Genomic DNA, 72,089 nt, shown 5'->3' on the forward strand with positions numbered 1-72,089 from the left:
AAACGCCATCGTGCTGTGGTTTCTGGGATTCCACATGCGCAGGAACGTCTTCTCCGTCTACATCCTCAACCTGGCCGGGGCCGACTTCCTCTTCCTCTGCTTTCAAATTGTACATTGCTTTCATGTGATCTTGGACATCTTCTACTCCAAGACCATTGACACCACTCTGTTTTCTTTTGTTCTGTTAAACTCCACGTATCTTTGTGGCCTGAGCATGCTCAGCGCCATTAGCACTGAGCGCTGCCTGTCTGTCATGTGGCCCATCTGGTATCGCTGCCAACGCCCCAGGCACACGTCAGCTGCCATGTGTGCTCTGCTTTGGGTCTTGTCACTGCTGCTGAGCATCCTGGAAGGGAAGGAATGTGGTCTCCTTTTTGATAGTGTTGGCCACGGTTGGTGTCAGTCATTTGATTTCATCATTGCTGCATGGTTAATTGTTTTATTTGTGGTCCTCTTGGGGTCCAGTCTGGCGTTAGTGTTTACTATCTTCTGTGGCTCACACAGGATACCTGTGACCAGGCTGTATGTGACCATCGTGTGCACAGTGCTGGTCTTCCTGCTCTTTGGTCTGCCCTATGGGATCTACCAGTTTCTCTTAGAATGGATTGAAAATTTTAATTATGCGGTGCTTTATGATTTTTATTCAGTGACAATATTTCTCTCCTGTGTTAACAGCTGTGCCAACCCCATCATTTACTTCCTTGTTGGCTCCATCAGGCACCGTAGGTTCCAGTGGAGGACTCTCAAGCTATTTCTGCAGCGAGCCCTGCAGGACACCCCTGAAGAGGAAGAATGTAGAGAAGGTGGTTCTTCGGGACGATCCAGAGAAATGAAAACAGTCTAGCAGACACTGACATCCGTTTGGATCAGGCAGAAGTAGCTTGGAGAAACAACTTTGTCCTTATAAGTTTGTGGCATTTTCAGAACCTTGTTTAGTTGACGACTCAAGGTTAAATCAGTTGAGAAAGCAGTCAATCTTGTGGAAGTTGATTGACGCTGGACTTGTTATACAAATACTGACTGCCGTGTATCTGGAGCTGTCTTACTCAGTGCTTCATCGTCTCCTTTTGGTGGGACTCCTTGGAAGCTCTCTGGGATCCAGAAGATCTGTTGACCACTATTGACAATCCCCCCCCACACACACACACTTCAGCAGAAGGGTCAAGGAAATATATTAAAGAGATTTATTTCTTTGGTCATTGAACATGATAGTCTTGAATCCACGGTATATTTTGCAACAATTTTCTTTTCTGTTTTTAGTTTTTGTAAGCTTTAAAAATTAGCTTTTATTTTTTTTGAAATGTTCATTTTAGGGAACAAAACTCAAGAAGCCAAGAGCAAAGGCACCCAATCACAGAGAGCTCATCTTGATGTGTCCTAGATCCTGCAAACATGCATACATTTAGGTAACTGAGATGATACATTCCATATCACGCCTTCCCCCACATTGTAAATATTCACCAACTAATGACCCCATGCTCCATGAGTATTTTGATAGCCAAGAATGCACCACACTAGCCAAATTTGTCAGACAATATGGTAACCCTATCTTCTTTGGCAACAAAAATTTCATAGAAGATAAAAATGGCATCAGACCTCTGTTTTGTACTGGTGAAACTACATTGAAAATTCTGCATTCCCTCAATATTCAGCTTAGAAGGAAACACAAAGCAAAAGACCACACTATGTACACCATTTCTAAGTTATATACAGATCTATATACTAAAATATGAGGAAGAAGGTGTGTTCCTGCTTAATAAATGTATTCCTATGGAATAGTTGGAAGATGCACCTGTTGTAACCCAAATCTAGTTGGTCTTAATAATAATAAAAACTGGGATCAAAGGTCTGCTTCACTTTTAGACTGTTTTAAACTCATGTAGCCCAGAGTAGCCTTGAACTCCTGATGTTCCTACTTCCAGCTCCCAAGTGCTGGGATTAAAGGTGTGTGCCACCACTGCCTGGCCTCTATGGTTAACTAGTGGCTAGCTCTACCGTCTGATCTTTAGGCAAGCTTTATTTGTTAGAATAGAAACAAAATATCACGACAACACATCCCAGGGATTCTTAGGATGTCAATCTCAGCACAACATTGCAAATCTCACCCTGTGAGCCTCTCTTAGCCTTTCCACAGTCAGCCTAGCAACATGAACTAACTCACTCTATGTAGACATGGCTTTTCAATCCTAAATTCAAGAGGAACCTTGTCTGTCGTTGCTACAATATTCACTATCTATACTTTTCATTCATCATATGCTGTCCTTTAGGACCGTTATAAAGTTCTGATATTGTGGGATGAACTTTTTTGCACAATAAACAAAGGTATCTTTCCTGAAATGCACACACAGATCCCTGGGTACAGTTGTAACTATCTTCTAGATGTGGCGGTCCTAACAATGAGTGTTTTCCCCCATCCATTTTCTTCTCTGCACAACTCCAGTTCAGGATTATGCTAGTGACAGTATTGGGAAGGCCACACCCATAAGACAGCCCTTCTAAAAGACTAGTAGGAAAGTTATAGTAATTATCTTGACACTTCTAACATCCTTTGGGCACTGGGACTTGTCCTCCAATGCCTAGCAGCATCAACTGAAGTGCACACCTAAACAATCACAAGGCAACTGGAACCAGCCGGCAGGTACAGGGCTGAGTTCTGCGCTGTTCCTTTCCCTACTCAGCAGTATCTGCTCAAAGACTGAGTTTAACACTTCCATTTCGCCAGTGTAACCATTCCTACAAATACCAGAACAGGTGGCGTTATTCCTCTGTTTTTACCATGTTGTGCACCTTTTACATTTATGAATTAGTGAATGCATGTGAACACGTGCATGCCATCACACTTTTATGGAGGCTAAAAGACAAGTTGGGAATGAGTTTTCTCCTTTTCTTGCGTGGATCCTGGAGGTCAAACTCAGGTCGCCAGCTTGGTGGCAAGCGCCTGCCGAGCCACCCTACCAGATCCTTGTACATGTTGTCTTACTGTTTTTGAGACAGTCTATTTAACCTGGCTTGCCTGGGACCCAGATCCACCTGCCTCATCCCAGGAGTAAAGACATGCATTACCAAATTTATTATGCACTTAAAAGCGTAAAGATTAGATGTTTCCAACAATTAGTCTCACCAGTATATGTACAGTGCAGTAAATAAACTGCATACACCTAACAAGCAGTGTAATGGGAAACTGCCTTCCAAATAGCAACACTCTGGTCTAGAACCTCTCTCATCTCTCTTAACCCAGGGGTCAGATTTACGTTTTGCAACACTTCCTTTTAAAAAGCAACTTCTGCCTCAATGTTTGAAGGATTAAATAGATACGTTGTATAATCCCAGTCTTTATGTAGCTTCTAAAGAATTTATGGAGCAATAGTCCTCAAGAGAAGTCTATGTTAAATATCTATTGACCCATTGGGGTCACATCGTCTGACACTTTCAGCATTGAAAGACTACAGTCAGGTTTTGTAATGACATCCATCGGCATCCATGCACACCCGAGGGATGCAGGAAAACTGTCCTCCGTGGTTCCTTCCACGATGCCTTGATTAGCATTCCATAGTCAGGTCTCTGTTTCTTCACACTCTTGTCTTTGTCATGGTCCCCCTGACTGTCTAATTCCTCATGGCACATTTCCAATGAGGTCCTCTGAACGGGGTTCCTTTGAAATCAACCCTGCTTCAACTTTATGCCATCCTCAGAGCTCACAGCATTTATTACTTATATCGTGCTTATTCAAGTAACATTTTCTATAAAATAATGTTTCAATTCTAAATCTTCAGTGTGTATGATAATTTTAACTCAAGTACAGATAGGACAGCACAATATGAACAGGTCAAAGAAAGAAGTCTACAGATTTTCTTAAGTACATGTGGCTACAAGACTCCAAACCCAATCGGGACACAACACGCTCCGTTACTCTTTTAATTTGCGTTTCCCCTTCCAGGCAAAACTTTTTGCTCAGAGGTCAGTGCTGCCCACATTTCTGTTCTAAACTCCTGCTCTTGGATAGACACATTGATTACCCCAGAGTCCTATCACTACCCCACATGTTCTTTCAGGACATAATAGGACTCAGGACACTCTGCTGGAATGTTGCGACTACTGAATATTCCGAAGTCATTAGAGCACTTTTGTCAGAGTATAGAGAGCAAAGGATGAGGCCATTTGGTTGTTGACTCTCTTGCTTGGTGGGCCTGGCTTCTGCTACTGGATTTCTGTACAGCCAAGAATGTCTATGTAATCCATATAATACTATTTCCTTGTTATCAAAACGCTCCAACCAACCAAACATAAAAAGGAAACCAACCAAAGCAAGTAAATAACCTCATCTTTAAAAAAATCATTTATATTTAAAAGGTGGTGAAGGTGAAGTTGGATGTTCTTCATCACAGAACATTCCTCGACAGTCCTGGGATATAGTGCTGAAGTTAAAGACCTGAGTTAAAATTCCCCATCCCTCACATTTATGCTGGGTGGTGGCCTGCCTATAATTCCAGCACTTGGGATTCCCTGGGGAAATGCCATTAACTAGGCTAGCTGAGTAGGTTGGTCCTGGCTTCAAATGGAAGACCTTGCCTCAAGATACAATGTGAAGAGCGATTAAAGACCCCAGACTTTGAGCTGTGTCCTACAAATGCAGAGGATTCGTGCATGTGCACACTTGTGCATTCAGTCATATACCAACACATGCGCTAACACAATACAAACAGAAAAAAAAGTTCAAACACTACTAAGAAATTGCCTTTGCAAAATAGTTACTGTGTTCTGCATGGTGTAAGCGGGAGGGAGGAGCTCCGAAGTGTTGCCCTTGAGGCCACACACACCTGTGTCTCTCCTTTCTCAGAGGCAGGGCCCTCCCATTGCTGTTCCCCATTCCCTGCAAGTAAATCACCAGCTTCTTGGTTTTGATTCTAGTTGCACCACTTAACTTGAGGGTTTATCCTTTTCTGCTGCCTTTTATGATTTCCTTCATTTCTACTTTTCCAGAATAGTGCTTACCCAGCATTCTTGCAGACAACGTCTTGATTCTTTTAAATGGTTCTGCTGCTGAATGCTGAGTTGACCTCCTTCTTAGCGATAAGAAGGATGCCCACGATCCCGAAGGACACATGTTCATTAGATCCCTAGGCTGGGCACCTGACAGAAGCAACTCTTGCATTTTTTAAATCAGGCCTTTATTTTCAAATCACTATTCTGAAAATCCATCAGATATAATCAACACACACATATATATAGCTTCATCACTGTCTAGTTTTGTAAATGCAATGTTAGGACAGATACCCAGAGAATGCTACAGCTGGCTGGCTCAAGTTTTTGGCATTGCTGGCATTCTGGCTGCAAGAAGCTCTGACAAGGAAGAGGAACCCTAGGGTTTGGCATGGCCAGAAGATGGCAGAGAGGATCCAGGTCACATACTGAGAAGAGTCTTGTGAAGAGCGCGACTCTAAAGATTAACACTCATACCAGTACAGGAAACCACAGGTCTTGATTATCCTTCCTCAACCACCTTTCTCTCTACGGTCTTTGTAATACAGACGTGTTTCATATTGAAGGCTGACTCAGGGGATGCTCCAATTTTCCACAGACAAGCTCATGACCTCCCGTGAGCAGAATACAGGAAAGGTAAGATGCTTTTTGAGACCTTATTCCTAAAGCTACCATCTGTTTGTCTTAGTACCTGACCATGTACCTATACTAGTGGTAGAGAATCCATGGTGCCTCATGCATTTCTGCAGAAACGGGAGTCAAGGAAATCATCCAGGACAGCTTTGTGGGCCGGCAAACTGCAGTGTGGGAGGTTTGAAGCCAGGGAACCTAGCAAGTGCCCCGTCCTTGTGCTTTCTCCCAATCTTCTCTCGCTCCACACTATTCACACATGCTGCTATTGTGAGCATTCTGCCACTTTCCTCGACATGGCAGACATCCGGGTACATGAACCATGTCTAAAAGCATGTTTCTCTCAGTACCTCACTGTGTTTCCTGCAATATGTCCATTCCCTTGTGTTATTTCTGCCTCAGTAGGAAACAGATGCTGTAAAAACTAGAAAGACTAGAAAGAACACAATTAAGTATAATTTACCAATCCTGTAAATATTTAAGGAAAATACATGAGATGCCGGACCCATTTCCAAGCCAAAAATAAATCAAGTGGTGTGGAGCCTTACCAAATGTAGTCAAGGAGAACTCATCTGAACCCAGAGCTGGCTGTAGCTCTCATTGCAAGTTACCTGGCCTATCCCCTAGGCATTCAATCTGGATTAATTTTGTTCTTTGGTTATTTAATTTATACATCGCCCTCTGATTACTCTCCCAACTCTCTCAACCATCCCTCCCATCTGTGTTGTTCTGCCAGTTCTTCTCTGAGATCATGATTTAGTGTTATTCTGTAACATTTGTTCTGCATGTCCATTTGGTTCTTTGAACTACCTATTCACAGCTGGATTGACAACGAACTGAAGGCAATGATTTCTCCTCTACTCATATCACTTGTAAGTCACTATTCGGCTGGGACCAGTAGTCCTTCCAGAATCCATCCCTCAGAATCCAGCCTGAGTGTTGATTATAGTATTTTTGTGTATAATCTCTGTAGCTTTCCCAACTGCTCTCAGTCTGTGCCCGGAATGGCTGTGACATGATGAGATGCCATTTTGAAGCTCTTCTAATTTTTCCTGCTCTTACGCTCTCCCTATTCTTCCTTTTGCAGTGTTACCTGAACCTTGAGGAATATGGCGTGAATGACTTCCTTAGAGGCGATCTCCCAACGCTTACTAAATCTCAGCACCAAGCTGCCACCATCTTCTTTTATGACCATTGGCTGAAAAGAGAAGTTTCTCTCATAAGGCTGAACGTACTGTCCATAATTAGTATTAATGTAAATATTTTTTAAAAATGTTCCACGCTGTCATTTAAGTCCAATAACTGAATTCAGTTTCACCATGGGGGAAATGATCTACCCAAGCTTGTGCTTTGCACTTGACTTCTAGCACTAACTAGTTCACTAGTCAAGTATTCCTTCATATGGAGTAGGCTTCAGATCCAATCAGAAAGCAGTTAGTTCCCCCCATAACTATACTGCCACCATTGCACAAGTGAGCAATTGTAACCAGGCAGGTTGGTCGCATAGATTGCAGGATTCATAGCTAGGTAAAACCATAGATGTGGTTTGTCCCTCAGGATCCTGCATAGCACCTTCTGGAACTATGAAAGCTAGTTCTAGCAGGAAGGAAGCTTCATCCTTGATAATAGGTTGTTCTATGTAATTTGTATCTCTGCTTCTGTTTCTATCACCTGCTGGGTGAAAGCTCTAGAATAGCAGTTAAGGTAGTCATCAATCTCATTATAAGGGAAGGGCATTTAAGGTAGCCTCTCCACTATTGCTTAGATTCTTAATTGGGGTCATCCTGGTGGATCTCTGGACATTTCCCTAGTGCCAGATTTCTCTTTAAATCTATAATGGTGCCCTCTATTAAGGTATCTCTTTTCTTGCTCTCCTCTATTCTTCCCCTAACTCAATCTTCCTGCTCCCTCATGTTCTCCTCTCCCATCCCCTTCTCCCTTCCACTTTCTCCTACATCCCCCTTCCCACGTGCTCCAAACTTGTTCAGATCTTGGCCCTTTCCCCTTCTGCAGGGGAACATGTATATCTCTCTTAGGACCCTCCTTGTTTCTTAGCTTTTCTGTAGAGTAGATTGTAGGCTGGTAATCCTTTGCTCTATGTCTAATATCCATGTATGAGTAAGTACATACCATATTTGTCTTTTTGTGACTGGGTTACCTCACTCAGGATGGTTTCTTCTAGCTCTATCCATTTGCCTGCAAATTTCAAGATTTCATTGTTTTTATTTCCCACTGAGTAGTACTCCATTGTATAAATGTACCACATTTTTTAAAATCCATTTTACAGTTGAGGGGTACCTAGATAGCATCCAGGTTCTTGATATTCCAAATATTGCTGCTATGAACATAGTGGAACTGATGTCCTTGTGGTATGAATGCGCATCTTTGGGTATATGCTAAGAGTGGAATTTCTGGATCTTGTGGCAGACTGATTCCCAATTTTCTGACAAATTGCCATACTGATTTCCAAAGTGGCTATACAGGTTTGCACTCCCACCAGCATTGGAGGAGTGTTCACCTTTCTCCACATGGTCTCCAGCATAAACTGTCATTGGTGTTTTTGATTTTAGCCAGTCTGAGACGTGTAAGATGGTATCTCAGAGTTATTTTGATTTGCATTTCCCTGATGGCTAAGAATGTTGAACATTTTCTTAAGTGCTTTCTGCCAATTTAGATTCCTTTATTGAGAATTCATTTAGTTCTGGACCCAACTTTATAATTGGATTATTTGGTGTTTTGGTGACTAGCTTCTTGATTTCTTTGTATATTTTGAAGTCAGCCCTCTATCAGATGTGGGGTTGATGAAGATCTTTTTCCATTCTGTGGCTGCCATTTGATCTTGTTGACTGTGTCCTTTGTCTTGCAGAAGCTTCTCAGTTTCAGAAGATCCCATTTATTAATTGTTGATTTCAGTGTCTGCGCTACTGGCATTATGTTCAGGAAGTGGTTTCCTGTACCAATTCATTCAAGGGTACCTCCTGCTTTCTCTTCTAAGAAATTCAGTGTGGCTGGACTTATGTTGAGGTCTTTGATCCATTTGGTCTTAGTTTTTGTGCATGGAGATAGATATAGATCTATCTGCAGTCTTCTACATGTCAGCATCCAGTTATGCCAGCACCATTTGTTGAATATGCTTTCTTTATTCCATTGTATAAATTTAGATTCTTTGTCAAAAATCAGATGTTCACAGGTCTTTCGTCTTTTGTTTGTTTTTCTTCCATTTCTTTAAGGGATTTTTCTCAGTTTCTCTTTGAGGATTACTATCATCTTCATAAATTTGTTTTTATGGTTGTTCTCTCTGCTTCATCTGTATTGGGATGTTTAGGTTTTGCTGGTGTAGAATTCCTAGAATCTGGTTGTGTTATATCAGTCTTTCTGTTGTTGAATGTGTTCTTATAATGGCGTCTTCCTATCCCTTCTTCCAGTGGACACAGGTGTGGTCTCTCCCTCTTTAGGTGGGCATGGTTCTAAAGCTCTCTCCCAGTGGGTGCAGATACTTCCAAGACTATAATAGCAGCAGATGCTGGAGGGCTCATTCTGTCTCTAGGTCTCTCTGGGAGATTCTGGGCTGGATGGGTCTGGGGGCCTTAGGTCAAGGGACTCTAGCAGGAAAAGGTGGGCAGAAGAAGGCTTGGTACGCACCTCTTCCCTTATTCAATGTTTTAATATTTTGCTTTCCAATCTTTGTTGCTCTTCTTTTTTTCAAATGAATATGTTTTTATAGAACACAGATCCTGTAAGGAGGAAATGAAAAAGAAATAGAAGACTTAACTGTGGATGTGGAAAATTGCAGTGCAGAGGGAGAGGGATGGATAGGTGATAGGAAACATTATGGATATTTGAAAAGGCCAAAGGGATAAATATCACTTTATTAGCTTTCTTAAAAACTGTATTTTGAATTAAGTTCCTCTATATAGGATGATATTGCTCTTGTTAAGGACCATAATGTATCTATCAAAATTCCAAGTTCCAGGCATGTGATACCTCCCTTTGAAGTGAGACTGATGTTTCATTGTGGTTATGGTAGGTAGGTTATCTGTATCCAAAGAGTGACCCAAACCCACAAACATGTCTTCATCATAATCAGGACTCTCTCGCTATTGAGACTGAACACCTGAGTTCCATTTTTGAGGTTCATACAGTGTAAGAAGGGAACCGACTCCTGAAATTTGTTCTCTGAGCTGTACGGGTGCACAGATGATGTGTGCAGTATCCCTTCACCTACACGAGTGTGCAAATAATGAAAAAGCATCTGGACATCAAAAGTTCTAGAAAACAAGAAAGAAACCAAAATCAAAATTATTAGAAGGGAATAAGTAATAAAGATCAGAGAAGACATAAGTCAAGATTCCAACACAACAGTGATGAGCAAAACAAAGAATTGTTTCTTAGAACAAAGAAACTAAATAAAAAAATTTCCATTCATCCTAATTTAGAAAAAGATTAGCATTGATGTCATGGTAATGCAAGAGATCATTACAGATTGTTATAAGTGTAGATGCATAAAGGTTGGAAGCTTAATAGAAATGGACATACATGGAGACATACACATCACTCTTCACCAAGATGCATTCATGAAGACCTAAAAGTGTTGAGGATGGGAATGTGACTCAGAAGTTAATAGCACACACTGTTCTTTCAGAGGGATAAGGTTTGTTCCAGCATCCACACCAGGCACCTCACAAACACCTGTAACTCAGATAGAGGGAGCCAATGCTTCTGATCTCCACAAGCAAATACTCTTATCACCACATAGACACAGACATGACACAGACACAGACACACGCACACGCACACACATGCACGCACGTGCACACACACACACACACACACACACACAGAGAGAGAGAGAGAGAGAGAGAGAGGGAGAGAGAGGGAGAGAGAGGAGGGAGAATGAGAATAAGACAGAGAGAAAGAGTGAAGGAATACACATGAAAAATCTTAGGAAAAACAGTGGCACTGAGTCCATAATAATATGCTCTGTAAGAAAAGTGCAAAACCCCAAAATTCTCTGCTGAGTTCTGTCTAACTTGTAAAGAGGACAGGCATATATCCCACGAAGTTCTATAGACTAATATCTTTGATAAAGCCAAATCCTATAGTTCCTTAGAGGTTATGCATCACAACATATTTGCAGGCCATCACAGTGCAAATGTAATTTGGCACACAGAACAGTAAATATTCTGGGTTAGTGTTTGCTTCACTGTGATCAAATATTTTATTGAGTAACAGGAGAGGAATGGCATACTTACATTTATGTTATGAGGGTTTGTTTCATGCACCGGAGCAGAACATAATGGAACAGAGCACACAACAGAAGATGGAAGGCACAGTATGGAAGGCAGGGTGCAGACTTTGACAGGAAGGGCAGGGCGTTCCTTCCAGGGAGTTACCTATTCAGTGTAATCTGGCTTCTAACGTCCCTACAATTTCCCGGAGTAGCTCCAGCATCCATTTAGTCATCTTCGTAGCAGGGCCCATGCACCCTCCTCCCGAACTCTGTTTTGATTCTGTTGGCCATGTGTGCAATCAAGCAGCTTTGTGACTTTTTCAGGGGGAGATGCTGCTAACCACGCACTTACCCAGGAAACCTACGAAGAGCAAAATAACAATCCTCCTAAAGTTCAGCTTGGTGAACCAGTTAGTTTACTGGAGTGTCTTACAGCGGTATGGGTGACAGATTTCTAGTTGGATGTGGATGAAGGTTTACTTACAGGGGCACGGACTCAGGGATCGCTGCACCTTTAAAAGGATGCCCGAGCACGTATGAACGCTGCAGTTTTGGAGCCCCCAGAAGGACCTCTAGGATGTAAGACATGTTATTTTCCAGGAAGCCTCATCAGGTCTGAGCCTAAGGAGCCTCCTTCCTTCCTCCAGGAGGGACTGTTCCAGTTAGAAGGGACTTGCTTCACAAGAGCCCCTCAGAGCAGCCTGGAAATAAATAGGAGGCCATTACTTGACCCTGAAATGAACTTCTGTTTTCTGAGTAAGGACAGCCCCATAGATGCTGTCTTATCTGGTGTCCTCGGGTACCACGGAATCCCATGTGCTGTCCCAGGGTATGAAGGGCTCCTCACTGAGTAACGACATATGCCCACGTGATGTCCTGGGCCCCATAATTTGGTGATAAGGCGTCACATGTGCCATGACAAGGTCTCAGTTATTATCCTCTGCCTCTTCCTGACTCCACCTCTGCGTCTTCTCTCCTTCTGTGAAGGTTGTAGCTGTTTTTCATTTCCAACTAGCAAATTTAAATAAATCAGTCCATTACCTCCAGCTATGCATGTGAGTATCCACAGGTAATCTGGACATGCCTGATTTTCTGGTTCTGGTTTTAGGAAGAGATGAAGGATGAAGTTACAGAAGCCAAATTTTCAAACAGTTGTAAAGTCCTTAGGGTTCTTTGGTTTTCTTCTTATTCACAGCTATTTTCCATTATATGCCTCATATCTGTAGTTATTCCAAAAACCAGAAGGCGGGAAATAAAAGGGTAACTGAGATATCCTCCATGCAGACTCTTTACTACTAAGATGTAGGGGAGGGCTGAGTGAAACAGGCAGCGTATTTTAACTTTTTTATGATTTAATTTTTCTTATTTTACATATCTATCTCAGTTCCCTCTCCCCCCATTCTCCCATGACCCCACTAAACACCCCATCCCATCCACTATCCACTCCACAGGGAGGGTGCGGCCTTCCATGAGAGAACATCAAAATCTGTCAAGTCATTTGGAGTAGGGTGTAGGCCCTCCCCCCCCCCCCGTCTCTATGTTAAGGTAGTAACCCTCCATGGGGGATGGGCCCCCGAAGTCTTTTTGTGCACTAGGGATACATTCTGGTTCCACTGCCAGAGGTGCCATAGACTGCCCGGGCCTTATAACTAACACCGACATTCAAGGGGTCTGGATCAGTCTTATGCAGGTTTGACAGCATGGACTGGAGTCCATGAGCTCCCCCTTGTTCAGGTCAGCAGTTTCTGTGGGTTTCCCCAGCCTGGTCTTGACCCCTTTGCTCATCACTTCTCTGCAACTGGATTCCAGGAGTTCAGCTCAGTGTTTAGCTGTGGGTGTCTGCTTCTGCTTCCATCAGCTACTGGATGAGGACTCTATGATGGCATGTAAAGTAGTCATCAATCTCATTATCAGGAAAGGGCATTGAAGGTAGCCTCTCCACAATTGCTTAGATTCTTAGTTGGGGTCATCTTTGTAAATCTCTGACATTTCCCTAGTGCCAGATTTCTCTTTAAAGCTGTAATGGCTCCCTCTATTAAGGTGTCTCTTTTCTTGCTCTGCTCTATTCATTCCCCTGACACAATCTTCCTGCTCCCTCATGTCCTCCTCTCCCCTCCTCTTCTCCCTTCTCTTTCTCCTAACTCCCTCTCCCCTCCCCATGCTCCCAATTTGCTCAGGAGGTTTTGTCCCTTTCCCCTTCTGGGAGACCAGGTATGTCTCTCTTAGGGTCCTCCTTGTTTCCTAGCTTTGCTGGTGGCATTGATTATAGGCTGGTGATCCTTTGCTCTATGTCTAAAATCCACATATGAGTGAGTACATACCATGTTTGTCTTTTTGTGATTGGGTTACCTCACTCAGGATGGTTTCTTCCATTTGCCTGTGAATTTCAAATTTCCGTTGTTTTTTTTTTTTTTTTTTTTTTTTTTTTTGCTTCCCACTGAGCAGTACTCCATTGTGTAAATGTACAACATTTTCTCCATCCATTCTTCAGTTGAGGGGCATAATGCTGCTATGAAAATCGTTGAACAGTTGTCCTTGTTGTATGAATGTGAATCTTTTGCGTATATGCCTAGGAGTGGAATTACTGGATCTTGAGGTAGACTGATTCCCGTTTTCCTGAGGAACTGCCAAACTGATTTCCAAAGTGGCTGTACAAGTTTGTCTTCCCACCTGCAGTGGAGGAGTGTTCCATTTCTCTACATCCTCTCCAACATAAACTGTAATTGATGTTTTTGATTTTAGCCATTCTGTCAGGAGTAAGATGGTATCTCAGAATTGTTTTGATTTGCATTTCCCTGATGGCTAAGGATGCCGAGCACTTTCTAAAGTGTCTTTCACCCATTTTTGGTTCCTCTGTTGGGAATTCTTTATTCAGTTCTGCACCCCACTTTTTAATTGGATTATTTGGTGTTTTGGTGACTAGCTTCTTGATTTCTTTGTATATTTTGGAGATCAGCCCTCTGTCAGATGTGGGGTTGATAAATATCTTTTCCCACTCTGTGGGCTGCCATTCAGTCTTCTCGACTGTGGCCTTTGCCTTAATTATAAGCTTCTCAGTTTGAGGAGGTCCCATTTATTAATTGTCGATCTCAGTGTCTATGCTAGCGGTGCTATGTTCAGGAAGCAGTCTCTTGTACCAATTAGTTCAAGGGTATCTCCCCTACTTTCCCTTCTAAGAGGGTCAGTGTGGCTGAATTTATGTTGAGGTCTTTGATCCATTTTGTCTTAGGTTTTGTGCATGGTGATAGATATATATCTATCTGCAATATTCTACATGCCAGCATCCAGTTATGCCAGCACCATTTGTTGAAGATGTTTTTTTTCCCCATTGTATAATTTTAGCTGCTTTGTCAAAATTCAGGTGTTCATAGGTGGGTGGGTTAATATCAGGGTTTTCAATTCAATTCCATTAGACTATGTCTATTTTGTGCCAATATCAAACAGTTTTCATGACTATAGCTCTATAGTACAGCTTGAAGTCGGGGATGGTGATGCCTCCTGAAGTTCCTTTATTGTACAGGGTTGTTTTGGCTACCCTGGGTGTTTTGTTTTTCTGTATAAAGTTTAGTATTGTCCTTTTAAGGTATGTGAAGAATTGTAATGGTATTTTGATGGGGATTGCATTAAATCTGTAGATTGGTTTAGCAAGATTGTCATTTTTACTAGGTTATCCTACCTATCCAAAAGCATGGGAGATCTTTCCCTTTTCTGGTATCTTCTTTAATTTCCTTCTTTAAAGACTCAAACCTCCTTTCATAGAGGTCTTTACCTTGTTTAGTGTTACCCCAAGATAATTTATGTTGTTTGTGTCTATTATAAAGGGTGACACTTCTTTGATTTCTTTCTCATCCCATTTATCGTCTGTATATAGTAGGGCTCAAAACTGGAGGAGCATGTGACCCATCCTTCAGACCATCACTGTTATCATCTCTAATAGAGTATGCAACTTCTTTTCACTTAGACTCTGTCTGACAGGCGAGTCCTTGGCAATGTGGATGACTGAAAATTATCTTACATGAAGCAAGAAAGAGCTCATGCATTCAGCTGCCTGCATCATTTGGCTCTCGTTGCAATTCCTACATTCATGTGATTGCATCCTGTTCCTTGATTTCAGAAATTTGCTCCAAGAATCCATGTGTTGGATTTGACCTGCTCATTTCTTTTCTATGCCTACTCCTCCATGTGTAGGTCACCAAGATAACCTCTATATTATTAGCTCTGCAGGGCTAACAAAGTGACACAGCCCCATGAACACAAATTTATGGAACATGTCTTCAACCCATTTTCCATAACAATAAAAATCAGATTAAGAGGGTTCTTGAAGACTAGTTGGGTAAGGATTCAGTGGTGACAAACAGAAACAAACACAGAGGCAGTTTGAATCTGAGTGTATTTTGAAGCTTTCAAGCCAGGCTTTTTAACCAGGATAAAGCATAGCTTCTCAGAGATTGTGTTCATTGAAGCAAATCCAGATAGAACAAATGGCATCATCATTATTAGGCACAGTAACACACAACTTACCCAAGGCTAACAATAAATCAGAAATTCATTCAAAGCTAACTACAGCTAACTGCCTGTTTTCTAAGATCAGGTTAATATTTTTTATAGTCAGTTATTGTTTAACATTTGTTGCATAGCTCTTATGAATCTTTGAAATATTGAGCTATTTTTACTTTTCCTTATCAAAAGGCTTTCTTTACCAAACGTTTAAAACTACTGTCAATTACACACGTACAGCCATATGGAGATTTATTGTTGGGAAAGTTTTCATCAGTACTATTTATACTTATGTGAATGGTGCAAATGATTTGAAAAGTGCTGGTTTTCCTGGCGATGAGGTCATGGTTAGTGACCACGTCTCAGGGGACAGTTTCTCATTTGTATCTTTTGTTTAAAAGCTTTCAGGCTTTCAGGATCATTTCATTAATATGACAAAAGAATGGAGGAACAGAGATTGCCATGAGAACTATGGCTCAATATTTTTCCCCAGCCAGGAGACCTCCTTTTGAAATTATTGCCTCAGTCTGTGGAACTACTGGATTTGACGTGGCAAGTATTCACTGCATGGGTTCCGAGAAGCACTAATTTAACTTCTAAAGTGCACAATTAAATGACTCATTACACTTACCAGGTTGAAACTCTTGTTTCTTTTTTATGTTTCATTTGTTTAATTTTTGAAATAAATTTTATTTAGGAACAATCTTATTTTACATATCAATCCCAGTTCTCTCTCTCTCCCATGTTCCCTTGCTCCCAACTGATCCCTTATCCCATCCTTTATCTACTCCCCAGGGAGGAAGACTCCCTTGGAGGATCATCAAAGTCTGTCTAGTCATTTGGGGCAGGGCCTAGGCCATCCCCCATGTATCTAGGCTAAGACAGTATCCCCTCACGGGGAATGGGCTCCTGAAGTCCATTTGTTCACTAGGGATAAATACTGGCTCCACTGGTAGACTGCCCAGGCCTTTTAGCTGACACACATGTTCAGGGGGCCTGGTTAGATCCTATGCTAGTTCTCCAGCTGTCTGACCAGGAACCTTGAGCTCCCACTTGTTCAGGTCATCAGTTTCTGTGGGTTTCCCCATTCTGGTCTTGACCCATTTGCTCATCACTCCTCCCACTCTACAACTGGATTCCAGAAGTTTGGCTCAGTGTTTAGCTGTGGGCGTCTGCTTCTGTTTCCATCAGCTACTAGATGAAGGCTCTAAGATGGCATTTAAGGTAGTCATCATTCTCATTATAGGGGAAGGGCATTTAAGGTAGCCTCTCCACTGTTGCTTAGATTCTTAGTTGGGGTCATCCTTGTGGATCTTTGGATAGTTGCTTAGTGCCAGATTTCTCTTTCATCCTATAATGGCTCCCTCTATAAAGGTATCTATTTTCTTGCTCTCCTCTATTCATCCCCCAACACAATCTTCCTCATCCTTTATGTTCTCCTGTCCCCTCCAGACAAACATGGTATGTACTCACTCATATATGGATATTAGACATAGAGCAAAGGATCACCAGCCTATAATCCACACCTCCAGAGAAGCTAGGAAACAAGGAGGACCCTAAGAGAGACATACATGGTCTCCTGGAGAAGGGGAAAGAGACAAGAGCTCCTGAACAAATTAGGAGCACAGGGGCTTTGGAGGGAGGGAGGAGAAAGGTGATTAGAAGCTCTTGTTTCTTATGAATGATTATCTTCGCTCTAACAATCTTGCTCAACATACCAATAGGCTGTTTTTTCATTTCCACTAATTTTCTTAACAAATTCTCCTCCCCAATATTTAAATTTGTTGTAAAATCCCACTCAGTGCACCTGGGGAAGCAGTGAGCTGGTTCATATGACCTTAGAGACAATCATTGTAATTATCCTCGACATTGCCCTGCTTCTTCATAGATAAGCTGAATTGCCTTCTCTGCATTTTCTTTAAACACCTCAATAGTTTCAGAAATGCAATTCATTACTGGACACATTCACAAACCATGACCACTCGTCAGCTGTACCATCTATTGTATCTCTCTGGTTAGTAGACATCCTTCTGGACAATATTACCCACATCTACAAACAGAAGGAACTCCTTACACACAACCAGAAATTTTCACTGAAGAAATCGTAAGGAGTGATTTTCGCCAGATATGAACTCTTTGAAATATAGTCCCAAACTGCCAGACATGATGTGCTCATTGGTGCAATCATGTCATGACTGTTATTTGAGTAGCCAATTGTTCTGTAGTTGGATTTGAGCCCTTTCCAAAATAGTGTCCCTTGAGTCACCTTCTTAGGGTTTCAAACATGCCTCTATGAGCTTCATCCACTCTTGGGTCTAAAACTGTGACCACTGCTGACCATTCTCTTCCCCTGAAGAATCCTGAAAGCAATGTAGTAAGGCCCAGTTTCCATAGGTCACAGCAGTTAATAGACATGGAATGAATACCACATTTCTAACAAGTTTGTATTAATTTACTTCAAATATTGTCTCATTAAAATGAGTGACTTCATTACAATGGTAGTCTTCTTGGTCATTGTCACACTTGTGCTGCATCTAAGCTAATGAATGTGAATTGAATTAGTAAGAAACGATTTTAAAAGCACTGATCAATTTTTTTTTCTAACTAAAATTTGATTCATGTGTGTACAAACTTGTTAGTTCATTTAATACCAAAAATCCAAAAAGCATTTACTGCTATTCTTTTCAAGTTACTCCAGGAACTTTTCACCTTCACACTTGAAGACAGATTTTTCCTTAAGTGTCATTATGCTCAAGTACTGATAAGATTTTATATGTCTTGCCTATTCACAGTTTTTCATATATAACATTTTCTTTCATGTCCCTTTAACAAAAATCAGGAAAATGTAATACCACAACTAAAGGCATTACAAAGTTCATGTAATTCTGGCAGGGCAAAGAACACAAAGCAAACAAATCTACTAAAATGTCACACAGGGATAGAACTAATTTGAAATATTTTAGACATAATAAATGTAGTACATGAACTTAAGTTGCCCCTTAGTATTAGTAAATGAGAATTTAATAACTTTACTGTATGGAAGATAAAGCTGAAGATGAAAAGAACCAAACCATCTTGTAAGTCAAATAATACTGCTTCCTGGTTATCAAGAAAGACAGCCAACCAACCAATTAATGGAACACAATAACTAGTAAACCAAGTGAAAAATCCCATCACTTAAAAAGACATTTGTATTAAAGAGTTGGGGAAGGTGAACTGGGATTTCATCCTTTAGAAAAGTGTTCCCAGATAGTTCTAGGAGAGATGGCTCCATGGGTAAAATACTTGCCCTGCCAATTGTGATGACCTGAGTTCAAATCCCTATTACCAACATTGATGCTGTTTGGTGGCCTCCCAGCAATTCCAGCACCTGGGAGTATCTAGGGAAAGATGTTTAGCTTGACTAGCTTAAAAGGTAGGTTCTTGTTTTAGCTGAAAGCAACAGGGAAGGGGAATCATAGTAGTTGGCATGACCAGAGGATGAGAGATAGGAGCTAGGCCAACTGTCGAGAACAATCTCATGTAGAGCATGACTCAAAGGGGTGATGCTGATATGCCAGCAGATGCAAGTACAGGAAACCACAGTTCTTTCTGCCATCTTGATTAGCCCTCCTCAAGCACTGGTCTTGTATCATTCTCCAGGCTACAGAAGTGTTCCATGTTGACGGCTGACTCAGGGGACCCTTCACTTGGCCACAGACCCGCTTACCACCTCCCATAAGAAAAATGGAGGAAAGGTAAGAGGCTTTTTTTTTTTAATCTGTTTCCTTAGTCGGTGACCATACAACTACATCTTGAGTGGGGAATCTAAGGAGTCTTGAGTTTTCCTGAAGACATCAGGAGGTACAAAAGTAATTTTTTAGCAGTGTGGGCTGGCTGACTTGATGTTGGGAGATTGGAATCCTGTGAGTCTCGGCAGTAACTACTTCTTGTAATTTCTCCTCATTCTGCTGTCATCTCAAATACTCAAATGTTCTGTTATTGTGAGAATTTTGCCACTTTCCCCGACTTGCAAGCAGTATGGGTACAGGCACCCTCTACAAAAGCACAGTTCTGTCAGTACCTCGGTCATTGTGTTTCCTACAATGCAGATTCTATTCCTTTGTATTTCTGCCTTAGTAGGAAACAGATAGTCTAAAAATGAGTGACTGAAATTAACACAGTTAAGTGTAATTTATCAACAACATACACATTTATGGAAAGTTACACAAGATGTTAAACCCAACTCCAACTGAAGAAGAACACTTGGAGTGAGGGGATGACTCAACAGTAATAGTCATCTGAACCAAGATCTGGGTGTTCCTTTAGATGTAGGAGTAGGTCTGTGTTAACACAGACATGCAACTAATTTTATTCCTTGATCAATTTGTGATTTGATAATTTGGTTTCTGTATACAATAAACTTTGATTACCCCCCTCTTTTACCTCTCTCTCACCCATTTTAACTTCTTCCTCCATCTCTACTAGTCCCTTTCCCAGATTCATCATATTTGGTTTGTTCTTTATATATCAACAGACAAGAGAAACATGCTTAATGTTTCATACCAGGAAGGGTATGTAGCACCAGGAAGGGTATGTAGCTTGATTGGCAGTTGATTGCTCTCAGGAGGTGAAACATGCCTTTCTATGGTCTCCTGGCTTTAGTTTATAGCAATGTAAGGTGAAAAGTAAAAGACACAAAAACTGATATTGGGGTTCAAACTTCAAGCTGATGTTCAGAAGAGCAGAGCAGCTGGCCACTAGCTCTTACCTCTAGCTCAGGCTGAAAGTACTGATCCACTAGCTCTTTACCAAGTCTCAAACTACTGCCTCTCCTCAGTGTGGATGGAGAATAGATTTCCCAGCTGTCAGTCTGGGGTCCATGAGATCTCAGAGGTCAGCTGTCTCTGTGGGTTTCTGTAGCCTGGTCTTTACCCCTTTCCTTATCACTCCTCCCTCTCTGCAACTGATTCCTGGAATGTGGCTCAGTGTTTAGCTGTGGGTGTCTCCTTCTGTTTCCATCAACTACCAGATGAGGGCTCTATGATGGCATATAAGTTAGTTATCAATCTCATTATCAGGGAAGGGCATTTATGATAGCCTCTCCACTGTTGCTCAGGTTGTTAGTTGGGGTCATTCTTTTAGATCTCTGGAAATTTCTCTAGTGTCAGTTTTCTCTTCAAACCTATAATGGCTCCTCTATTATGATATCTCTTTTCTTGCTCTCCTCTATTAGTGCCCCTACTCAATCTTCCTGGTCCCACACGGTCTCCTCTCCTCCCCTTCTCTTTCTCCTAACTCCTTCTCCACTCACTGCCCTCAATGCTCCCAATATGCTCAGGATATCTTCTCTCTTTCCCCTTCTGTGAGGGAACATCTTTGAATCTCTTAGATTTCTCCTTGTATCCTGGCTTCTCAGGCAGTGTGAACTGTAGGCTGGTGATCCTTTGCTCTATGTCTAAAATCCTACATGAGTGAGTACATACATGTTCCTCCTTTTGGGACTGGGTTTCCTCACTCAGAATGGTTTCTTCAAGTTCCTTACAATTGCCTGCGAATTTCAAAGATTCCAATTTTGTTTGTTTGTTTGTTTGTTATTTCCCCCCTGCCAAATAGTATTCCATTGTTTAAATGTCCCACATCTTCTTTATTCATTCTTTACTTGAGGGGCATATAGGCTGCTTCCAGGTTCTTGCTATTACAAATAATGCTGCTATGAACATAGTTGAACATATGTCTTTGTTACGTGGATGTGGATCATTTGGGTATATGCCTAAGAGGGGGATTGGTGGGTCCTGTGGTAGACTGATTTCCATTTTGCTAAGGAACCGCCATACTGATCTCCAAAATGGTTGTACAATTTGCATTTCCACCAACAGTGTAGGAGTGTTCCCCTTTCTCCACATCCTCTCCAGCATGAGCTGTCACTGAAGTTTCTGATTTTAGGCATTCTAACAGGAGTAAGTTGGTATCTCAGAGTTGCTTTCATTTGCATTTCTCTGATGGCTAAGGATGTTGAGCACTTTCTTAAGTGTGTTTCAGCCTTTTTGGATTCCTCTCTTGAGAATTCTCTCTTCAGTTCTGTACCCATTTTTTTAAATTGGATTATTTGGTGTTTTGGTGACTAGTTTCTCGAGTTCTTTGCATATTTTGGAGATCAGCCCTCTGTCAGATGTGGGGTGAATATGTTTTCCTAGTCTGTGGATTGCCTTTTTGTCTTATTGACTGTGTTCTTTGCCTTACAGAAGCTTCTCAGTTTCAGGAGGTCCTGTTAATTGTCAATCTCAGTCTCTGTGCTACTAGTGATATGTTCAGAATGCGACCTCCTGTACCAATTTGTTCCATGGTACTCCCACTTTGTCTTCTAAGAGATTCAGTGTAGCTGGATTTATGTTGAGGTCTTTGATCCATATGGACTTGAATTTTGTGCATGGCAATAGACATGGGTGTAAGGTGTAAGATTTTTCCGCCCGCCATCTAGTCTTGTCCCGCCGCCGCACCAGCCCCAGTTAACACACAGAGACTCTGTATTTGATATAATGCTATTAGCCCGGTACTAGATTCTTATCGGCTAGCTCTGTCTTAAGTATTAACCCATTTCTGCTGATCTATGTATTTTAATGTGGTCTTTTCTTACTGGGGGGGGAGCCGGCCGGCATTCTGCTTTGTCCAGACTCTCCATGTTCACTTCACTTACTACTTCCTAATCTTTCTTTCCTATTGGCCAACAGTGCTTTATTCATTAACCATTATGAGAAACATATATTCATAATGGCATCTCCCATCACATGGGTCTATTTGTACTCTTTTATACACCAACATCCAGTTATGCCAGCACCATTTGTTAAATATGCTTTTCTCTTTGCATTGTATAATATTACCTGTTTTAACAAAAATTGGGTATTTCTGGGTGTGTGGGTTAATATCAGGAATTTTGATTCAATTCCGTTGATCTATCTGTTTATTTTTGTGCTAACACCAAGCTGTTTCAGGACCATAGCTCTATAGTAAAACTTGAAGTCTGGGATGGTGATGCCTCCTGAAATTCCTTTATTGTATAGTGTTGTTTTGGCTATCCTGGGTCTTTTGTTTTTCCATATGAAGTTGAGTATTATCCTTTCAAGGTCAGTGAAGAATTGTCCTGGGATTTTTGATGGGGATAGCATTGAATCTGTAGATTGCTTTTAGCAAGACTGACATTTTTACTATGTTTATCCTACCTGTCCAAGAGCATGGGAGATTTTTCTCTTTTCTGATATCTTCGTTAATTTCTTTATTTAAAGAAGCAAAGTTCTTGCTATATAAATCTTTCACTTGTTTGGTAAACATTACCCCAAGATATTTTTATGTTGTTTGTGGCTGTTGTAAAGGGTGCTATTTCTCTGATTTCTTTCTCAGCCCCTTTATTGTCTGTATATGGTAGGGCTAATGATTTTTTCTAGTTTATCTTGTATCCTGCCACTTTGCTGAAGGTGTTTATTAACTGTAGGATTTCCCTGGGAGAATTTTTTGAATCACTTATGTAAACTATCATATCATCTGCAAATTGTGAAAGTTTGACTTTTCTCTTTCCAATTTGTAGCCCCTTGATTTCCTTTTGTTGTCTTATTGCTCTAGCTAGAACTTCAAGTACAATATTGAAGAGATTTACAGCCTTATCTTGTTCCTGATTTTAGAGAGTTAATGTTGAGTTTCTCTGCATTCAGTTTGATGTTGGCTGTTGGTTTACTGTATATTGCTCTTTATTATGTTTATGTATGTTCCTGTTATCCTTGATCTCTCCAAGACCTTTATCATGAAAAGTGTTGGATTTTGTTGAAGGATTTTTCAGCATCTAGTGTGAAGATCATATTATGTTTTTTTTTTCAGTTTGTTTATATGGTGGATCACACTGATAGATTTTCATATGTTGAACCATCCCCGTATCCCTAGGATGAAGCCTACTTGGTCATGTTGTATGATTTCTCTGATGTGTTCTTGGATTCGATTTGCCAGTATTTTATTGAGTATTTTTGCATCAATGTTCATGAGGGATATTTGTCTGTAGTTCTCTTTCTTAGTTTTGTCTTTGTGTGGCATGGGTAATAAGGTAATTGTAGCCTTGTAAAAAGAGTTTCTTTCTGCTTCTATTGTGCAGAACAATTTGAGGAGTATTGGTATTAGCTCTTCCTTAAATTTCTGGTTGAATTCTACACTGAAGCCATCAGGCCAGGGGCTTTTATTTATTTATTTTTTTGGTTGGGGGGGCTTTTGATGACTGCTTCTGTTTCATTAGGGGTTATAGGTCTATGTAAATTAAATTTCTCATCTGTACTTGATTTAATTTTGGTGAATGATACTTTTCCAGAAATTTGTCCATTTCCGTAAATGTTCGAATTTTGTGGAGTACAGTTTTACAAAGTATGACCTGAAGAGTCTCTGGATTTCCTCAGTGTCCGTTGTTATGCCCCCCTTTTCATTTCTGGTTTTGCTAATTTGCATGTTCTCTCTCTCTCTCTCTCTGCTTTTTATTTATTTATTTACTTTAGTTTGGATAAGGGTTTGTCTATCCTGTTAATTTTCTGGAAGAACCAACTCTTTGTTACATTGATTCTTGGTATTGTTTTTCCTAGTTTCTACTTTATTGCTTTTAGCCCTCAAATTGATTCTCTCCTGGTACCTACTCCTCCACGGTGATTTTCTTTCTTTTTGTTCTAGAGCTTTCAGTTATGCTGTTAATTCTTTTGTGAGTATCCTCCATTTTCTTCATATGCGCACTTAGTGCAATGAACTTTCCTTGTAGCACTGCTTTCAAAGTGTCCCATAAGTTTGTGTATGTTGTGTCTTCATTCTTGTTGAATTTTAGGATTAAAGGATTTTCTCATATCATCTTTGAGGGCCTCTATCATTTTTATGAAGTTATTTTTTAAGTTGTTCTCTTCTGCTTCATCTGCTTTGGGGTGTTCATGTCTAGTTGGTGTAGAGTCCCTAGATTCTGGTGGTGTTATGCTTTTCTTCCTATTGTTGGGTGTTTTCTTGTATTGCCATCTTCCCATCACTTCTTCCAGTGAGTGCAGGTGGAATCTCTTTCTCCCTACCCTGTTCTTCTGGTGGGTGTAGGTGGGTCAGGAGTTCAATGTCTGCAGTTCTGGATGATCCAATCTCTCTTGGAGGTCTCTCCTCCAGCAGAGGGCAGGTGATATGTTCCAAAGATCAGGTGAGTGTCCTGAAGGTGGTCCTGCATGAATAGGCGGGTTCAGGGTGCTCAGAGCAGACCCACAAAGTTCCACAGAGGTGGAGGGATTGTTGTACCTGCACTCTGGCCCAATGCTCACCCGGAGCAGTGGGCCCAGGATCACAAAGTGTGAGGGGCTTTCTTTTCTTTTCTAGGCGTTTTGTGGTACTAACTTGCTCTAAAACATTTGCAGGAACACTTACTTTAAATTTGTAGCTACTGTTAGGTTTGTGATTATTCATTTGCTATGTGAAAAGTCTCAACTTCTCATTGTTTCTCTACAGATAAATAGACACTTAGGATTTAGTAGCAGACAACAGATAAGTGCTTAATATCCTCAAAGGCTTTCCTGATTTATAGTTTTAAATCTGAAATGCAGACAGGATCACATCAGCGTTCAGGTCTGGTTCTTTTCATACTGGTCTTAGCAAGACTTGGCATTCCAGTCATTACTCTCATTCATGATTTCCGTATTTTCCAAGTTGATAACTTCCCCCTGCCAGGACTGAGAGAGGCCATGGTTCATGTTTCTGGCTTGCAAGTTTCTGCGCCATAGAAGACCAGTTTTAGGGACCCACACTGGACAGTGTGCAGAGCGAGAGAGTTAGGGGCACTCAGTTCTAAATGAGATGTCTTTATCAAATCTGTGCCCTCAAGGCTCAGGGGTCTATGTGAAAGAGGAAGGGGAAGACTGGGAGAGGCAGAGGTGATGGCTGACCCAAGGAAACTTCCAGACACAAGACGATGTGCGTGGGAACTCACAGAGACTATGCAGCACACACAAGGCCTGTGCAGGTCCAAGCCAGTTGGGATCCCAGCACTGTGAGCGGGAAGTGGACCAGGCTCTCATCCCTAATGGAGACCATCTGCAACTGACAGGCTTTCGGAAAGGAGAAATCAGTTTTCCCCAGTGGACTCTCATTCAGTTTAGCAACGGTGCTACAGGGCAGGCCTCATGCCCAGGTGTAGATAACCAACCAAAACAAACCTGATGGTAATTTGGCAGATTCTCTTGTCTCACTTTGCTTTGCTGGAGTATTTTTTTGTCTTACTGATTTTTTCTTGTTCATTTTTACTTCTATATTTGTGTTTTTGTGAGAGATTTTGAGTGTTTGTTTCTTGCTTCTTTGTTGGGTTTGTTTGTTTGTATGTTTGTTAGTTTTTGGTTTTCAAGACAAGGTTTCTCTGTAGCTTTTGGAGGATGTCCTGGATCTTGAAATCAGAGATCCACCTGCTTATGCTTTTTGGGGGCTGGGATTAAAGGTGTGTGTCATCAATCAATAAATAAATAAATAAATAAAATTGAGGACCAGTTTTATGACAGAAGAAGTTTGGGTTCCCATTTTTGTTTCTTTCTGACATAGCTCCAGACATTGATTGTCTATACTGGGGCCACCAGCTACTCTCACATCAGTACAGGACAGCCCAAATAAATACAAACTGGATTTAAATTAAAGTTCCAGAATCACTGGTTTGGATACATTACTTTCTGTCCTCAATCCTGTTTCCCCTCTCTATGAACCAGCTCAGTTGTTATCACAGAGCAGTCTGGTCCTGGGAATCAAAACGTACACAGCATGTGCTAATGTCTTTTTATTTTTTATTTTTTTGCTCGAGGAACACGAGTGGAGATTTCCTAAGCAAGGATTCCAGTGTGCCAACCTGGGAGACTCCCATCACAGGACCAAATGGAAGCATCTACAGCGATTACAACTATTGTGGCATCATGTCTCAAGTCATGTTTTCATTTTGCCTCATCCTTGTTGTGGTGGGAATGATGGCAAACGCCACGGTTCTGTGGTTTCTGGGCTTCCGCTTGCACAGGAACGCCTTCTCTGTCTACATCCTCAACCTGGCCGTGGCTGACTTCCTCTTCCTCTGCTTTCAGTTTGTCTTTTGCCTTCTTACTTTCATTGACATCTTCTACACCATTTCCATCTACATCCCTCTGTTTTCTGTTGCTGTGTCGATATTTGCTTATTTCTGTGGGATGAACATTCTCAGCGTCATCAGCATCGAGCGCTGCCTGTCTGTCATGTGGCCCATCTGGTATCGCTGCCAACGCCCCAAGCACACGTCAGCTGTCATGTGTGCGTTCATTTGGGCTCTGTCTCTGCTGCTGACTCTCCTGGATGGGAAGACATGTGGCGTGCCATTAAGTAGCTCTGACATGTTTTGGTGTCGGATATTCGATTTCGCCATGACTGTATGGTCAGCGGCTTTAGTCGTGGTTCTCTGTGGGTCCAACCTCACCCTGCTGGTGAGGGTCTTCTGTGGCTCACGCAGGGTTTCTGTGACCAGGCTGTATGTGATCATCGTACTCACAGTGCTGTTCTTCCTGCTCTTTGGTCTTCCCTTGGGGATCTACTGTCTCTTCCACAAATGGATTGGGGACTTACATTATGTTCAAATTTGCGATTTTTATTTTGTGACGCTATTCCTATCCTGTGTTAACAGCTGTGCCAACCCCATCATTTACTTCTTTGTTGGCTCCATCAGACACCGTAGGCCCCAGCAGAAGACTCTGAAGCTGTGTCTGCAGCGAGCCCTGCAGGACACCGCTGAGGAGGAGGAAAGTGGAGAGAGAGGTTCTTTGGGAGAGCCTGGAGAACTGTAAACGGACTAGGTCAGCAGCCGGGGGATGCGCTGATCAAGTCGAGAGAGACAGTTTTCCTTGTGTGTGGCCTATTTTCTTTCACACTATCTTTGAGTCTGTCACCTGGCCGCAGCCAGTTAAAACAATCATTTTTGTGAATGTTGAGTGACACAAAATGTTTTAAACCAATACTGACTGTAGCATTTCTGGAGCTGTCTTACTCGGGGCGTGGTCATCTCCTTTTGATGGTGCTCCTTGTAAGTGCTCTGAGGTCAAGGACTGCTCCTACTGTTCCAAACCCTCCTTCACCAGAAGATTAAAGAGAAAAGTGCAGGAAAGGGTCGAATGTCTTTAGTCATGAAATTTATAGTGGGTAAATGAATTTTATAGTTTACAAAACTTCCTTTTAAAAACCGTTTTTCCTTTAGGGTTTCAAGAATTAAATAGATATAACTTATAACCCCGGATCTTTTAGTTTATACAGGCGAGGAATTTATGCAAGTATAGCCTTTCTTACAAATTGCTTAGTAAGCAGATATATACTCTCAAGAGATATCGGTATTAAATCTCTTATCACCCAGTGGAGTTCTTGCTTTTACTATGTTCTGCCATTCTCTGAATCAAAAGATTCTGGTCAGTTTTTATAATGAGGTCCATCATCATCCGTGCACATTGGAAGGCAGAGGGAGGCTGCCCTCTGTGGTCGCCTTCACGATGCCTTGCTTGCCATTGCATAGTCATTTGTCTCTTTCCCTAATCCCTTAAAGACACATTTCCAGAGAGGTCCTTTAGACTACGTTTCCTTGAAATCAAAGCTGCTTCACATTTATGCTATTCCCAGAAGCCCATAACATTTACCACGTAATACTCTGCTTATCTGAGTAACATTTTCTATAAAATAGTATTTCAATTTTAAAGCTGACGTATGGGACACTGTCAAATGAAGAAGAATTGAGAGAGCATAATATGAACAGATCAAAGGGGACAAATCAACAAAATGTCTTGTGCGTGTGAGGCTACAGGATGTAGAAGCAATCAAGGCAAAGAACTATCTCTTGCCTCTCTGCATTTACATTTCCTCTTCAGTCATAACTCAGCCTCTGAGGTCAGTACTGTCCACGTTTCTGTTCTGAACTAAGATTTAGAGCGCAATTTGGAAGACTGTAACATGAAGATTGGTATACGCATGGTGGAATGGTTTCACTGGTGGAGATACGTTGCTGAGGGAATACACTCTAAGCCCATTTGATTCCCACCCCGTCTGTCTTTTCCTTGTGGGTCACATGTATGCAGCCAGCTACTGCTTCAGTGCTGCACCTGCCTGTTTGCCGGCCTTGTCCCGTGCTCTCTGACAGGTGGCCTCAAACCCTCTAGAACGACAGGTCCCCAAATCAAATGTTTTCTATGGACTGGCCTTGTTCACGGTGTCTCATCAGAGCAACTGAAAATGAACTAAGACAGCCATTTCATCTTACATTCCTGTTACTCAATATCATTGACCTATGCGTCTCCTTTTCTCCCCGTTACCATGAGACTTGTTGACTGTCATCATATTGTCATTATGTGTATATTGACTCTTTAATATACACTCCACTTGTAACTTACGTGAAATGTTTCTCTTTACATTCATCTTGTATAACATAGCACAATGCACATTAAATTACCCATGGTACAGCAAATGGCAAGGTCTCCTTGTTCTTAACATTTGAGTGATCATATTCTGTATGTGACTACTGCAGTGTCATGGTCAGCCCCTCCGCTGTTCCTTGTCTGGGTCACTCCTCTGCCTTGAGTATTGTGAATAATTATATAATAAACATGTAATCCATACCTTTTGTGTAGAATGATGTTTATGTATGTATGCATCACTTAATTTTCCAAGCAAAATAACTTCATTTTCAAATAGGCATCTGGTGACAGAATATTTAGAACTTTATATCATTTTATTTTGAGGTTACCATGGTTTCCCCTTTATTGCCTCTCTCCAAATCCTCCCATATCTCCCTTCTTTCTTTGTTTCGCATTAATGGTCTGTTTTTATCAGTAATTGTTGTTACATTCGTACACATACATTTACTCCTAAATATAACGCGCCTAGTCTGTATGTTATTTTGACAGTTGACAGTTTTCTATTGGGTAACCAGCTGGTGTTCTATTTCTAGGGGAAAATTATTTCTCCCATTTTAAGGCCTTGCGGTCTTAACCCCATCCAGTTTGGCATTCCGTTGTTGCTGTCCTTGTCCAACTCATGTTCAGACAATCATGCTGGTGAGACTGTGTGGGTATAGCTTTTGATATTAACCAGGGACGCAATCTCACAGCAAATTTCTAGATCCTCCTGTTTTAAAATCTTTCTGCCACCTGCCTCGCCTCTTCTACAATGATACCAATGCCTTAGGTGCACAAGTTGCATGCATCTATTAGGACCGGCCTCCCCAACTGCATTTTGACTGGTTGTGATCTTGTGTATTGGTTTCTGTCTGTTGAATAGAGAAATCTCTTTGATGAAGGGTGAGGACTATACTCATCAGTGGGTATAAGATAAAAATCTGGTTTAGTTCTCAGGGAAGGGGCATTCAGGTCAGTTACCCCTCAGGGGCTCTGTGTCTAAATTGCATGGTGTCCTCAGCAATAGGGTCTTAACTTCCACCTCTGGGAGGGAAACCAAGAGAAATACCCTGTATGTTTTAGGGGTCTCTTAGTTGACTCTGTTGGTATTTGTTGTTAAATACAGGTCTCTATATTTAGTTTCTGTATGAATATGCATATTCATATATGTAGATTATTATTAAAAAGCTCACAGCTCTTACATGTTTGGGACCTTTCACTCTTGTATTTATGGGTATTGAGCACAGGTTCTCATGCACAATGAGCTCCATTCCCACCCTTATCAAATATTTCGAATTTTTTGTATTCCAAATCTTTTTCTTTGCTTTGGTTCAATTGAATATTTATATCACTACATTTCATTATCTGTACTGGCATGGAATTCTTCATAATATTTATTTATGGGCTGGTTCAGGGGCAGAGACTTTCATATCCATCTTGATGACCAAAGCTTTACTTCTAAATTCCACAGGGTAACAGTGGAGAATTAACTCCTGAATTAACCACAATATCTATGTGGTTACAGTAACAAAAATACAGAAACATGCACAATATGAAACTTTCAAAACTTTAAACATTCATTTATTTTCTATCCTAGGATTTATTATGTGTATTTTAAGTGAATAAATTTAGAAGTAAAGCAGTATTTTGGCTCAGTATGATTCTGAGCAACTATTTCCTCATAGTCACATAAAGATACACGGCTATTATCAACAGCTAAGGAATTTGGTGAAAAAGGAAAGTCTCATTGTGGTATGATTATAAAAAAGGGCATAGCAATGGGGATGTAAAGGAAAGAGTTGATTGTAATACTTCTGTCTTGTAACTCTAGCCAGCACATTGTGGACAGGGATGCTACAAGCTTAGGGAACTGACAGAAAATTACGTCTAGGTCAGCATGTCTGCCTGCTGAAGCTCTGTATTGGGTAGAGACCCCCTTGACCACCTCCAAATCTTTGTTCACAGTTGAGCCACTAGAACAAGATTTGTAAAAGGAAAGCATCTTGCTTTAATACCCATCCTCCAGTGGTGAGTGGCCAATTGAAGGAGGAGCAAGACCTAACCTGTTGTGCGGAAGGCAAGGAGACTCATAGAGCTTTTTATTTTTCTTTATTCTTTCTTTTTTTTTTTGAGCTGGGCACCAAGCCTTTCAGAAAAAGATCTAGCTCTAGTAGAAAAAGAAGTTCCAAACATGAATTGTATTGAAGTCTCTGGTTGCACAATGTGTGGTAAGCCCTAATGTACTGGAGTTAAGGCACATGAAGAAACAGATCTCTTTGTCCTGGAATGTTGTACCTTGATGGTAAAATTTTATATTTGGGAGATCTGTCATGTAGACCACAGGGTTACATAAAAGCACAGTCCAGATAATAACTACTTGAGCCAGGGCTCATTGTCACATGCTAGGGTCACAAGTCCTTCTCAACAGTGTACGTCACATGCTTTCATACTATTTCAGGACTGTGCTTATTTTGATGGGCTGTGAGTTCATTGTATGAGAAGCTTGGTGTCATTCTGGGCCTTCAATATGATATCAGAACCAAAGCTAGTCAATAATCAGAAATTATTCTCATATCACTAACATCAACATCTATGACTACAGTCCTGTGATGAGCCATATATGTGAGACTATCCTGGTGCCCAAAGGATGCTTATGTGTATGGGTAATTAAATAGCATACCAACGCCTTCTTGACACAGTAAAAAGACATATTAAATGGGGAATTTCTAACAAATGCCTAAAGAAAAAAGTCAAGAATATTTCAAGGAAAAATATAGGATAACAAGTTGGGGCAGTGGGTAAAATTACAGGTCTTGAGAATGGAGAAGAGTATGATAAAATGCTGCCCATTCTCCATGCATGGCTGTTCAAAAACATGAAAATGCAGCAGCTGTGCATACCTCACAAGACCAAGCCAGGTAAAAACTCTGATTGGTCTCCAGTCACTGTCAGTAGCATAGCAAACTGGGGCAGCCGCTATGGAAATGAGTGTTGAGAATTCTCGAACACCTGGAAATGGTCAACTGTGTGACCCAGCTACCGTACTCCTTGACACGTGCCCATATTACTTGACATCCTACTCCACAGATATTTTCCCAGCCACGCTCACTGACACTCTATTAACAATCATTAGGAAATGGAAGTGACCTAAATGTCCCTCAGCTGGTGAATGGATAAGGCACAGGTGGACAGTGCTCAACTATTAAGAAAATGAAATTTACAGGCAAATGGATGACACCTGGGGACTATTACAGCGTAAAATAACACAGATCAAGAAAGTTAAACATGTGGTGGAACTGCCCCACCACACGGGTAACAGGAACACACCTAAACATAATAAAAGCAATATACAGTAAATCAACAGCCAACATCAAACTGAATGGAGAGACGTTTAAGACGATTTCTCTAAAATCAGGAACAAGACACTCTTTTCAATATTATAGTTGAAGTTCTAGCTAGCACAATAAAAAACCAAAACAAAAGGAGAACAAGGGGATACAAATTGGAAAGGAAGAAGTCAAACTGTCGCTACTTGAAGATGATATGATAGTTTACATAAGTGACCCGAAAAACTCTACCAGGGACCTCCTATAGCTGATAAACACCTTCAGCAAACTAGCAGGATACAAGATTAACTAAAAAAATCACTAGCCCTAATATATACAGAAGATAAAGGGGTTGAGAAAGAAATCAGAGAAACATCACCCTTTACATTAGCCATAAATAATATAAAATATATTGGGGTAACACTAACAAAACAAGTGAAAGACCTATATATCAAGAACTTTGTGTCTTCAAAAAAAGAAATTAAAGAAGATACCAGAAAATGGAAAGATCTCCCATGCTCTTGGATATGTAGGATAAACATAGTAAAAATGACAATCTTGCCAAATTCAATCTACAGGTTCAATGCAATCCCCATCAAAATCCCAGCACAATTCTTCACTGACCATGAAAGGATAATACTCAACTTTATGTGGAAAAAGAAAAGAGCCAGAATAGCCAAAACAACCCTGTACATTAAAGGAACTTCAGGAGGAATCACACACCTCTGCCTTTAAGTTCTACTACAGAGTTATAGTCCTGAAAACAGTTTGGTATTGGCACATGAATTGAAAATCCTGATATAAACCCACACACCTAAGAACACCTGATTTTTGACGTTTTAAAACAGCTAAAATAATACAATAGAAAGGAGAAAAGCATCTTTAACAAATGGTGTTGGCAGAACTGGATGATGGTGTATAGAAGACTGCAGATAAATCCAAATCTATTTCCATGCACAACATTTTAGTCTGAATTGATCAAAGACCTTACATAAATTCAGCCACACTGAATCTTTTATAAAGAGAAAATGGAGGCACTCTTGAACAAATTGATACAAGAGACTTCTTTCTAAACATAACAACAGTAACACAGACACTGAGATCAACAATTAATAAATGGGACCTCCTCAAACTGAGAAGGTTTTGTAAGGCAAAGGACCCAATCGACAAGACCAAATGGCAACCCACAGATTGGGAAAAGATGTTCACCAACCCCACATCTGGCAGAGGGCTGATCTCCAAAATATACAAAGAATTCAAGAAGGTAGTCACCAAAACACCAATAACCCTATTAAAAAGTGGGGTACAGAACTAAATATAGAATTCTCAATAGAGGAATCCAAAATGGCTGAAATATACTTCAAAAAGTGCTCAACATCCTTAGTAATCAGGGAAATGCAAATCAGAACAACTCTGAGATACCAGGATGGCTAAAATCAGAAACACCAATGACAACTTATGCTGGAGAGGATGTGGAGAAAGGGGAACACTCCTCCACTGCTGGTGGGAGTGCAAACTCATACAGCCATTTTGGAGATCAGTATGTTGTTTTCTCAGGAAAATGAGAATCTGTCTACCACAGGACCTGGAAATTCCACTTTAAGCATATACACAAATGATCCACAACCACATAACAAAAGCATCTGTTCAACTATGTTCATAGCAGCATTATTTGTAATAGCAAGAACCTGGAAGCAACCTAGATGCCCCTCATCTGAAGAATGGTAAAGATGATGGGGTACATTTACACAATGGAATACTAGTGAGTGGAGAAGAAACGATGGAATCTTGAAATCTGCAGGCAAATGGATGGGACTTGAGGAAACCATCCTGAGTGAGGTAACCCAGTCACAGAAAGAGGAACATGGTATGTACTCACTCATGTATGGATTTTAGACATAGAGAAAACATCACCAATGTATAATTCACACAAGCAGAGAAACTAGGATACAAGGAGGAACCTAAGAGATTCATACATGATTCCTCACAGAAGAAGAAAGGAACAAGATCTCCTGAGCATATTGGGAGTGGGAGGCAGTGAGTGGAGTGGGAGTTAGGAGAAAGAGAAGGGGAGGAGAGGAGAACATGTGGGGCCAGGAAGATTGAGTCAGGGGACAAATAAAGGAGAGAAAAGAAAAGATACCATAAAAGAGGGAGCCATTATAGGTTTGAAGAGAAAACTGACTCTAGAGAAATGTCCAGAGACCTACAAGGATGACCCACAACTAGCAGACTGAGCAACAGTGGAAAGGCTACCTTAAATGCCTTTCCCTGATAATGACATTGATAACTACCTTATCCACCATCATAGAGATCTCATCTAGTAGCTGATGGAAACAGAAGCAGACACCCATAGCTAAACACTGAGCCAAACTCTTTAATTCAGTTGCAGAGAGGGAGGAGTGATAAGCAAAGGGGTCAAGACCAGGCTATAGAATCCCACAGAGACAGCTGACCTGAACAAGGGGGAGCTCATGGACCCCCAGATTGATAGCTGGGAAATCAGCATTGTACTGACTTAGACCCCCTGAACATGGGTGTCAGTTAGATGACCTGGGCAGTCTGAGGAACCTCTGACAGTGGAACCAGGATGTATCCCTGGTGCACAAAATGTCTTTGGGAGCACATTCCCCATGGAGGGATACTCCTTTAACCTAGAGACAGGAGGGAGGGCCTAAACCCCACTCCAAATGACTTGACAGATTTTGGTGATTCCCTCCTGGAGGTCATCCATCACCCTCCCTGTGGGGAATGGGACAGGATGGTGGGTCGGGGGCATGGGAAAGAGGGAGAGGGAACTGGGATTTATATGCAAAATAAGATATGTGTGTGTGTGTTTATAACTAAAAATAAGACAAATGTTAGTGCCAGGATGAGCATAATAAAAATGTATTCAAAAATATAAACAAAACAAAAACAAAAATAAGTGAGGTAGAGAACTATACAGAGAATTTTCAATAGAGGAATCCAAAATGGCTGAAATACACTTAAGAAGGTGCCCAACTTCCTTAGATACCAGAGAAATGCAAATTCAAAAACCTCTTAGGATACCATCTTACTCCTGTCAGAATGGCTAAAATAAAAAGCATCAAAGACAGTTTGTGCTGGAGAGGATGTAGAAAATCGGCAAGACTCCTCCACTGCTGGTGGGAGTGCAAACTCGTACAGCCACTTTGGAGATCAGTATGATGGTCCCTTAGGAAAATGGGAATCAGTCTACCTCAAGATCCAGTAATTCCACTCTTAGGCATATACCCCAAAGATGCACATTAATACAACAACGACATCTGTTCAACTATGTTCATAGCAGCTTTATTTCTAATATCCAGAGCCTGGAAGCACCTGAAATGCTCTTCAGCTGAAGAATGGATGGAGAAAATGTGGTACATTTACACAATGGAGTACTACTCAGTGGGGAAATAAAAGCAGTGGAATCTTGAAATTCACAGGTGAATGCATGGAACTAGAAGTAATCGTCCTGAGTAAGGTAACCCTTGTCTCAAAAAGACAAGCATGGAATGTACTCACTCATTTAGACTATGAGCAAAGGATCACCAGCCTACAATCCACACCATCAGAAAAGCTAGGAAACAAGGAGGACCCTAAGAGAGACATACATGGTTCCCTGGAGAAGGGAAAGGAACAAGATCTCCCAAGAAAATTGGGAGCATGGGGGGGGGACATAGCAGAAGGGGAGGGGGGAAGTGTAGGTGGAAGGGGGGAATGAAGGATCAGGAAGATTGAGTCAGGGAAAGAACAGAAGAGAGCAAGTAAAGAGATACCATAATTGAGGGAGCCATTATGGTTTAAAGAGAAATCTGGCATTAGGGAAATGTTCACTGATCTACTTTGATGACCTCAACTAACAATCTAAGCATTAGTGGAGAAGCTACCTTAAATGTCCTTCCCTGATAATGAGATTGATGCCTATCTTATCTGCCATGCTAGAGCCTTCATCCAGTAGCTCATGGGAGCAGAAGCAGACACCCACAGCTAAACACTGAGCTGATCTTCTGGAATCCAGTTGCAAAGAGGGAGGATCAATGACCAATGGAGTCAAGACCTGGCTAGAGAAACCCACAGAAACTGCTGACCTGAAAAAGGGGGAGCTCATGGACCTCAGTCTGAAAGCTGGGAAACCAGCATAGGACCAACCCAGACCCCTTGAACATGGGTGTTATTTAGGAGGACTGGGCAATCTATGAGGCCTCTGGTAGTGAATAGTATTTATCCCTACTACACAAATGGACTTGGGAGCCCATTCCACATAGAGGAATACTCTCTCATCCTAGATACATGAGGGATGGCGTAGGCCCTGCTCCAAATGATATGACAGACTTTAATGATCACCCATGGAAGGCCTCACACTTTCTGGGGAGCAAATAGGGGATGGGATGGGGAGGAGGGGGTTGGAGGGGAGCAGTGGAGGAGGAAAGGGTGAGGGAACTTGGAATGACATGTAAAACGATCTTGTTTCAAATTTAAATAAAAAATTATTATCAAAAAAGTAAGGGAATAGGGGGAATACAAGGATTTGTGGTAGAAAGGGGTAGAAATACGAAAATACAGTACTCAGTTATGATATTTTAGAAAATTAAAAACACTCCATCATGGAATAAGAGTGTCTCCTAAAAAAATAACAACTCTACGTGAGTTACTCTTGGCAGTGGACAATTGCTAGGGAGTAAGATTTATTTTTCATTGATGGTTTGGCCACTGGCAGGTTGGTTTTCTGCATCCCCAAAATGACACAAAGGCCGTGAACATGCCATAAACATCAACAGGTTTCAGTGTGAATATCTTCTACTGACCCTGAACACCTGAGTTCCATTTCTGAGATTCACACAGTTTAAGGACAGAACTGACACCCCAAATTTGATTTTAACCCCACAGGTACACTGTTTATGTGTGCAGCATCCCATGATCTATACAAGTATGTAAGTAATGAAAAAAGTCTTGACATCTCAAGGAACTAGAAACAAGAGAGGAAACCAAAACCAAACTTAGTAGAAAGGAATAACTGGTAAAGATCAAAGAAGACATAAGTGAAGAAAGATTCAAACACAATACTGATAAACAAAACCAAGAATGGCTTCTTAGAAAAGAGAAACTAAATCAAAATCTTCCATCCATGCTAATTTAGAAAAAAGAAATATAGTAATCATATAAGCAATGTCATTGGTGAAAGAGTCTAGCACTGATGTTATGGATTGAAAAAAAATCATTAGAGATTGTCATGAGAGTATAGATGCAAAAAATACTGGCCACTTAATATAAAAGGACCAGCACGGATTCATCACCCCTCACCAAGATACATTCATGGAGACGCAAAGATGATGAAGTTGGAGATGAGATTCAGCAGCTAGAAGCAACACTGCACTGCAGAGGGATGAGTTTTGTCCTAACATCCATACTCGGTACCTCACAACCACCTGTAGCTACAGCTAGAGGGACCCAATGCTGTGGTCTCCCCAAGCAAATACTCTACCACCACACAGACACAGGTACACACAGAGAGAATTACATAAGAAATGAAGTTTTAAGAAAAACAGCGATACTGAGTCCACAATGAAATCCTTAGTGTAAGAAAAGCCCTGAACCACGCAGTTCACTGGGGAGTTGTTACGAGTAGGTTTTCCTGCTGGCCTGGTCCCAGTGCTGCGCCAGCCCCAAATACCACAGAGATGCCGTATTAGGTATAAGGCTGTTGGCATGGAATCATGTCTGTTCCTCTTTAAATGTTAGTTGGAACTCAATGATGGGAGATGTCATTCTGTACATATGTTTCCCGTGAAATACTATAGATAAATATCTTTGGGGAAAAAAAGACTTGTAAACACCTAAGGGGAAAAAAACAATAAAGAATATTCAACAATTCTTTAGAGAGATTATTCACCACAATAATTTAGCTCATTACACTGCAAATGTAATTCAGCATATGCTGATCAGTAAATGTGCTGGATTAGTTGGTGCGTCATTGTGATGAAATATTTTGCAGAAATACTAGAGAGGAATGACTTACTTATATCTTTGTTTTGACGCTTTGGTCGATGCTTGTTTGGTACCTTGTACCTGAACAGACGATATGTAAGTGAGAGCACAGAGCAGATGAGTGGAGGTTGTAGAATGAAAGACAGGACACAGACTGTGATAAGAAAAGATAAGTCATCCCTCCCAGGGACTTACTTCTTTAGTATATTCTGGAGACTCATGTTCCTGCCTTCTTCCCTAGAAGCTCCAGCATCTGGAGAGGAAGCATTTAAGGCATCTAAACCTATAGAGTGTTTACATAGTGAACCCTAGAGGATTAGGGGCCAGATGCATTTAGTTTAGAATACCAGATGCATTTAGTTCTTCAATGTAGGGACCAGGCATCTTCCTCTCAAATTCATCTTGAAACTGTTGGCTGTGTTAGTCACCAAGTGCAATAGATTGAATGTAATTGAGCCCTATAATCTAAAGAGAATGGTACTATTTGAAGGTGTGGCTTTGTTGGAGTAGGTATGGCCTTGTTGGAGGAAGTGTGGGTTTTGGGACCTCATTTATGCCCAAGCCACGCCCAGTGCCTCTTTCCCATTTCCTGCAAGCCAAGATGTAGCCAGCACCACGTCTGCCTGCATGGCACCATGCTCCCTGCCGTGATGATAATGAACTGAACCTCTGAAACTGTCAGCGAACCTCCCCAAAGTCACGTTTTCAATTGTAAGAGTTACCAAGATCATGGTGTCTCTCCACAACTATAGAAACTCTAACTAAGACAAGAGTCTGTGTGACTTTGCAGGGGAAATGTAAACCCAACAAAACCCATGAAAAGAAAAAATTAACTGTTCTCCCAACATTCACCTTGGTGAACCATTTAGTTTACCCGAGTATCTCACCAGAGTATGAATGAGGGATTTGTAACTGGGGAGTGTGGATGAAGGATTACTTACAGGAACATGAATGACTCAGAGACAGCTGCACCCAAAAAAGGACACCCCAACATGGATGAGAATTCCCAAAAGCTCTCTGCATGACCTTAAGGCAGTAGGACATGCTAATTTTAGGGTCTTATCTGAACCAAGCTCGTGGAAACTCATGAACACTAGACTTACAACTGTGGAGAATCCAGAGGACCAAACTAGGCCGGCCATTTGTAGGAGACAGTTGTGATGCTTGGAATAGCTGAGGGGCCCCTGGCAATAGGACCAGGACACAAACCTGGTACATGAGCCAGCTTGTGGAGCCCACTTCCCTTAGTGGGATGCCAGGCTCAACCTTAAAGCCTGGGAGAGGGGACTGGGTCTGCCCCAACTTTTGTGCCAGACTATGTTGACTGCTCATGGGAGCCCTTACCCATGAGGAGGAATGGACTTTGGGTGGGCTAGGGGGGTAGATGGGAAGGTTGGAAGATGGCTAGGGGGTCAGGAGGAGTGATGGGAGGGAGCAATTGGAATATAAAATGAAATAAAAAAATTTTAAATGGGAAAAAATTTCAGTCTTTCCCAGTCAGCCAGCACTGGTCAGAGCCTCTGTAGCCTCCTTCCTTCCTGTAGAAGAGTGTTTCAGTCAGGAGGAACTTGACCTTAAAATGGACTTCTGTCTTCTGAGAGGGGACAGCCTTATAGAAGAAGTGTGTTGTCCTGTGACAGGAAAGATGTTCTGACTCAGTGAGGAGCTGATGCCATGTGATGCTCTGGGCACCATGAACGGTGATAATGCCCTGCATGTGCTCATGACATGGTTTCTTTTTTATCTCCTACCTCCTCCAGTCCCCACATCTGCCTCTTCTCTCCTTCTGTGAACTCCTGTCTGTTCTTCACTTCCAGCCAGGAGGCTTAAATGAATTTCTCCATTTCTTCCAGCCACACATGTGATAGCTGTCCACTTGTAATCTGGCCAAGTCTGATTTTCTAGTCCTGGTTTTAGGGAGAGAGATGAGGTCACCAAAGCCCAAATTCCAAACTGTTTTACTATCCTTAGGCTTTTTTTTTGACTTTCTTGTTATTCATGGCTATTTTCCATTATATGCCTCATATTTGTAATCACACCCTCCCCCTGAAACAGAAGGCAGGAAATAAAAGGGTAACTAGGATATCTTCAATGCAGACTATTTACCAAGTGTTGGGGGCGGGGCTGAGACAAACGTGTGACTTATTTTAGCAGAGAAGCATTACTATTACCAGGGCTGATGGATACAGAGAAGCTGTAAGAACTCAGAATGGCTGTAGGTACCTGTGCTTGCGGGAACATGCCACGGGGAAGTTAGTGTTGCCTTACTCAGGCAGGGATTGAATGGCACTGTCAAGTCACATCCCAACACACACACACACACACACACACACACACACACACACAGAGAGAGAGAGAGAGAGAGAGAGAGAGAGAGAGAGAGAGAGAGAGAGCAACAAATAGAACACCATTTTTTTTTCTCTTCCTGACTACTATCAGTGTGTGGCTGTACCTTTGTAAAATAAGACATCAGCCTGGCTGAGAATCCATTGCCAAGGCACAGTGATGCCTTTTCCTAGGAAACACAAGGGTGTGAAGAGATAATATAGGGTACTGATGGAAAACGGAAGTATTTTGCGTCTTTCTGGGCCTCCATCCCTATTTGACAAACTGGCCTTTCCTATCATCTTCTGCTACTGTGACTGCGTCCTAAGTTAAGTGTCAATCCTGTGGAATGATCTGTTCGCCACTACAGCTACCTGCGGTAATGAAGGAAGTGAATGAAAATGGGAGTGCATAAGTATTTGTGTTTTAAATTAATTAAATGACGGGATATGTTTCTATGCATATGAAAAGTGCCTGAAACAAGAAAGGAAGTTTGGTAGGCCTTGTCTCATCTCTCTGACTCTGAAATGCATCAGCATTCTTGTTTGAGGAAGAGAAACCTGTGATCCCTCATGCAGTGACAGGACCTTGGAGATATTTGCAAAAACCTCTATCTAACTCTGTAAGCATTAAGCCACATGCTGCTATCTAGTATAAAGACAGCCGGAGAAGTGTGTTCATTTTCCAGAGATTAAACTTTGAGAATAACTATGTTGTTGCAGAAGAAGACAGATTTTTTTTTTTGAGTTGTGTGGTGGTTTCAAAGAAAACGGCCCCTAAAGAGGGGGATATTATTAGGAAGTGAGGCCTTGGTGGAGGAACTGTGTCACTGTGGGGGCGGGTTTTAAGGTCTTTTTGCTTAAGCTTCCCTCAGTGTGACAGTCAATCAACCTTTTGTTGCCTACAAGATGTAGCCCTCTCAGCTCCAGCACCGTGTCCGCCTGCACGTCACCATGTCCTCACCATGATGATAATGGACGGAACCACCAAAATGGCAAGCAAGTCACCACAATTAAATGTTTCATTTGTAAGAGTTGCCATGGTCATGGCGTCTTCTCACAGCAATAAAAACCCAAACTAAGACAAAGGAAAATTGGGAGGGTCTATAACCCTTTAGTTGACAGTCCCCTTCAATGCACATGTGAAGGTAACATTTCTCATAGCTGTATAATGGGTAAATTTAGCACATGCATCCAAGTGACTGAAGCTATTATTGAACCTACTCTGGACCTTGTGATGTTAGCAACAGCACTGTAGGCTTAAGCCTCAGATTCTCTAATATACAAGGGCTGGAGGCTGTGGTTACAGCCACAAACACCAGACAAGTCTAGGGTTTATAGGACATTGAGCTTGATGAAAGGGACATGAGCAAAACCACATTCATAAATAGAAACTCAAAGTGCATTCCCTGTAGGAAATGAAATGACAAAGTTAGCATGAGAGAGGAGAAGCGACCTTGTGGCTTTCCTTCAACTCATTAGCCAGCCACAGTGTGGGACTGGAGGAAGATGTGATGGATGCTTCTTCTCAAAGAGTGTGCAACTTCTTTCCCCTTAGATTCTGTTTGCCAGGTTAGCCCTCAGCGGTGTGGATGACTGACAGTTGTCTTTTCTGAAGAAAGAAAGAGCACATGCATCTAGCTGCTCACATCATTTGGCCCTATTTACATTGCTCCACTCATTTGCTTGTATCCTCTTCCTTGATTTCAGAAATTTGCTGCAAAAACTCATGCTTTGGGTTTGACTCACTCGTTTCTTCTTGATGTCATCCCCTCCATGTGTAGTTGGCCAAGATACCTGGATACTGGATCTGTAGGACTAAGAAAGCGGCACAACCCCCTTGAAACAAGTTTATGGAACATATCTTCAACCCATTCCCCTTACCAGTAAAGTGAGGATATTAACACTATCCTCCTCCTGGGCTCTGGCAAGCATTCATTTAACTTCAAATATACACATTTAAATGCTTATTATACTCAACAAGGCTGAACTCTTGTTTCTATTGAATGATTATCTGGTCACTAACAATCTTTTTCAGCATGCTGATAAGCCCATATTTTTCATTTCCATTAATTCCCTTAATGAATTCTCCTCCCCAGTGTTTAAATTGGCAGGAACATGTCCCCCGGTTCACCTCGGGGAAGCAATGGGCTGGCTTTTAAGACCATACTGAAAATCCTTTAAGATTTGCCCCTGACACTACCTTGCCTCACCTTCACAGATCAGCTGCGCCATTGCTTTAAATCACTTTAAAATCCTCTACCGCACAGAAATACAGTTCATCCCTAAACACATTCATAAAGGATGGTGTTAAATCTCACTAGCACCATGCACTGCTTCTCAATGCTTGGATGACATGCTCATGACCAATATTAACCACATCTGAAAACACACGGAACTCCTCACATAACAAGAGTTTTGCACTGAAGGAAACATGAGGAGTGCTTCTCTTACCCAGCCATGAACTCTATGGGATATAATCCCAAACTGCCACGCAAGACGCGCCTGTTGGCGCAATAATGACATGGCTGTTATGTGAGTAACCAACTGCTCCCTCCCTGGTTGGATTTGAGGTCTTTCCAAAATAGAAATCTATGCATAGTACTGTGAATAAAGGCAGGTATCCACGATGGAGGAGATCTTGGTCCCTTTGTAGAAACCTACTACTGTTTGTTATCTCCTTTAATGTTATCAAAACACCTTCAAATATTGATGCTTACCAACTCAGATGCTACAGGTCTTTATCTGAGAAGTCTCTCTTTGCAGTGAATGGAGGGGAATTCAGGATAAAGGACAAAGCATGGGTCAGCACCCAAATAAGGCATTTGCCCTACCCCATAAGGCTCTTAGAATACTACAAAAGAGGAGGCTGAACTAATGTAAGAACTGAAGACAGGGATAAGAGCATTCAAATGCAATTACATAAGCATGGCATGGTGATGCCAATCATAAACTCACAGCAATTGTATGTACTGACACTAGACTTACACAAATTGGACTCACTGAACAGTCAGATTTGGATAGAGAAGATGCTTTTTATCAACTGCCACTTGCTGCTGAAATATTGACAGATTTCACATTCTGGAAGAAGGGAAATCATTGTATCTAGTTACTTAGCTCCTTGGAACCTACTAGGCTGAAATGGCTAATTGAAAAGCCATGGTCTCACTTTTATTTTGTCCTGCTGGGAGTTCTGCTCTGGGTGAGCACTGGGCCAGAGTACAGGTTCAACAGCCCTTCCAACTCCCTGAACATCCTGGGTCTGCTCTGAGCACACTGGACCCAGTTATTCACCCAGGACCACCTAGAGGCCACATCAAATGATCTTTGGATCCCATTGCCTTCTGCTCTGCCAGAGTTGAGTACTGGGCCACAGTGTGGATGCAACAATCCGCAGCCTCCGTGGAACTTCCTGGGTTTGCTCTGAGCACACTGGGCCTGCCTATCCACATGGTACCACCTTGAGGCCGCCCTCTCCTGATCTTCCTTCCTTCCTCCCTCCCTTCCTTTCTTCCTTCCTTCCTTTCCTTTTTGTTTCTATGACATCCTTTTATTTAATGTTCAGAATTATAAGGTAGAAGGTAAAAACATAGGAAGCCACATGAAAGCCAGAGAAAAGCAATCGTTTGCTTTCCTAGGGCAAATCTTGATTTGAGATAATAAAAAGGGAAGAAGGAAAGGAGCAGGAGAAACCATGGGGAGGGGATGAGATCTGCATTTACTTTTGTGACCTCTCTGTCAGCAAGGTGATGCAAAGAACAAGAACCAAAAGGGGATATTCAGCAAGTCAGTCTAATTGCCAAGGACTCAGACATGCTCAGTGTGGAAAATACAGGCTGACCTGAAGAGTCATGGTAGTCATGGAAGAAGCGATGGGAAGACAGCAATACAAGAAAACATGCAACAAGAGAAAGACAAGCATGACACCACTATTAAAAAGTGGGGTAAAGAACTGAATAGAGAATTCTCAACAGAAGAATCCAAAATTGATGAAAACACACACACACTTAAGAAAATGCTCAATATCCTTAGCCATCAGGGAAATGCAAATCAAAACAACTATGAGATACCATCTTACTCCTATCAGAATGGCTAAATTAGAAACAGCAATGAGAGCTCATGCTGGAGAGGATGTGGAGAAAGGGGAACACTCCTCCACTGCTGGTGGGAGTGCAAACTCTACAGCCATTTTGGAGATCAGCATGGTGGTTCCTCAGGAAAACAGGAATCAGTCTACCACAGGACCAGGCAATCCCCCTCTTAGACATATACCCAAATGATCCACATCCATGCACAAAGATAAGACCTTCTCTTCTCCCTTCTTTCCTTCCTTCCTTCCTTTTTCCTTTCCCTCCCGCATTCATTATGCCCTGCCTTCCATCCATTATTCATTTGTTGAGTCTGTGTTTTATGACTATTCACTCTTACCTATACATGGAAATCGGCTCCTGCAACACACAGTATATTAACAAAGTCTTCATGTATCCATATCCATTTTGTATTCTAAATTATAATTATCTTTACATCTGTCTTAGCAAGAAGTGACATTGCCTTCACATGCCCATTATGATTTCCTTATTATATCTCGGATAGACTTACCTAGTCACTAAAAGCGGTCATGCATTTTGATTGAGAGTTATAGTTTTTCCTCTCCTTTTCTAGGACAGAAGTAGAAATGTGGCCAGAGTTTAGCCTACTCAGACCTTTGTCCTGATTTAAAGACACAATAAGCTGAGGTCATTGGGTTAGAGCATTGGGAGTCCTCAATGTTCAATTGTCATTAGAGGATTCTGTCAAAGTATAGAGAGATTAGGATGATGAGATTCCCATAATCAATTTGTTGACCACCAGTACCTTAGTAAGGCTGGCAGGAAATTGACTGTCCTCTGCTACTGGGCTTCTGTGTAGGCAAGGATGTTGTCTCTGTCTAAAGATGGCAAACTTTTCTGGGCTGACTTCCACCTCATCTGGTGTTGTGTTATAAATTCACCATCACCTTGTATATCATACTGTCTTCATCTCTAGATTCATTACTTCTGTGCCTCCCTTTCCCTACACTACAGGCCTGATCATGCTCAGTGTCATTGCTTCTGAGACTTGCCTGTTTGTCTTTCTCCAATCTGGGATCACTAATTCTATGTAAAACATTAGTCAGGTAGCTTTTACCCTGCTCAGGATTATATCTCTACTGTTTAGCATCCTGTAAGAGACTGATATAGCTAGCTAGATACTTAAAATAGTTGGTCATGAATTGCATCTATCAAATTTTATTTCACCACAGGCCTTTGGATGATTATTTTATTGTTAATCCTCTGGGATTTGCCTGTCTTTACTCCTCAGGACCTTTGAGGTACCAGAAAGATATGCTTGACAAGGCTTTATGTGACCCTCATGCTCATGGTGCTGCTCTTCCTCATCTGTAAACTGCTTTCATGTGTCTGTTGTTCCCTACTCTTCTAGGTGTAGACTGATAACAACACATTCTTTGGCTGTTCTTCATGCCCAATGATTCTATTCTTTTCTCTCAGCAGATGGAACAACAGTGTCAGCTATTTCTGCATTGACTCCTAACTCTATGTCATCACCTCATCTGTGATAGAATTTCTAGTTGATTCTCTAGAGGCCCTTGTAGGACACTGTTCTGGAGAGTTACTATGGAGCTGGTCTTCTTAAGGAACCCGGGGGAGATAGGAAAGCAGTGGAGCAGTGATAAACGCTCTGCTTTGGGTGAACATATGCTTTGAGAGACGTTGCCCTTATCAATTTGGAGAGTTTCCTTAACTTTTCTCCTCCTGGGTCCTTGATCTCATAATAGTTGAGTTAACAAGCATCCTCTTGAGAATTAAACATGACAGGTTCTATTAATCAAATGTGGTTTCAATGTTCCTAGAATTGCCTCATCCCTGTACGAGTATCAAAAACTCGTGGATCTTGAATTGTCCCCATTGTTGGTCTCCCTTCTCCTGTGCTACAAAATGCTGAAAGCAATACATAAGCTTCCAGTTTCCTTAGCCCAAAGGACTTAATACACACAGAGTGACCATCCCTTTCTAATGCATTTCTTTTCATGTATTCCGTTCTCTCTTCCATTAAAATTATAGATTTCATTTCTATCTGTCTCCACAAAGCATAATCTCCTTGACTGTTGGCAGGCCTTGCACTACACCTCCAGATAATAAATATTGGATGAATAAGTGAACTTGGTGATTTAAAAAGCACTGATGCACTTTTCATAACTAAAATTTGATTGATATGTGCTTAGAGATGTCAATTCGTTTAGCATCAAAAAATTCTAAAAGGTCATAGACTACGATTCATGTCAAGTTACTCCAAGAAATTTTCACCTTCCCATTTAGGGGCAGGTTATCCTTAAGTGTCATTTCTTTCAAGTACTTATAAGATTTTACATATATGCCACCAGTTCACAGTTTTACATCACATGTATCATATTCTCACATTTTATTTCATATCCCTTTAACAAAAATCAGGAAGAAGTGATACCACAACCAAAGACATTATAAAGTTCGCATAGTTCTGTCATGGCTATACTTAGGGGGAAAAATCTACTAAAACATCACATGGGGATAGAAATAATTTACATTGTTATAGTAAATGCAGTACATGAATTTAAGTTGACGCTTAATATGCATTGAATTGTCAAATGAGAATTTAACTTCTTTACCATATGGAATGTAAAAGCTGAAGCTGGAGATAATAAAAATCCTCCTGTAATTCATATTCTACTGCTTCCTTGTTATGAAGGCAACCAGCCAACCAATAATCCTAACACACAAGCATGCAAACCAAGTGAATAATCCTTTTGCTTTAAAAAAAAATCAAATAATTAGCATTAAATATTTGGGTGAAGTGGATTTCCTCCTTTATAAAAATATTGTTAGATAGCCCTGGGAGATGGCTCAGTGGGTAAAGTGATTGGCCTGCATTGTGATGACCTACATTCAAATCCCTACTACCCACATTGATGCTGTCTAGAAACCTGCCTACAATTCCAGAACTTGGTAGTCCTTGGGGGAAAGATGGATAACTAGACTAACTTAATAGGTTGGTTCTTTTAACTGAAACTAGCAGGATAGAGGTGTCACAGTGGTTGGCATGACTAGAAGATGAGAGATAGGAGCCAGGCCAACTTTCAAGAACAGTCTCGTGAAGAGCATGACTCAAAGGGGTGATGCTGATATGCCAGCAGATGCAAGTATAGAAAACCACAGTTCTTTCTGCCATCATGATTAGCCTTCCTCAAGCACTGGTCTTATATCATTCTCCAGACTACAGAAGTGTTCCATGTTGACGGCTGACTCAGGGAACCCTTCACTTTGCCAAGACCAGCTTACCATCTCCCATAAAAAATGGAGGAAAGGTAAGAGGCTTTTGAGACCCTTTCCCCAAAGTTGTTACCTACTATTCTTAGTCTGTAACAATATAACTACACCTTGAGCTGGAGAATCCAAAGAGTCTCAGGTTTTCCTGAAGACACAGGAGGTACAAAGTCATTCTTTAGTAGTGTGGACTGGCAGACTTGATTTTGGGAGATTGGAATCCTATGTGTCTAAGCAGTGCCCACTTCTTGTAATTTCTCCTCATTCTGCTGTCAGCTCAACTATTCAAATGTTGTGTTATTGTGAGAAGTCTTCCACACTCTTTGACTTAGCAAGCACATGGGTATAGGCAAACTTTCTAAAAGCACAGTTCTGTCAGTACTCAGTCACCTGTGTTTCCTACAATGCATTTTTTATTCCTTTGTATTTGTGCATCAGTTTGGAAAAAGGAGGTCTAAAAATGAGTGACTGAGAAGAACAGAGGTAAGTATAATTTCTCATATATATATATATATATATATATATATATATATATATATATATATTGCCCAAGGTGTTAAGCCCAACTCAAACCCAAGAGTAGCACATGGAGTGAAGAGAAGTATCAACAGTGATAATCATCTGAACCAAGAGCTAGGTGTTACTGTGGATGTAGGTACAGTTGTGCTGCCCTAGGAATACAACTAACTTCATTCCTTGATTAATTTTGTTATTTGATCATTTGATTTCTATATGCAATGGACTCCAATTACCTTCTCCTCTCTTACCTCCATCTCATCTCTTTCAACTCCCTCCTCCTTCCCTACTTGACTGTTTCCCAGATGCATCACTTGTTTTGTTTGTAACATAACAACAGACAAGAGAGAAGTGTTTAAGGCTTCATACCAGGAAGAGAATGCAGCCTGATTGGCAGTTGATTGCTCTCAGGATGTGGAACACATCTTTCCATGGTCTCCCAGTTTTAGAAATCTAACATTTTTTTTGACAAGTTTTATTTTGCAAATAGCATGGCATCTGTTCCTTCATCTCTTAATGTGAGCATTCTTTTTGTGTCACCTATCCTTGATATTTCTCAATACAGTTTGCTGTATATGGGTTCATTTCTTGTCATGTCCATTTGGAATACCTCCACTGTTTCGAAATCCATATTCTCCTGTAGATCAGGAAAAACCCATGATCTAGTTCATGAAATTACTCTTCTATGCTTTAGTCTGTATCTCATTCCAGTATTTATAGTGTTGGGTCTTTATATTGAGTCTCAGATCTTTTTTTATGCTTTCTTGCTTTCTCCTACAGTACAGACTTTTATGGACTCACTATGTATCTCAGACTTCCTTGAACTTATGGAGGGTTTCCTGCCCTAGCCTTTAGAGTGCTGGTATTCCACAAGTAAGCTAATGTGGGTGGTAGAACAGTTCTTATTACCCTTCTATCGACCATCATCTGTCTTTAATCTCTGTAGATGTTTATATGTCATAATGTCCTTTATTTAGAACAGTTTCCACTTCTCTTATCTATTTCCCCATAATAAATTTCCAACTCTTCAAGAATGTTAGAATTTCAATTCATTTCAGAATCCTATGGCTAATTCTTCAAAGCCAGCATTTTCCAACAGTCCTAATGCTGTGACTCTTTAGTACAGTTCTTCATTTTGTAGTGACCCCACAATCATAAAATTATTTTAATTGCTATTTTATAAGTTTGCTGCTGTTATGAAATGGAATGCAAATATCTGATAAGCAGGATATATTTTCATTGTTACAAATTTACCCAAAAGAGTCACAACATATATGTTGAGAGCCACTGTTTTAAGTTCTTGTTGCAGCCAATAATTGGACATTGCCAGATTGGAAAATGATAAAGGCCATTCTTAGCCATATCTTCACCATTTGCCACTCTTTCAAACACACTAGAATTTCCCAATGACAGAGTCATCAGTAATGATATTTTCTTCATTTTCCATACATTTTATGGAATAAAAATCACTCTAAAATATTTGCAAAAACCATTTGTTCCAAATTTGCATCTGTGGTTGGGTTTATGGTTCATTTATTCATTTTTGTAATAAAAAATTCCCACCTACTCACTGTGCTTCTATAGAAAGAGGGACACTTGTGATGCAGCAACAGCCAACAGAAATGTGCTTAATGTCCTCAAAGCCTTTTCCTATTTTCTAGTTTCAAATCTGAAACAGAGACTGGATCACATTAGCATGTAGGTCCAGACCTGTTCATACTAGTCTACGCATGACTTGCCTTTTCCTTCATTACTCTCATTCATGATTTTCCTATTTCCCCAGTTGCCAGCTTTCCCCTTGACAGGATTGAGAGCAGCTGTTAGTCATGCTCCTGGCTTGCAAGTTCCTGAACCAGAGAAGAACCAGTCTAATGACAGAAAATAATAGTTGGGTTCAAGGTTCTATTTCCTTCTGACACAGCCAAAGACAGAGTGTCTATATTAGGGCCACCAACTACCTTCATGTCAGTAAAGTATGATTTCTTAGACAGCTGAAAGAAATACTAACTAGATTTAGTTAAAGCTCCATATATATTTGTCTTGATAAATTACTCAGACTCTACAACTGCATTTCTTCTCTTTATGAACAAGGTCAATCACACGGCAAAATTTGCTAAGAATAAAAGATTTTTTATTACGGTATGTGCTCATTATCTTCTTTTTTTTACAGCCACACTTTTGTTGTTAGAGATATAAGAGTGAACCCAAATACCCCAGACTGGGAGATTGACATCATAGTAGTGAATGGAAGAAACAACACTGAATTTTCATTTTGTCACATCATGTCCTATACTATGATTTGGCTTTCCCTCATCATTGGACTCATTGGACTCGTTGGAAACGCCATAGTGCTGTGGCTTCTGGGCTTCCATGTACAGAGGAACGTCTTCTCTGTCTACATCCTCAACCTGGCTGGTGCTGACTTTCTCTGCACGTGTTTTCAAATTGTACATTGTATTCATATTATCTTGGACACCTTCTACCCCAATATCATTACCACTCCTCTGTTTTATTTTGTTCTGTTAAACTTTACTTATCTTTGTGGCCTGAGCATGCTCAGTGTCATTAGCTTTGAACGCTGCCTGTCTGTCATGTGGCCCATCTGGTATCGCTGCCAACGCCCAAGGCACATGTCAGCTGTCATGTGTACTCTGCTTTGGGTCTTGTCACTGCTGCTGAGCATCCTGGAAGGGAAGGAATGTGGTCTCATATTTGATAGTCTTGGCCCTGGTTGGTGTCAGTCATTTGATTTCATCACTGCAGCATGGTTAATTGTTTTGTTTGTAGTCCTCTTGGGATCCAGTCTGGCGTTAGTGTTTACTATCTTCTGTGGCTCACACAGGATTCCTGTGACCAAGCTATATGTGACCATTGTGTGCACAGTGCTGGTTTTCCTGCTCTTTGGTCTGCCTTATGGCATCTACTGGTTCCTCTTATCATGGATTGAGAATTTTAAATATCTTGCGCCTTGTTATTTTTATCCAGGGACAATATTTCTGTCCTGTTTCAACAGTTGTGCCAATCCTATCGTTTATTTCATTGTGGGTTGTATTAGGCATCGTAGATTCCAGAGGAACAGTCTCAAGCTGCTTCTGCAGAGAGCCATGCAGGACACTCCTGAAAAAGAAGGATGTGGAGAGGATGCTTCTTCAGGAAGAGCTAGAGAAAGGAAAACAGTTGGACAGCGACTCAGAGCTGCTTTGATTAGGCAGAAGTAGCTTTAAGAAATAACTTTGTTCTTCTTAGTTTGTGGCATTTTTTCATAACCTTGCTTAGTAAAAGCTGATCAATACTGAACTTGTTATACAAATACTGACTGTCTTACTCAGAGCTTCATCATCTCCTTTTGGTGTAACTTGTTGGACTTCTGGTGTTCAAGGGAGCTGCTGATCACTATTGACAAATCCATCCTTCAGCAGAAGATGCAGTAAAGAGCTACATCTCTTTGGTCACTGAACATAATAGTGGTTAAAACCATGTTATATTTTGAAAATGTTTTCTTTTTAAAAACAACATTTTTCTTCATGATTTAAGTGTTAAATAAATACATCTTATAATCTAAGCCCTTATTAAAATCTGTAAGTTTTTGAGAAAATATGAAAGATTGTCTTTCTTACATAAATTCCTAACTAAACAAATTATATTCTTAAGAGAAATTGTGATAGTTTGATTGTGTTCTGACAAATAAAGCCTTATGCTTCATTGTCATCATCAGCAACTTTGGTTAGACAAGTTGGAATTCCTGAAGGGGGAACTTAGTTTAAAAAAAAAAAAGGAAAGAGAGGGTTTTTTCTCATGTTATAAAGGGAAGTAAATTTATGATGGAGGGAGTTGGTCTCTATATGATTCCATGGTGGATGGTTTGAAGATGGAACAATTAAATGAGGGGATAATTAACTTACTTGGGATTTACAGAATGTCAATTACAATCATTATCAGTTTTTAATTCTTGATTTATCGCTAAAATAGTTGGTTGACAGCAGTGGCAAATGTGAGAAATTGATAAGATACAGTCCTTACAAAAGCTTACTAAAGAAAACAATGCAATTCTGACTAATAAGTTACAAGTCTTAGAAAAACTTATTAAAACAGGTAATAGAGATATTCACACATACATACACACACACACACACAGAGAGAGAGAGAGAGAGAGAGAGAGAGAGAGAGAGAGAGAGAGGAAGTTAAAGGAGAACTATCCCCACTATTATATTATGAAATTAGAGAAGAACAGCTCAAGATCACCAAGAAAACAAAACAAAACAAAGCCCCAACCTTAATTTATCTAGTCATTATACAGGGAAAACTGTCAAATAACAAATACCCACAAGGGTATGGTAGAGATCACTGGATTCCTGTGGAAATGGTAGATTTGAGGAGATTTAAGGAAGTGATAGTCTCTTAAGGTACGCATTCAACTTTTTTTGAGGCAGATGTTAAATTCATGGACAACTAGTAACAGAATTATCCTACATTTACAGTGGAAGATCTGGAAGAGAGATGAGTTTGGGACCATTGAATAATACAGTAAGGCTAGAGGTATTGAAATTTCTCAAGACCAGCTTCTGGGAGAACTCAATAATGCTGATGTATGAAGACAGTCTGTACGTGATGAACACATCTTGGCTCTATGCCCTACAGCATCTTTGAATACTTGTTCCGAAGTTGAAGAAGTTGGAAAAAAGAACTAAGTCATTTATGAAAGTTATACAGAACCCAAAATAAAACGTCACTGATTTTTTACAAACTTCAACTTCAGCTATAAATAGAACGATACCTAAACCAGAGGCTAAACAAATAATAATTGAATCTTTGGCTTTCGAAAATGCTAAATCATAATGCAAAAGGTAATTTGGCTTTAAAGGCAAGATCAGCACCCATGGAAGAATGGATCTGAAACAGTTAATATTGACTCTCATAACCATGGTGATACTTGGATAGGAGAGGTGACTTCCAAAGACTTGAAGAAAAATCAAGATGTCAGATGTTTTAATTGTGGTAAATGAGGTCACCTAAAAAGGGATTTACACAGAATTTTCCCAGAAACAATGTTTTTTTTTTTCTAGGAATAATCCAAATGAAAGGGCCCTGCCTTCTACAGTATGCAGAAGGCATAGCAAATAAATGCAAATCAACAAGGGACAGACAGGGTAGCACTTTGCCATTGGGATCACATTGGGAGGTGCTCCCTATGCCAATTTTTGTTCAGTCATTATCTGTCACCATGGGAGAACTCCTCCACATAATAATTAAAGGACCTAATGCCTATTCTTAAAAAAAATACTGCTACAGAGGATAGAACAACTTTAGAAGATAATGCAAAAATTTCAGGAGAAACCACAAAGGAAATATTTTGGCAAGCTTCTATAGACAATCAAAGGCCAATATTAAAATATGAATAAATGACATTGTAATTAAGGGTTTGGTAAGTACAGGGGCAGGTGTAAGAATAATTTCACTAGAATCTAGGCTTCCAAAATGGCCTATTCTAGAGGTAAATGCTCAGATTTTAGGGATTGGAATTTATCTCAAGTAAAACAAAGTGCAAGATCGGTTGACTGTATAGGCCCAGAAGGACAGAAGGGAGAATTAAGGCCATATGTGGCTAACATAGCAATAAATTTTGGGTGGTGTGATTTGTTGCAGCAATTGAATACCTAGGTTAAACATTCATCCAATCTCAGAAACACATCATAACCTAGCATTTGTTTCTGTGAAAAAATATTAAAAGATAGTACAAAAGAGTAGTCATTGACCATTCAGATTGTACACAAACAGGGCACAGCATCTGCTGATATTTCCAATGTACCAACAGCCCTATCTTTAAAGTGGTTATCTGACAAGCCTGTACAGGTGGAACAATGACCTTTGACATCAGAAAATTACAGGTCTTGGAACAGGTGGTACAGGAACAGGTAAATGCTAACATATTAAAGAACTTAATACTTCTTGGAATTCTTCTATACTTGTCATTGAAAAGAAATATGGAATATGGAGCATGGTATCAGATCTAAAAGCTATTAGTAAGATGATTCAACCAATGAGCTCTTATGGTATCAGATCTAAAAGCTATTGGTAAGATGACTCAACCAATGAGCTCTTCACAGCCTTGGATTCCCTTACCTTCTTTACTACCTAAAAGATGGTATATTTTAGTGATTGATTTAAAATTTTTTATATACCTTTGCAAGAACAGGATAGAGGAAAATTTGCCTTCACAGTGTCTACTTATAATTCCCAGCCTGTTTAAAAGATATCAGTGGAAGATTCTTACAAAAGGAATGTTAAATAGACCCACCCTGTGCCAATATTTTGTACAACAGCCATTGGAAATAATTCATAAACAGTTTTCTTCAATCTACAATTTACCATCATATGTATGATATCTTACTAGCTGTTTCAAATGTAAATAACATACAGAAAATGTTTGAAGAAGAAAACTTTGCCTTGTTGAGTATTGTAAGTTGCTTTTGAAAAAATTCTATTAATTACCTAGGATACAAGATTAGTTTACAAAAAATTTAATCACAAAATATACAAATCAGAAGAGATCAATTACAAACTCTTAATGAATTTCAAAATTGCTTGGAGCTATTAACTGGCTACACCCAACAATTGAATTGACAACTCAAGAACTGAGTAATTTATTCCAAACCCTCCAAGGTGATAAGGACTTGAATAGTCCAAGCAAATTATTAGCTGATGTTGAGAGAGAATTGGATTTGGCAGAAAATAAATTACACAATGCACATATGGATTATTTGGTTCTGGTATTCCAGTTATTCTACCTTCTATGAATTCCCCTACAGAAATTCTAATGCAAAGAGAGGATAATATCTTAGAATGGATATTTTCCACAAAAACATAGTGAAAAATTAAAGATCTATGTAAAAAGTTGTCTGAGTTAATTCTGAAAACAAATTAAGACTTTGCCAATGAACAGGAATAGATCCAACAGAAATTGTGATCCATTTTTACAAATGCTGAAATTTCCTCATTATGGAGAGAAAACAGACATTGGAAAGAGGTTACAGTAATTCTGGGTGAGAGATTTACAAAATATCCCCAAAGATAATATCCCCAAGATAATTCAGTTTATAAAGAGAGCTAACTGGATCATTTCTCACATTGTATGGGGAGCATCAAATTTGGGAGTACCTATATGCTATCCTGATGCAAATAAATAAAGAAAGGTAGGTTGTGAGCCAGGAGATTTAAACAAAGTGGCTCAAAGACCTCATTATTCCATTCAAAAGTCAGAATTACATGCCATTCTCATGTATTATTAGATTTTCAGGAATGTCTTATATAGTCTTATATAGCATACTGTCAATACGCAGACAGAATTGTTTTACATATCAAAACTACTGAAATTATTCTAGATGATTCAGAATTGTTATTTATCCAATTATAAGAAATAATTAAAACTGGAATTCATCCCTTATATATAATACATACCAGATCTAATATGGGTCTAATATGGGTCTTCCAGGGTCTCTAGCACAAGGTAATTATGAAATTAATCAACTATCAGTAGGAAATGTGATAGATGCCTCAAAATCTCATAAGAAATGCCAGGCTACTAGCAATGGTTTGAAAATATATTTTCCTATCACTTAGCAACAAGCCAAAGAAATTATAATAAAATGTCCTACTTATTCTTTGTATAACTAAACGCCACCACCTGCAGAAAGTAATCAAATGGTTACTAAAGGAAATACAATCTGTCAAATGGCTGTGTTCTATTTTGCAAAGTTTGGAAAATTAAAATATATACAACATACCATGGATACTTATTGAGGATTTCAATGGCCTACTGCTTTGTGTTCCTAAAGGCTGATTCTATAATCACACATTTATTAGAAGTTATGGCCATTATGGGATACCTGTATGAATTAAATCTGACAATGCCCTAGCATATATCTCTAGTAAAATGAAACAGCTCTTCACACATTACAAGGTAAAGCATATTACAGGTATACCACACAATTCTATGGGCAAGCACTTATAGATAGAAGTTGTTCTATATGTGAAATTCTGCATTTTCCAAGGAAGTCTGTAGATCCATTTCATATTGACCAATTAACAGCAAAAATGATTATTTAGAGATATTAATAATAAAACTAGATGGCGAGATTAGGTGACATCTGGAGAATGGAATTCAGAGAGTCTACTCCAATGTATGTATTTTATATAATTTGGAATGAGGCTATAAAGATGGAAGTGTTGTACTCTGATAAAGAAAATGCCAAAAGAGGAACTTCAGTATGATCATGAAGGGCGTTAAATCACACACATGAATCATTGAGTAGCCCAATGACACATTTACTCCTCACAAAAAAACCCAGCATTCAAACTCATAATGCCTGATGTTGCCACCTACGATAGGAGTTTGCGATCAGAGAATAGTAATTACTTAAAAGGATGTGGACAAAATTTGATGTAATGGAACATGATGATATGTGAGTGGAAACATATTAGTGAGGATCCAGAATCAAATGTTTCTGATCTGTGACTTGCCCCCAGCACATGTGCAGGAAGTCACATGTCATTTCAGAGTTTGTATAAACTTCACATGGTCTCACTTGCTCACAAACACTTATCTCCTACAAGCATCTGCTGAATTAAAGAACAAAGATGTGGACTGTGCAGTTACTCACTCTAAGAAATGCTCCCCCCTCATTGGCAATGACCAGATCCCCATCTCTGTGCTGGAAAAAAAAATGGAATAAAGATGTATTGCATGAACTTTCAGAGTTCTTGGCATGCTGCTTTCTCTGAGCTCACATCCTCCTGAGTCTACCATGGAACACTACATGCAGGGGTCTTGTGCTTCTTACGGGGAAAGACAAGAGACAAGCTTCCCTATGAACTCTCTTATTTACAACATGGATCATGTTCCCCCAAAACATTCAGATTTCATACCGTATGGAGAGACATCCTCTTACATTCACTTCAGGAGGAAGACCATGTGCATGCTTTGCCTCTCAGAGCTGAAGCCCTGTCAAGCAGGTGCCAGCATTTTGCTTGCTTAGTAAATAAATGTACATTTTAAAGAAAAGCCTGTGTTAAATCTTTATTCCCAAGATTGTAAATATCATCTCCAAGTATATTGTGTCCAACATTTTCGATTTGGAAGAATTATGTCAGGCTTTACAATTCAAGTCACCAATATCCATGTATACTTGAAGTTTGAGTTGGACTGTCTTCCTATGGCTCCCTTCATGATGTTTTGGTTAGTCTCCCAAAGACATGTTTACTTCCTTTTTTCTTTCCTCTTGCCCCGACTGTCTCTCTCTGGGGCTGTCTAATTCCTCATGTCAAGTTTCCAACAAGGTTCACTGGGCTTTGTGTTTTTGAAATTGAATCAATGTCAGGTTGACGTTTATCCCCAGACCTTATATTTACTATATGAATTATGAATATTTTAGGTACAACCTCTAAAGAATAAATTTTCTGTTTTAAATGCTGAAGTGCTTGATAATTTAAATTTAGAGAGAGCCATACACACAGATCTAGGGAAACAGTTGAATGAAGTTGTTTAAGAGAATTTAGCTATGCTACTCCAAACACAATTAAGGCATCAGTATTTAGAACTCTGTGAGAACCTCTTATACCTCCAATCCACTTCTCCTTCCCCCACAAGCTATTAGTGATCACACTTTTAAAACTACTTAGAGTGCAACTGAACTAGTATCACATGACACTTCCATGATCTATGTCATGCAATGAGTATTACTGTTGAGCAAATTAAAATAGCCATCATCTCCTGTAACCATTTTTCTCTTTATGGCAAAAGCTATTTATAGAAAATCTCCTGAGCAAAATAAAGCACTGCTGTTGTGTAAAGATTTTATGCTCTGTAATCATATTATTTCATCACTCATATTTGTTACTTCATGTTTTTGTCTGATTTTTCCTATTCTATATTTAACTATGAAGAATTGACAATCATGATCATTTTATCCTTTGTTTTGTATTGAACAATTCCATTTATTTCACATACAAAAGATAGCATGTAGTATTTTTTTCTTGTACTTAACTTATTTCACTTAGCACAACACACATTTAGGCCAGCCATAATATGGCTAACGACACAATCTTCTTTATTAGTTGGTTGAACATCTTTGGTAGTTGTTCAATGGTACCCATAGTTTGCTGCCACTGTTACATCCTTTTCTCCATTGGTTCATAACTAGGTTGTTCTAAAACATTTAAACGTTGTGAATAACATCTCAATAAATATATAAAATGATATACCTTTGTCCAACATTTTATTTTAATCTGATAAATTGTAAAGTTGATATCGGCTTAAAACAAAAGCCTATTTGATTTAAATGTTCTACAAGTTGCTACATTTTAGTCATCATATTAGACATGGCATGTTTAAGTAGATGTTGATACATGTGAACTAATATCTAAAAAATGCTATATACATTAATTCACTGAGTTTTACAGTGCTGGAAATTGAGCTTTGGCCCTCACATGGTAGCACAGGGCTCTCTGAATGAGACACACGGTCAGCACTAATCCACACTCTGGTCTTTGAGTAACAATATGTTCTGTTCTTTCTGATTTACTTGATATTACTACCTGTTTTCTATATTGCCGTGCACATTAATCTTATTTTAAGTAACCATTAATAGGCTAGCAAGATGGTTTAGTGAGCAGAGACACTTGAGAGTGCATGGCTGACCACCTGAGTTCAATCCCAGGATATCATACTGTGATAAGGGAGACCTGACTTCAAAGAATGTCCTCTGGCTATGACATGTGTAACATGAATATACATTCTGATACTCACATATAAAATAGAAAAAAAACAGAAAAAAATTAAATGTCATGTATACTGTACCCTAAGTTTGCAATGTTCATTTGAAGTTAATGTAAGTCAGAGTAGAGCAGTATTGTTGGCTTAATAAGACCCTTTGGTGCTTATTATCCCCTCAAACACACAGTTAAATGACTGTTCATATACCAAACTATAGTCTTATTCCAAGCAACAGCTTTGAAAACAAGGTATAAAACCAGAGTGCTGGATTGTAGTATGACTAAGATAAAGGGCATTTTTAAGAAGACTGACATAGTAAAAGAAATTAACCTTTCATACATTATTTTTTGAAGTGTTAAATGGTTGATGTTGTTTATTCAAGATGTCATAAGCTCATATTAAATTCCTCTTGTACAGGTTCTCTGTAAAAACAAACAAACCCAGTGTCGAGCTTACCATGTGAACCTAATGCTGGACAGAGCCTCAGAATACTACTTCCAAGTGAATATCTACAGAGTGGCGAACTTTAACTGCATTAGCCAAATGGCAAAATGTCTTATTGTGGTTTGAAGGAAAATGGTTCTTCCCAAAGGAAGTGGCAGTATTAGGCGGTGTGGCTTTATTGGAGTATGCATTGCTTTTTGGAGGAAGTGTGTCACTTGGAGGTGGGATTTGAGGTCTTATATGCTCAAGCCATGCTCAGTGTCTCAGTTCATCTCCTGTTTCCTTTGTATCGAGACATAGAATTCTCCAAAACCATTACTGCCTATACATTGCCATACTCCCAGTCACCATGCTCCTTGTCATGATGGTAATGGACTAAACTCCTGAAACTGTAAGCCACAACCTTAATTACATGGTTTCCTTTATAAGAGTTGCCATGGTCATTGTGTCTCTGCACAGCAATAGAAATGAACTAAGACATACATCCTCTAGTTTGGAAGGCTGAGTGACATCACATTCTCTGGAGAAATCATGGAGGACATAAAATTCAGTGTCATGCTTTGCACAATGGGCTCTGGAACAAGTAGAAGCTAGAAACTAAATACAGGTCAGTGATATAGACAGAGCTGCTAGATATGCTCCAGAATCCAACTGAGACCTGTGCACATATAGGACAAACGTCAGTCCACTACATCTTTTCTAGCCTTAGTGTGGCCACATGTTCCCTTGCTAAGAAAGTGCAGTATTCTATGGCACTGAGACTTCATACACATTAATTTGGTCTGGGTGGCCAAGGACTGTCTCTTCCACTTAGCCTGAATCCTTGAGGACCACAGCCCTGACCAAGCCAATGTTCATATATGGAGCTTCAGAACTGCTTTGAACTAGTGAGAGAATTTTGTGCAACTGTCATAGAATCATTTTTGACCCACAGCATAGCCAGAATTATTGTGGGCTTTAGGACTTTCCTAGTCTGTAGGGACCCACAGAGCTGTAAGGCCCAGGGCAACCAGGCAGAGGACAAAGTGGCCATGAAGAACTGCCTTCACTTAGCATCTTGGCATGCAGTAAATGCCTCCGCTGAGATAATAAAGTGCAGTGAGCAAATACATTCATTCTGGAATGTAGTGTTGAGGAGTGAAACCTTATACTGGGAAGAATTCAAATTGTAACAGAAGACAGAGTTTATTGTATACACTAATTTTTCCAAGCTTTATTAATAAATTCATTGTAACAGTGTTTTATTTACTGTTCTATTGCTATGAAGAAATGCCATAATCAAGGCATCTCTTGTAAGAGAAACCATTTAACTGGGGCTTGCCTACAGTTCAGAGATTTAGTTCATTATCATTGCAGTAGGAAGCATGGCAGCATCTCGGCAAACATGGTACTAGAGAAGCTGCTGAGAGTTCTATGTCTGGATATGCAGACAGCAAGAAGAAAGAGACACTGGACCTGACTTGGGCTTACCAACCTCAAAGCTCACCCCCAATGACACATTTAGTCCAACAAGGGCATACCTTCTTCATCAAGGCCATACTGCGTAATCCTTCTCAAGGAGTACTACTCCCTGAGCACTAAGCATTCAAATACATGAGGTTATAAGGGACAATTTTATTCAAACCATCCCCAAAAGTAACAACTTTATCTATTCTGGATAATTTTTGTCAACTCGACACATGCCAGAGTCATTTGGGAAGAAAGACCCGAACCTTAATTTGGAAAATATCTCCATCTCCATTTATGCAAGTCTGTGTAGACATTTACTTGATTAATTATTGACATTGGAGTGCTGAGCCAACTGTTGCTGTCACACCTGGGCAGATAGTCCTAGGGAATGTAAGAATACAAGGCGAGAAAGCCGTAGGGTGAAAATTCTTCCATGGCTTCTGTTACAGTTCCTGCCTCCCGGTTCCTGCCTTGAGTTCCTGTCCTGACTTCCTTTAATGATGGACTCTGAAGCAGAAGTATAGGCCAAATAAATCCCTTGTACCCCCGAGTTTCTTTGTGTCATAGTGCTTGTCACAGCGGTATAAAGCAAACTAGGAAAGATAATGACAGGCAATGAAACCTTACAAAGTTGCACAGAAACACTCAGTACCACGTGGTCTCATTGTTGAGTTCTACCTGGCATTTAAGGTAGCACTGATCGATTCTGTGAAGGAGTCTATGATTTTTACAAAGAAATATCTTTAGTGAAAATACATGCAAAAAGTGATCGGCGAAAACAATGCTACTGAACCTCAGAGACACTATTCACTATCGTCAAAAGGAGTTTGTTGCAATGATGCAATGGTGCTTCAGTAAATACCAGTCAGAGAATTTGATGCATTAGTTTTTGTGTCATTGCAGCCACATGCAGGGAGGCCTGGCTATTATCCCAGCACTTGGAGTTGAAGACAGGGTGCCCTTGGGACACAATGGCCAGCTAGAATAGCTGAATACGTCAGTTTGGGTCCAGCTGAAAGACTTTTTCTCTACATAAGGTGGAGAGTGATAAGGAAGACACCTGATATCAAGCTCTGGCCTGCATACATATTTGCATGGGTGGGGAACCACACACTGGAATATGGACATCCTATCAGTTACCAGGTGCACCAATAATAATAATTTTCTCTCCTCCATCAATTGCCAATGCTAATAGCTCCTCAGTAAGGTGTGAAGACTAGCAACAAATTACTTTACCAGTGTAAGAATCTCAGCTGGGTTGACCTTGTGCGGGTAGATCCAGGTACTATGGTTTCATAAGTGAAATATATCATTTCCAGAAGACAGTGTTTCACATCACTCCACCAATCTTAAATCTCTTACATTCTTCCATATCCTTTTTCCCTCATGCTTCCTGTATTGAGATAGGTAACAAGAGATAGATAACAGGCATAAAACTCAGCACTCACTTTCTTATTCTCTTCATTGTCTATTTATACATCTAACCACTGGCTGTTTCCACTGGGAAAAAAAGAAGATTCTCTGAGAAAAACTGAAAGATGTCCAGGTCTATGGATAGAAACATAAGTACTTAGAGGGAAGCTTGACAGCATGATGGCTTATCAAAATAACAGTAGCAGATACTACTCTAAGGCCTATGATGCCACCAGATATGGAATTTTTGAATAGCATTGGTAGCAGATATGAAATTCCATCCTTTGGAGGAGGCATTAAACCAGCCAAATGCAGTCAGTTATGCTGCAACAGCCATATCACTATGCATCTTTGGGCGCATCTTGTCTTCAATATCAGAATTTCAACACACAGCATCAAAATAGATTGTGCAATTAATCAGATTTGCTCTATCATTATCCTTGTTTATTTCATCATTAGGTTTTGCAAATGTGTGGTTAAGTCTGATACCCAAATAAGGCAACAACTTGTAAGGCTTGAGGTAGGCTGAGTTTTGTGGGTTTCATTTCTCAAGTCCCCTAGTAGACACACAGGTCCATCCCTTTCCTTTCCTCTCCCTTTGCCAAATTAAAATTATTTACAGATTTTTTCTCTCTCCATGGTTGCCCTAATCCCTCATGTGTTTACCATGCAAATTAATACATTCATTTAAATTTTACATCTCTCCTTAATTTTTGCAAATTATTTTAAGACTAGAATAATTAAGAGAGGTTGATGTGCAAAAGAGGCCTAGGATACAGTTTTTCTGTGGTTTGTGAAGGGTACACACATATGGCTCAAAATAATCAAAAAAATGCTTTCTATCTCTGCAAGTCACTCTGAACCTTTGTCCTTACTACTTCTGCCCTTAGAGGAAAACATTGCTTCTACTTTCTTTACCAGCCATCAACTTTGTGTGGGTCTTCTCCTTACATATTTAGAAACATGATGTATGCAGTTTTGAATCCTAGCATCCAGTGCTCAGCCCCATTTGCAGTTCATCCATTTCATTTCTTTCCCTCTACCACCATTATAAAGCTCTATATTTCTATAATATACTTTTGTATTGGTTAACTATTTCATATTTATTGACTATTGAAAATTTTTTATTAATGGAATTGTGTAGGCACATACTTACATTTTTCTTGGTATTTTGGATTACAAGCCATGCCTTGCTATAGAAAGAGCTGATTAACTCTATCCAAGTGTGGTTATAATTACTCCCAACAAAACATAAGAGCACCAGTCACTGTACATGTTTCTGACATGTGTGTTATACTGAGTCTTTTCCATTTTAAACACCCTGGTTTGTAATACTCTTTTGCTTCAGATTTCCCTAGTGACTTTTGTTTGTGATTGCAAAGGACACATCATGTTCTGTAGCCTGTGTTTTCTAATGCCTGTCCTTGTCTATCCTAAATCTCCCACAAACTTCTCTACCCCACACATGTAATGTTCCTTAGGCTTAGATTGGCTGAAATACCTGTCTCATTTAGAGTTGAACACTTGGCAGCCATTTATTCTCAGTATTCTCAATGTCAGTGAGTCTTGTCTTTAACTGTAGCCCTGTGTAAAAGGAAAATTCTCTGACCCAGGATGAGAGAATCACTAGTCTTTGAACACAAATATACATCTTTCAGATGCAATTTGGCTACATGTGTGCAAAGCAAACATCTATAGTATATTCTCCATCAAAACCTGCGAGTTCTTAAACAAAGTTTTTGTCCAAGTTTACAGTATCAAGTGTGCGCTCTTCTGTGGGGTGAGTCTGAAAGCCAATCAGGAGGTGGTTGCTTGCTCTGATAACAGCTATGGCAGCACCATGGCACATCTTTCACAGCATATTGGAATTGTGACACATAAGGTGTACAGCTGGAAAGGACAGCTTATTACTTTTATCATCCATGACCTACATTGAACCTCCCCAAACTATGAACAGTAGTCAGTATGGGAGAAGCTTCTAGATCATTTCCACCAAAATTGCCCAAGTCATGTATTCAAAATGGTTGGTGTCTTCAACAATAGGGTCTTACCGTCTAGTTCTAGCAGATGCACAATAGCATTGCAATAACATGTACCATTTTGGGAATCTCTGAAGGCTGCCTAGGCAATAGGTCATAGGCATGTACATACTTTCCCACATCTTCAGTATGTATGCATAATTTCTCCCGTCATTGGCATTTTAATAATTTAATGTATATTAAAATTGGTGCCCTGGTACTTATGTAATTAATTATAAACTGAAGATTGGGGAGCCCTGCGTTTCATTGTGTGCTGTACAAGTCATTAAGATGTCATTATGTACCATAAAATGGATAAGTGGAATATTTCTAACTAATCCTGCATATACTTTTCCCTGTTGCTACACAGCCTCAGCAAACCACTGAACTTTTACCTATATAGTTTGGTTTGTCCAGAGTGTCATTTAGTATTGAAATCATGCATTGTGTAGTTTTTCTCAGACTGCCCCCATTGTCTTACTAATATGCATTTTATGTACTTTTGTGTCTTTTTCGTAGCTTGATAGTTCACTTTAAACTTATACATAATATAAGAACATTTTGGCTGCTTCTATGTTTGGGCAACTACGATGGGAACTATCATTAACTCTTGTGCTTTCAAGTAAACTTAAGTTTTCAGTTCATTGGACATGTACTTAGCACTATACTTGTTGGTGGCTATGACTGACCTATGTTTAGCATTGTAAGAAACATTGGGATAATCTTCTAAAGAAGCACACCGTTCTGCATTCTCTGACACTGTGTGAGAGCTGCTCTTCTCCACATCCTCTCCAGGGCTGGGTATCTGCAGTGTTTGCGGTGTTAGTCCTTCTGAGGGAAGGTGGCGGTATCTCTTGTTTTGTGATATATGTCACACGCTTATTTGCAAGTGCTCTACCGCAGAGCAGTGTCTGCATGGAGGTTTACTGACTTTGATGATCTCAAAGAGTAGGACTGTTTTAATTGTTTTCTCTATGGCTTTCCTAGGTATTGTTGCAAGGTTTTAACTAACGTTTCTTCTGTTAAGTCCGAATTCAAGGTTCACTGATTAGTTATGAGTTTGTGTCATGTCTTTTCTATTCTGTTCATCTTTTACTCCCCCGCCCCCCGCTTTCTGATTTTGTATACTAATTTCCTGTTGTCGGTTACATTGCTATAGCTTTTTGCCTATTTATTTCAAGCTCAGTTTAGCTTTTTGTTCCCTGTTAGAATTTTTTTTTTTTTTATTTTAGGTCTTTTTTCCTACCCCTATGCTCTAAATTTACCTTTTTAATACTGATTTTGTTACAACCCACCAGATTTAACACACTCATCTCTCACTGTCTCCCTCCTTTTTTCTCCTCTCCTTATTTCCTTCCTCCTATTGTTAAGTGAGTAGATTTACTACAGGGAATTCTTTAAGTGAACAGAGTGCCACGGTTAATTTGGTTTTTAAAATATTTCTCTTGGGATTTCTTCTTTAACCCTTGTCATCTTTAGTAATTTGTAATTCGGTGTCTAGACATTTTTAGTCTTTCCTTTTCTGTTAGTAATGTATTTGATTTCTAATAATAACTTTGCAAAGTTCTCAACCATTTTTACTTCAAATGTTTCTTTTACCCATTTCTCTTTAGCACAGTCTATTGCTCTAATTGTGTATGGTTATGGCTCTTGTAATTGAATAACATTATGTGCACTCTTATTTCTTCATAGGTTTTCTCACCATTTGAAAGTTTTCCGTTGCGTTCTGTTAACGAATTTGGGGTTTCAAGCGTGAATTTTGACTGTTCTAATTGTGTACTCAGTTTTACACTCTTCAGTGGTGTCCTCCATGTTTGTTAGAGTGTTTTAATCCTGGAAATTCCTCTCTAAGCTCCCGTTTATATACATTCATATTCTACCTGTTACTTTACATTTGATATTAGAATATTTAGCATTTTAATGGCATGCGTTTAAAAATGTCATTTCTGATGTTTCTGTGTCACCTACTATATCTTGAACCCTTTTCATCATTTTGTTAATAGTGGTAGAATTAAAATGCAAGTTTGCAATTAAAATCTATGATTACAACATGACAAAAATTAGATGAACAACTGGAACCAGTTTTTCAGTTCACAAGAATAGAAATCAAGGCGTTCTAATTAATATTTATCTGTGCCGTTGGATAAAGATATTCTGTGTTATTGGTATGCTAATAAATACATGTGGTTCAGCTCCCTTAGGGCCCGTCCTTATTTGAAGAACAAGATGGGATGTGTAGCTTTTAGTTGCACAAGCTCCCAGCACTAGCTTCTAATGCTCTGACTGTAAGAAGTTTAGAAACTATAAGCCCTATCAGGGAAGGGGATCCATTGGGTTGGCTTAGGGAGAGGGTAAAAGATTGTATTTGTCAGACCAAATGTTGAGAGTCATCTCATGAAGAACATGACTCAAGGTAGTGGCAACCATTTGCCAACAGTTCTACGTACAGGAAACCTCAGGCCTCTTTACCATTTGATAAGGCGTCCTCAAGCCACGGGCCTCACTACTGTAGACACCTTTCTAGAACAGAAACACCCTTGGCAGTCTCTTCCCGTTGTCATAAACCAATTTACCACCTCCATTAAGAAGAATGTGGGAAAGGTAAGGTGTTTGTTGTTGTTTGTTTGTTTTGTTTTTCCAATAACTTATTCTCAAATTTGTTATTTGCCTTTCTTAGATGAGGAACTCCTAACTTCCTCTTTAGGAGAATGCAAGGAGCCACAGGTATTCTTCCTTAAAGAAGAGACTGGAAAAGACCCTGTTGGCAACTTTGTGGGCTATCAGACTTGACTATGGGAGATTTGAAAACCAAGGATTACATCTTACCTCCCATCCAATTCCTTCCCTGTTAATGCTGCTTCATCCCCTCCCATGTCTGTGCGCTCTTGTAAAGGAAAACCATTGTGTTCACTTAGTACTGCTTATATGTGTATAAGTGTGGATCATATACGACAGCATGAAGAGCCTCTCTACACTGAAGGAAAGTGATTCTCCTCACCTCGGGAGCCATTTTCTGGGTGGTACTCCATCAGCCCCTCTCTCATTCACGCTTAGCTCTTGGCTGGCATTGTCTTGTGCAGGTCTATTATATGCAGTGACAGTTACCATGAGTTCATGTGTGGTACAGCACCATCATGCCTGAAAACACTATAGATGTCCACTATCTCTGGCTACAGCAATCTTTATTTCCTGTCGTGAGTGATGACTCTCGATGTTGAGGGGATGCATTGGGATATTGACATCCTATTAAGTATTGAGCACTCTCCTTCAGTGAGGGTTATTTTCCTTTTGTTTCCTTATTTTGAAATAGTTTTGTCTTCATTTTCTTTTTCAATCTTTCTTTCTGCCAAATCAACATCAGAGTATGTGTGTACAGTGTTCAGGAGACTATGAAGTCATGATAGTGTTGAGACTTGGTTTTCATTGTGGAACTTGCATTGAGGTCTGTGAGCTCTATCCATACTCTTCTTTGAGAAGCCATTACTATCTGTGCCATCAAAGGGTCAGCATAGCCTTTGCTTGTCTTGCCCTCTGTTGCCTTCTGGTGTGCTTCTCCAAGTCAGTTGTTCTACTTTGAGAAAGCTATGGTCAACTGGCAGTTGATTTTGGGAAGCTGGTTATGTGGACAGGAGGGCTATGCGAGTCACGGAGGATCAAGCCTACTAAGAGCAAAGGGCAGGGAGCTACAAGAAAAGTGTGCAGTTTATACGATGAGAAGGATGTGACATCTTGGAGATACCAAGATGTTCAGTCTGGCTACTTGGAGATGAGACACAAGAGAAGCCCATAGACAAGACCTGTGGGATATTACAGTGACATGCCTACCTAGTAGGTGAGAAAAGAAAGATTGCAGAGGAGGATCGTCTACAGAGTGGAAAGGAACAGAGCTTCAGTGGTGACTGGAGGAAAGATGTCCCAGATGAATGGAATAGGGGTTATCAATGGAGTAGGGAACAGTAAGGCCAGTTCAGGAAAGGGAGGTTCTGGAAATCCCTGGATGTTGTTTGGGGAGGGCAGAGAGCAGCGTGGCTACATGGGGAAGGAAATGGTTTTCAGTAACTAGTAAGGATTCTTTTTCTTTTATAAATCTTAGTACAATGTTGATAGAGTTTAACTGGTCTTTGCATGCCATTGATTGTTACACTTTCTTGCCTTCATGTCATCTACCTCACCATGAAGTCTTATACCTTTTATCTTATTTCAACCTCATAGAAATCCAAAAATCTAAATTTGTTGTCTCTACCACCTCTCCATCTGGGGGGATGTGTTTAAACATTTTTTAGTGTATGAACTGTCAGTGTCTTTCTGCCTCTGTTACTACAGCATTTCATGTGAATTGTGATAGTTCTACCTGAGATGAAAAGTTAGAAAATCAATATGAACCGATCAAATAATTAGATAGTTCTACGTAGCTCTAATTGTCAACTTCATTCATATAGCCTACAGTCATGTGACAGGAGACCCTCAATTTGTTAATTTCTTAGCTCAAATTGGCATGTGGCCATTTATGTGGGGAATTATTTTGATCATTAATCGATATTGGAGGGCCTGTCCCACTATAGGTAACACTATTCTATGAGCAGGTGATGCTGGGTTATACAAGAAAGCTGATTTACACAGGAGCCTGTGGGTCGGCCACAGAGTTAGCCAGCAAGTCATTCCTCTCTACTTTTGTCCTGGTTTTTCTCAGTGATGGATTTGACCTGGAAGTGTATATAGCAAACAGACCCCTTCATCCACAAGTTGCTTTTGCTCAATGTTCGATCACAGCAATAGGAAAGTAGCTAGAACACAGTTTCTGTGTTCACTTTCTTGTGGAGTAATTCTTATTTCCAACTGACTTCTGCATGAACATCTGCTGTCATCCAAAGCCCTTAATCAATGAAAAGTTAAGTGAAGCATCTGCCCTCAGATGATTCTCTTACTTTAACTACTGAAAGGGTAAAACAATAACCAATATGGTGTGATATCTAGGATTATGTAGCATAGCTCATAGAATACAACATTCTATTCCTTTATAGATATTTCTGTGATGTAGTAGCCTCTATCAAGTCCTATTGACAGAATCACCCTTGTCCCAAATTTGCATTTTACTCTTAAAGAGTCTTCACAATTCAACTCGGCACATAATATTATCCCTAAATCTGTGTTCAAACACCTGCTGGTGATTATTATGGTCATATTACTGGTCATTGGAAGCATGGCAATATAAGCCCTATCTGCTGGGGTATTCTGAAAGAATAAGGAATCATTGCATATCCTTCATTTTCTACCTGTGGTTCCTAATACTAAAATTTTTTATATGCTTGCTCAACATTTCTTGTAAACTGTCAGCTACTCTTAGGCTTCTGATTAATTTGTTCATCAGTTAAATGCAAATCTATCAACTGATCCCTATACCCCTGTAGAGATCTGGACACTAACATAGGTAACAGGAAGCAGGAAATGCCTCCAAAGCCTCCCTGCTTTGTGGTTTACAACATGTGAAGTGGAAACTTAGTGCATCTAGACTAATGGGTCTGTCTGTTCTCATATTAGTCTTAATAAGTGACATCCTTTCCATGACTTGTTTGAAGGGAGCTAGCTTGAATTAGAACGTTTTCCATTGGTTCAGATATTTGAACCCTTAGTCACAGCTGGTGGGACTGTTAGGAAAGTTTAGGTGGTCTGGCTTTGCTGAAAGAAGGGGGTGACTCTGAGAGCAAGAGGCCCCTGCTGCGTCCTATTTTTTTGCTCACTCTCCTTCATGCTTCCGTGTGCGATGTGAGTGAGCAGCGATGTGAGTGAGCAGCGATGTGAGTGAGCAGCGATGTGAGTGAGCAGCGATGTGAGTGAGCAGCATTCTGTTCCCACCTCCATGCTGACAAAACTCTTCCACCTGTAGACTGTCTGGGTCACGGCACTTTATCACAACAGCAAAGTGAGGCATACAATCCTCACTCGGGATTTCCATGTTTTTCTCACTCGATGGCACCCTCACAGTGACTCGGGGCAGGCATCAGTCATGCTGGAGATTCCATAACCCTGTACCTGAGATGAAACCTCAGTCCCATGACAGACAGGATGTTGAGTTCAGAGTCCTGTTTCCCTCTCATTTAGCCTCAGCTGCTGAGAGGCTACTTTGGAGCCTCTGCTACAGTAAAGGACACAGTTTGCATATAGCCTGAGTCACTATGAGTGGGATTTAAAAGAAATTTCAGGGACTTTCAGGGTTTGATAAACTGCTTGATTTCCCTGGTTATGAATTGGGGTCAATAATCTCCATTTAGCACTTGGGTACTAATAACCAGAGCATGCACTGCATTTGCTCATACCTTTATCTTCTTTTCAGAACAACTAGTGGAGAACTCTTGGCCACGGGTTCAACTGGCCCAGCCTGGAGGACTGACGTCACAACAGTAAATGGGAGTGACTACATTCTAACCACATCCTGTGACACTACGAAATTTACCCTGAATTTTCTCATCATCATCATTGCCCTGGTTGGTGTGGCAGGAAATGCCATAGTGTTATGGCTTCTGGGCTTCCAAATGCGCAGGAATGCCTTCTCCATCTACATCCTCAACCTAGCTGGGGCCGACTTCCTCTTCCTCTGCTTCAACGCTGTGCATTCCATCCAGGTTATCATTAGCATGTACCGCTCCATCTTCATCTCTGGGTTTTTCAATGTCCTGTTTAACTTCACCTACCTCGCAGGTCTGAGCATGCTCAGCGCCATTAGCACTGAGCGCAGCCTATCTGCTCTGTTGCCCATATGGTACCGCTGTCGAAGGCCAAGACACACATCTGCTGCCATGTGTGCCCTGCTCTGGACCTTGTCTCTGATACTGAGTGCCCTGCAAGCGGAGGCATGTGGCACCTTCTTTAACGGTTTTGCTCATGGTTGGTGTAAGAGACTGGATTCCATCATTTTTGCTTGGTTGATTGTTTTACTTGTGGTCCTCTCGGGGTCCAGCCTGGCCCTGCTGCTCAGGGTCTTCTGTGGCTCCCACAGGATTGCTGTGACCAGGCTGTATGTGACCATTGCCCTCACGGTGCTGGTCTTCCTGCTCTTTGGCTTGTCCTATGGGATCTACTGGTTCCTCTTAGATTGGATTGAGGAGCTTTATAGGGTTTTCCCTTGTAATGTTTTTGAAATCTCAGCATTCCTATCCTGTGTTAACAGCTGTGCCAACCCCATCATTTACTTCCTGGTTGGCTCCATCAGACACTGCAGGTTCCAGTGTCAGACCCCGAAGGTGTTTCTGCAGCGAGCCCTGCAGGACGTGCCCGAGGAGGAGGAAGGTGCAGAGAGGGGTTCTTCACGAAAATCCGGAGAGCTAGAAACAGTCTAGTGCAAGCTGCGAGCAGCTTTGGTCAGAAAGAAGTGGCTTTGAGAGACAACTTTATCTTTATTAGTGTGGACTATTTCCATCATTTTTGTCACTTCTTCACCTGACCTTAAATCGGTTGAGTAAATAATCAGTCTTGTGGAACTCGAGTGGTATGGGGCTTGCTAAAAAAATACTGACTGTTGTACTCAGGGATATCCCAACTCCAATAATCAGTCTTGTGGAACTCAAGTGGTATGGGGCTTGCTAAAAAAATACTGACTGTTGTACTCAGGGATATCCCAACTCCAATAATCAGTCTTGTGGAACTCAAGTGGTATGGGGCTTGCTAAAAAAATACTGACTGTTGTACTCAGGGATATCCCAACTCCAATAATCAGTCTTGTGGAACTCGAGTGGTATGGGGCTTGCTAAAAAAAATACTGACTGTTGTACTCA

The 72,089-nt window shown here is 40.3% G+C and overlaps 4 protein-coding genes across 4 annotated transcripts in view; all 4 read left to right on the top strand.

The window, feature by feature from the left end:
* Nucleotides 1-1,846, top strand: part of LOC127213723 (mas-related G-protein coupled receptor member X2) — a 6,208-nt gene extending 4,362 nt beyond the window's left edge. The window contains exon 2 of the mRNA XM_051174189.1: nucleotides 1-1,846. This exon is cut by the window's left edge and continues 165 nt beyond it. Within this exon, the coding sequence (XP_051030146.1) occupies nucleotides 1-844 (844 nt within the window). The 3' untranslated portion in view covers nucleotides 845-1,846.
* A 24,410-nt stretch (nucleotides 1,847-26,256) lies between these two features.
* LOC127213787 (mas-related G-protein coupled receptor member B2) lies at nucleotides 26,257-27,147 on the top strand. Its single transcript, XM_051174244.1, has one exon. The coding sequence runs from the start codon at nucleotides 26,257-26,259 to the stop codon at nucleotides 27,145-27,147; it is 891 nt and encodes a 296-aa protein (XP_051030201.1).
* Nucleotides 27,148-50,445: 23,298 nt separating this feature from the next.
* On the top strand, nucleotides 50,446-51,542 carry LOC127213736 (mas-related G-protein coupled receptor member X2-like). The gene is given in 2 exon segments (XM_051174201.1): nucleotides 50,446-51,395; nucleotides 51,398-51,542. Coding segments are annotated over 2 exon segments (924 nt in total). The 5' UTR covers nucleotides 50,446-50,510; the 3' UTR covers nucleotides 51,437-51,542.
* A 15,368-nt stretch (nucleotides 51,543-66,910) lies between these two features.
* Nucleotides 66,911-72,089, top strand: part of LOC127213788 (mas-related G-protein coupled receptor member X2-like) — a 5,522-nt gene continuing 343 nt past the window's right edge. Inside the window, exons 1-2 of the mRNA XM_051174245.1 lie at nucleotides 66,911-66,921; nucleotides 70,652-72,089. The exon at nucleotides 70,652-72,089 is cut by the window's right edge and continues 343 nt beyond it. Of these exons, the coding sequence (XP_051030202.1) occupies nucleotides 66,911-66,921; nucleotides 70,652-71,654 (1,014 nt within the window). The 3' untranslated portion in view covers nucleotides 71,655-72,089. The remainder of the gene's footprint in view (nucleotides 66,922-70,651) is intronic.

Source organism: Phodopus roborovskii, unplaced genomic scaffold, assembly GCF_943737965.1.
Source record: "Phodopus roborovskii unplaced genomic scaffold, PHOROB, whole genome shotgun sequence".
Classification (NCBI taxonomy): domain Eukaryota; kingdom Metazoa; phylum Chordata; class Mammalia; order Rodentia; family Cricetidae; genus Phodopus; species Phodopus roborovskii.

What these genes read in the sequence shown, in the direction of transcription:
- LOC127213787 (XM_051174244.1), top strand. Translation starts at nt 26,257, where the DNA reads ATGTCTCAAGTCATGTTTTCATTTTGCCTCATCCTTGTTGTGGTGGGA.